Here is a 72,089-nt window from a genome sequence, read left to right on the forward strand (position 1 = left end):
AGAGAATGGACGTTTTCATGAACCACAATAATAGAATCCAAAATCTATCGGCCAAGGACAAAGCCATTTTGATGTCTTGAAATCAACATAGGTAGGATAGCTTTGAGTCTGAAAACCAAAATCTTAGAGAAAATATTATAGATTGAATTACATAAACTAATGGGTCTAAAATCCTAAAAGCTGCTAGCATCAAGTTTTTTAGGGATCAAAACAAAAAAGGTGGCGTTCAACTCTTTCAAAAGAGAATGAGAGCCAAAGAACTTTGTAGCAGCCTCAAAAATATAATTACCAACAATCTACTAGTAAATTTAAAAAAAATATATCAAAGAAGCATCTGGGCCTGGCACTTTGTTCCCTTGAAAGGAAAAAGTGGCTTTCTTAACCTCTTCAAAACACGAGATTCTGGCAAGCTCCTTGTTGATCTCTAGGGTGACCCTAGGCAAAATCTCCTGAAGAATATCCTCCTAGGCCTCAAGATGTAGAGGACCATCCTTAGAGAGGAGGGAGGAGAAAAATCTGATGGCCTCCTTACAAAAATCCTCCTACGTATCTACCCACCTATTGTTAACCTATAAATTCGTAATTCTATTGGTAGCTTTGTGTTTCAGAGCGGTCATATAAAAAAAAATAGTATTCTTGTCCCCACTTTTAAGCCATATAGCTCTATATCTTTGTTTCCAATATTCCTCTTCCTTGGAAATAACGTAATGAAGCTTAATCAATAGTTCAATATCTTTATCCATGATGTGAGGGTTGTAGTCTGACCCCTCAATAAGAAACTGAATATCATCCAACTCCTTCTTTAGGTTCTCCTTCTACTGAAAAATATTCCCGAACAGAGATTTGTTCCACTTTTGACTATTGGATTTAACATTGGATAGTTTCTTAGCAATTCTATACATAGCAGTCCCCTGAATAATAATGTCCCACCATTTTGAAATATTATCTTGAAGCTCCGGATTGAGGGTCCACATTTTCTCAAATATAAAGGAAAAATATCTTCTGCCATAAAGGGGTGCCATATTCAGAATAATTGGGAAAGGGTCGATCCAATTCTAAAAAGAGAAGACAAGGTACAAGAAATTTTTTAAGCCAATCTAATAAAATAAGACCTCGATCAAGTTTAACCTAAATAAGATCTAAACCAATCCTTCTATTAGATGAAGTAAACTTAGCATGAATAAGATCCAAATCCAATAAACCAAGAGCATTGATCATATCATAAAGATCCTATTTACTCTCCTCAGAGATTGGAGCACCACCCATTTTCTCCAAGTTAGAAAGAGGAGTATTAAAATCCCCCATAAGAATCCATCTATCATTTGAGAAAGAAAGTCTAGCCTAAATCAAGGAACCCCACAAATTTCTCTTGGCACTTCTCTCATTGGGGGCATAAATATTGGATTAAATCCACGAAGAACCATCCTTGAGACTAGTGAATATAGAAGCAATATTATTAGCACAAGTAAGAACCACCATACCTTGAAAGATCATCAAGTTCAATAGAGTGGCTAAACCACTCGAGGCTCCATCTACATTAGAGCAATGAACACCATAATATTTAAAAATGGCTAACTTGATTTTGTTCACTTTGCTAGAAGGCATCTTTATCTCCTAAATGAAATAGATATCCAATTTATAATCTCTAATGATATTGGAAAGGAGATCATGTTTCTGGGGGTGATTAAGCCCCCTGATATTCCATGAGATGATCTTCATTTGACAGGGGAGGGGGATCTGATCCCCATATCCTAAAGAGTTTTCTAAACCCCATCTGCAATAGCGACTTTACTTTTCCTATCCCTTCTTACACTATTTGGTGGTCTTCCCATCCCTTTGGGTTCATACCCACAATCTATTTTCTGTCACTTTCTAGTTGTGACACCCAAAGCTGCTGGAGTTGAACCACTGGTAACAAGAGAGGGTGGACCCCTTCTTTGATTCCTGGACTTGACTTGAATAAAAGGGTTTCATACCTCTGAAATATCCAAACGAATATCAATCCTTGTTAGCCCATCAACTTTCTCAATCTTATCCTGCTCCATACTGCTACTCATATCAATAACTAACTGACTGGGGGGTTAACAAACATCCCGTTATCCTTTTGAATAGATTCCTCAATATTCACTTGAGGGTCATCCTGTGGCAGAATAGAAACCATTTCCTTCATATTCCCATTTGGTCTTCATTTATCTGGCACAGATGAAGGTAGAACCTTAGCAGTTTCAGATTCCTTCATCTATAACGCATCACTAAGCTCCCCCACAGGAGGAACCTGTTGGTTCTGGCTAGAATCCTGACCCTCAACTTCCTTTTTCTAGATCTTTTTTGGTTTTTTCTTAGCTGGACATTCCTTCGCCCAATAGCCCACTTTTTTACAATGAAAACAAGCAATGGAAATAGATTCATATTCCACCTTCTGCACCCATAAACCAAGTTTTGAGCTTAGTGTGACTTTAGATGGTAAATCAGTATCATGTTTTATGTTGACATACAACCAAGCATAGACCAACCTCTTTTTCACCGCAGTCATCAGATCCATAGAAAGAAGCTCACCAAAGCAAGTCGCTAGACCTACAAAGATCACCTCATCCCAGTACTCCAAAGGGAGTCCAGGAAGATAGACCCAAATGAGCACCTCATTTCACTAACAAGAATTAGGATTAAAACCAGGTTCCCATTTCTTTAAAGCAAGGGAATTTGTACCCAATATCTAAGGACCCCTTGCAAGGACAGATCTAAGATCTTGATCATATACAAAGGAGAAAGAGAAAAATCCATTAGCCATTGCCACTACATCAGTCTGACCTTTCCCTTTCCATTTCTAGGCAACCCATTCCCTAATTGATTCAATATTAAGGTGAGGGCCAACAAAATTCCCAACCAAAACTGACTCCAGATTAGACATATTTTTCTCCACAATGCAATCTAGAATGGAAATCAAGAAGGAACCCGAACTAGGGTCCACTTTGTGAGGAACACGAGAAATAGCTTTACCTTTAATCCTGGAGAAAAATAGAGATGACCATGATCGGTTGCACCCCAACAATGGGGAAACATCTAAAGAAGAGGATTTGGGCCCCTCCATAGCATGCTTCTCAGAAGCAGAGGAATATTTTTCATCTATCAAGATACACTAAGTCCCACCATCTCAGACCCCTTGATCGCTGCCATCTGTAGAATTATCCTTTCCCAATTCTCCCAACAAACCTTCCACGTGAACGACAACACTACCTCCATCTTTGATACATCTTGCCCTCTGTACATTCAAACATCCCGCCACTCCCGCCTCCATCATATTCTTGTTGGATAAGATTTGTTTGTTGATATACTAGATAAAATCTATTGAATAACAAAAAAACTTATGAAAGTAAGAAAAATATCAATATAATACTTTCAAGTATAATTAAGATAAAAGATCAATCAATCAAATTATAATCTTGGAATATGTTAGAGATTTTAACCCATTCCTTTCCTTCTCAAAATACAATTATTTATTCAAAATTACATAGATTTAATTTATCCTCCTTTTCTTTAGTCACACAATGGAGGGTAAAGAACATGACAAATGTGAGAGGGTAAGGCTCTGGAAAAAATACTTTAAGAAACATGGACGAAGGTGATAGGCTAATATTTAGTAAAAATATTCAAGCATTAGGGATTTAGTTAGTAAACATGCTACATCACCTTCATTCAAAGGTAATAATTAATACCTTGAGTTTTATTTACTATTCTTAATTTTTGTTCAAGTGATCCTCTCCTTTGACAAGTTTCTAATTAAATTATCTCCTAATTTATTAGGTACATCATACATCATACATACATACATGGATATAAATATTTTTCTAAGAACATCAATAAATTTATAAATGTGTCTCGTACTATACATATGTATATACCTAGATACATGTGCATGTTGATAGAAATAGGGTTGTCATTGCACCAAAATATTGACTTGTTAATCCCCAATACAAACATGATATTTAATGAATCCACGGGACATGGTTAAGCCATGTATCAAACCCAACCATTGTGTTACAAAGACCAAGGACACCAAGGTTGCCCACCTTACAACAATCCCCCTCCAATGAAAGAAAGGGGTTTGACCTCGTGACCTAGGCTTTGATACCACTTGTTGAAAACATCATTGTCGTTGCACCAAAATATCAACCTATAAATGCTCAATACAACCTCAAGATTTAATGAATCCATGAGAGGTGGTTAAGCAATGTCTCAAATCTGAGCACTATGTTGCACAACACAAGGAGACCAAGGGTGCACACCTTACAACACATATATGTATGTATGTATGTATGTGTGTATGTATAAGGTCTTATATTTAATTATTGGATAATTAGAAGGTGCAAGACCAGTTCAAGATATGGTCATCCCTATTAAATATTAGTCCAAGGTTATAAAATATTTTTTTTAGGAGAATCTCCTTACAACCAATTATAAATAATTAAATAAATATTTGTATTATATCATAGAAGTACTTGAAATGTGCACTACAAAAATCTAGTAGTCCCTTAAAATGATTATAACTATGATCATAATCATGTAAATATTTTACTAGATATTAGCGTCACGATAAAAGAGCCTTAGATTTTCAAATTCTTATTTAGAAGTGGGGTTTTTTAAGGTTCCAAACCCTTTTATTAATGAAAATATTAAATAAATGTTTGCAAACTACAAAATAAATTTTTAGAATTTAGAAATAGAAATGGTAATATAGCTAAAAATAAATAATAGAAAGACAAAACCACAACCAACAAAAAAAATAATAAAAAATAAGCATCAAAGCATATAGTTGGAAAAATGAGCTCATCCAAAAAGCCAACAACATTTCAATTTTTCTTGAGGAATTTTAGGCTGTCTTCAACAACCTCACTATATTGCTCATTCACTGGGTCCTTATTATTCTTCTCATTTCTCCTATTCCTTTTACTAAAACCTTAAGAATATAACTTATTTCTAGCAGGTCTCTGTGGAGCATGAATATACAAGTAAATTAATAATGGTGATACTATTAATCTTATGGGTAATCTTACTCAAATAATCCTTCAATTTCAAATTATTTTTTAAACCTTATTCTTCTTTGATAAATATCCTACCATATACTAACTTATCTTATACTAGTTATTTATACTAACGTTAGATTGATTCCAATCCTCGTTCATCTATAATTTAGTTGTTAAATTTTGATCTTTTATTTCCTTGTATAAACCACTTAAGGAGGCTATTATCTATTCAAAAGGCTCTCAAACGTTTAGATACATTAATAAAAGATATATATCTTTTAGTATAAGTACCCAAATCTTGTGCCTTATTCACTTCAACAAGAGACAAATTCCTTATTAGGAAGAAAATTCTCTCTTTTACTAAAAAAATTCTTGTTTAAAAAAAAATACTATTGAAACCCATAGGCACTGTACCATTTGATCTAAGAAAATTTCTCGGATTTCTTCACGGAATAACCTAAATAGAATTATCTACAACCATATCATTAGCCTTATTCTTATCCAAATATCATCCTCCCTTATTGTTGAGGGCATGTAATCCATAGGGGCTTCACTTAGTGAAATTGGGTTATACCACATGCATTCATGGCATAGTAAAGAATCCCCCTATTTTCAAAAAATATTTCCCTAAACTCCTTTTTTTCACCTCCTCCCAATACACAGTGTGAATTAAAAGCATCCCTATTTTCACCAAATAATGCATTTTTTCATAGTCTAAATTAAAAACCCCCCCATTTTAATCCCCTCATTTTTGGGATATTAAGCCCCCCAATATGAATGCACATGATATAATATTTCCTAGCCAGTGAAGCCCCCATGATATAATACATACTTTAAATACTTTAGAGGGGCTAGTATTAGGTGAGGATGAGCTAATAATAAAATATAGATTGTAGAAGTTGTTGATACAATCACACGAGCCAAGAATCTTGTAGTATTTAGAGGGGATAGTATTAGGTGAGGAGGAGCTAATAATAAAATATAGATTATAGAAGTTGTTGATACAATCACACGAGCCAAGAATCATCTACAAGAAAAATACTTGTCACATAAAAGACATGAACCAAAGATAACATGTTCCACAACAACTTGAGAATTCAATATTGATTGAACATAAGAATTATTAGAGATACAATTACAATGAATGAAGGAATCCTAAAACCAAAAGTTTTACAAAAGTCAGCCATTAGCCAAACAGACATAAACCAACAACAAAACAAGGGAGCACTCGAAAAATGTCACAAAAGAAAAAGAGACACATACAACAAAACAAAACAATATAAAAGAACTCAATTAAGAGAGTGCACTAGCTCCTTGTTCTTCTAGATGGTAATCTTATTGATTTCCTCCAGCTCCTCCATAATGAATCTGGAGGTTCCCTTATTGCTGCTCCTGCTTCTAGTCCTGGAACTAGGGCCCGTGGTTTTGTTGTCTCCAGCAACCATGTCTTCACCTCCAAGATCTTTCTCAAGTTCACTGTGAATGGATTTGTATTCCATGACCATGACATTGATCTTTTTGAGCCCCTCTATACTATTATTCATGGCTTCCTTGCTTATGTCGACCAAGTTCTTTAGGTTTTTGTTTATCTCCACCATAGACAGTTCCACCTTTTCAATTCTTTGTTCATGGTTGCATTTGATAACCTCGACATCTTGGGAGAGCTTTTGGGTCATAATCAAGCGCTTCTTATATTTTCTAGGCTCAGGCAAGGCTATGAAGATATCAATAATATCCTTAACCCCCACTTTGAGGGTATCAATTTCTCTCTCCACCTACTTCCAACAGCTCTCCTAACTTCTAGTCGCTTCCATCACCAGTTTCATCAGAGTACTATTCCTCTATAACCAACTATCCTCTTCTTTAGACATGGTCCCCTTCTTTTCCTTCAGGACATTAATTGGAATGTCTAGTTTAATTTCCTGGTCCGAAGTCTTCGGACCATCATCCTTAGCCGCACGCTTCTTCTTTCTAGAAAGGGGCTCAACCTTAGAAATGAGTTTGCTGGTAGATTTATATTTGTTGGCCGCCCATCTAGGGTGATTCTTATTGCTAAACATCCCAGGGGTGACCATCATCTCACCTTCTTCCACTAGCTTATAATCAGGGTCATCAAAATGAATGGCACCCCCACTATCCTCCAAATCCATTTATGAGTCAGAGACATCCTGAATATTAATATGTTCGCCTTTCTTAGATAGAGAGGGCACAACTTCAAGGGTCTTAGAGTACTCCATGATGAGCACAATAAGCCCTTCATGAAGAATAGGAATATTTGGATTCTCCATATGTTTTTCAAGACTATTGTCTAAAGAGGAGGCAAGATAGAAAGGAATAGAAATGATTTCACCATGCCTAAAATGATTTAAAATGGTAAAATGGTAGGGAAAGATACTGGCATATCTTCCATCGCGTGTAATATACCTCATGATGAACTCAACCATGTCCGCCCAGGGAGCTATGGATGTTTCTTGTTGTAGCCACTATCAACCATTTTGTTAACTCTTGAGCGCTCCTTGTCTTTGTCCAAAAAATTCGCCGTCCTCCTCCCCAGTTTTCCTATCACTATAGAACCTTCTTCCATTCATCACAAGACCAAAAACCATCATCACCAGGGTTTCATCTAGCTGGTAATTAGCACCATAAGCCCTCAGGACCCCTTTCTTCCACCCATTTACAAAGGCTTTTGTGAGAAGAGGAGAAGGGCCATGAAGTCTTTCCAAGAAGGGAACAATTCCCGCATCAATGATTTCCTGCCACACCTCCTTGTTTTTCTTCCATTTCTCACAAGTTGATGGTTCTTGCCTATTCTTTCCCCCACCCATAATGATCTGGGTCGCCACACAATGGGAAATGGGCCACGCCAGAGAAGTCTCCAAACAGTCGCAGGAAATGGGCCTCTACAACCCTATTGTTAGCCTTATTCTTATCCAAATATTAAATATTTATCTTTTCTATCTAGAGAAATATTTACCATATCATCCTCCCTTAGTATTATACCATATAACTAGTTATATTATCTTGATATTTAAAAATATTTGTGGTTTTTCTCATTTGGTTTTCCACGTATAAAATTTCATGTTCCATTTGTTGTTGTTTTCATGTTCATTCTACATTTTTTGTTTCATGTTTGATATGCTTAATTGGTAAAATTTGTATATCTAAGAAAGGTCTAGATTTTTTGAGAAAGTTTTGAATTGGTGGGAATGTCGATTTACCCCACCACCCTCTCAGTATTCCAGTCCTTTCAACCTATCCAATAGACCTATTTAGGAATATATGTAATAGATATAAAAAAGTTGTGCTTATGTATCTATAAGGAAATGATATGATTCTTTATCAATTGTTATATCTCACTGCAAGTGTTCTTGTTAATGATGCATTGCATGACTTGAGAAGGCTTTGACTTCAATAATTAATGTGTGATTGTATTTTGACCAGTGGCATCTTGACATTGTTATCATAAAAATATTTTATATGTCCTTGAGATGGAATTAGACTCGATGAAAAGGTAGCAAATAGAAAGAATTGTTTCTTTTAGCTTCATATGTATGTTATTTGAATCTTGTGTATTCTTGAGAATATTATAATAGTGCTACAATGAATATATATCACTACATATAATTTTATTACTTTTCTAAATTAGCATTATTAATCTTCCTTGTGCTAGGTCAAGTATCTTTCATGTCCTGAAAAATTCCAGGGAAGTGTAAATACTTTACGGTAGGGCATATACGTGCTTTAGCAATATTCTCACCCATTGTGTGCTCGAGGGAAACATATGTTGGGATCTTTCATCATGGTGGTCTTCATGAATAATTCTTTATTCTTTTACTATAGTTGACCTTGTGGTCTATTATAGAGGATAATGTTTCCTTATGTAATTCCTTCTTTTTGACTTATGTATTGTGACTTTTTGACAAAATATAATTTCATGTCTATGATCTTGTATACTTGGACATGTAGAAATGATTTATATCTATTTATGTATATTTTAAGAATTATGTTAACTTAAAATTATGGAGGACCTTACAATATTTCCATATGATAACATATCTCTTATGTGAAGAGCTCAATATATAAAAACAAGAGGAATTCTTGTGCCTTGAAGAGGATAAATGCAACATCACAACTAAAGATTTATTTGTTGATGTTAATTTGATTTTTATATTTGTAAGTCATAATTAAGAAGAGACAACTACTAATTTCCTCCTCTTTCTTATTCAAGTGAACATTGCAAAATATGAATTAGTCACCTAGAGTAAGGATCCAGTTGATATATATGTACGATTTAAGGATGATTTTTGCAATGCATTTGTCTTGGCATGTTTAAATTTATTAAAATAATTTTATCATTACCACTCTACACCAAATATTCTACTAATATGATGATTTATAAGGATGAATATGCATAAAAAAAGCTATATAATAAATCATTAGGTCCTAATAGGATGAAAAGTGGAGGTATACCATGGAATTGAAATATGACATCAAAATAAGTTATTGATATATATTTGGATTTAGTAAATTCTAGCAAGGTAGATTTCAAATCAACACCTAATTTTTATACTTCAACAATAATTGATATGATAGGGATATATTATTTTAGTTATACAAAACGATTCACCCCTTTAAGTAGAATTTTAATCAATAGACAACATCTAAGTTTCAAGTCTAGAGATACATTATAATGTATGAAAAAAATTAGAGCATGGGATGGCAATAGTACATAATACATTAAGAGAATAGAAATAAATCTATTGAATCTACCAACTGATTATATTATCAAATAGTATTTATTTGTTATATATATTTTGTGTCTTATACATATTGTGTTTGGCTTCTTATTATGGAAAAAATTCTTTATATATATTTTGATTTGGAAGTTCTATTTTTCATCTTTTCCTATATATTCATATTGAATATATTGGAAGTTGCAAAAATCTTCAAAAAGGTTCTAAATATAGAGTTTGTTAGATCATTTCGAAGGATTATGTTGAATGTTGGAATTGTTAGAGTTTCATTTTTTGCCGTCCTTTTAAATTTTTTCTTCTTCGTATATTTCTCCTCTCAACTGTAATTTTTTCACTTGTTCTTGTTAGGATATCAATATTTTCCCATATTGGCATAGATTTCTTTCATTCCTCTCCATGTCAAACCATCTTTTTTTCCTTCCCAACATCTCTTTAATGCATTATGCACATTTACCTTGCCTTTGTTGGTGATTTTCACTTCCTCATAACATTATTCCTTTCATCTAAATATTGTCCATGTGATTCTTCCATTAACTTTTAGATATCCCCTTACTAGAGTGACATTGTCTTGGTTATCCTTAAATTGTGACATCTAACATCTTTTAGTACACATTATTAAGATCACAAGTTTGGTCGTTATCCATATTTGGGTACCTCATAAGGAGTACTCCTAACACCTAACCTTTGATGCTTCACATTTCCACGATTGTTGTTTTTGGAACACATTATATGTGATTAGTGATTATTTTAGTGGCTAATATTCACTAGGTGGTTGTTTTTTGAAATTTGGAAATCAAAATTTGGCTACCTGTTAAGTTTAAAGGTAATCTAAATTGCCACATTTTTACACAATTTTATTTTAGTCTAATTTAAATTGCTAGAGAATTTACTTTATTAAATTTTTCAACTCAAAGATTTACTACAATATTCAATACATGATTGGATTAGATTGGCTAAAATTTATAGTTTATTGTAGAATATAATTTAATTTGTAATTATTAGTTACTTTAGGATTATATCACCAGTTTTTAGTTGTAACCATTGATTTAAACTATAATCTAATTACGATCATTAATCCATAGTTGTAAGCCTCATGGGAGTTGAAAATAGTTTTTCAGTTGTTGACCTGAATACAAGCAATTTTGGTCCCATCAGCATTACAAATTGTTGGTACATTTTATCTCACAAAATACAAAGCGGATTATTAGATTATTTTAAATCATTGGTAGTAAGTAAATAAAGTAGAGTCTACCCTTGAACTTATTAATGATTTCCACCTTCAAACCTCCACTTTTCTATAAGAATTTAATATTTAAAATGAAAGGATTTCCAATAGTAATTAATGCTTACTCTTTTTATCTTCCAAGATTCATCAAGATTTTCTACCAAAAACATTTGTTGTAAAAAAATTTGCCAATAAAAATTGTAAATTTTTTCCAAAACAATTTAAATATGTGCCAAAATTTTACATCTTTTTTATGGAGCTTTTTAAAATTATCACTATATGTGATAATTTATGATGCTTCCCTGACTCTTGATCATTAATACTTTATATTTTATTAACTTATTAGTAAAATGATTTTTGAAGTATTTTTATTATTTGTATGGCTAATGGATACATTCCTCATTTACCGTAATCTCCAAACCCTACAAAATGGTTTGAGTTGTGAAGTGTTGGTAACCACCAAGCCCTAAAACTCTCATATTTGCATTATTAATTTCTATCTATTAGAGTATTACATTAGCTAATAGGTTTAGTTTTAGTTTAAATCAATAAATTACCGCTAGCTGGTTTCTACAGTGCGGTTATGCAACAGTTTTTGTATGTATCACTTATTTAAAGGCATATATTTTCAATTAATTGTCAGGATAGTTTTTACCATTCTCCATCATTTGGTATGATCATGGAGATCTTCTTGGTGTTGAGTTGTTCCTCTGCCTCGGTTCGATAGTTTTGGGGTAGTTTGTTATTCTAGCATAAATGGTGTCTCCACAAGCGGAGGAAGGAAAATGACACTATCATATCTTTTTATTGTTGCGTTGATGTTTTCTCTATAGAGACGATTATGGGATCTTTGTCTTTGTTCACCACTATTGCTAAGGGCTTTCCTAGGTATAAAACTACAAACTATTTGATTGGAATATGAAGTGCGAAGCATAAATCTAGATAGGAACCAGTTAGAACTACAAATAGTTGTGTGTGCCATTCAACAACTATTTTCCCTTCGTATGCAAAAGTGTGTTGTGGTTTGTGATAGTTGGCAACATTTTCTAGTCTATATAAAGTCAAGTTAAAATCATAGCGCTTGTATCTAAATGAGGTGGAATGATTATGTCAATAGTAATTTATATCATGTTTATCAAAGCAATTTCAATTACAATATCTAACAAAACTCTCATTTCTAGCATGTTTTGTTGGATGTTCATAGCTTGCATTATCTGTGTGAAGCAAATATAGATACATGTAGAAATATCACAGCGAAGCTGATAACAAAGATCCATGAGCGTTGCAATTATACTCCTAACATGCTATATTGTTGAGATCCAAAAGCTTGTCAACAAAGAATTTGGAGGGTACTTCCCAATCTTGCTTGATTCAAACCCAAATCTCCAAATAAAGGCAACATATTCATTGTTGTGCTCAATAAGTGGAGTTCTCAGGGAAGCAGTGTTGTTCTCCTATTTACTTAAAATTGTTGAACTATTAGTAGTTAGTATTTGTTCTCTTTTCAAATTAATTTTTTTAATATTTAATTAGAACTTTAAAAAAATTAAAAGTCAAAATTACTTTTGTAAAACTCCGTAAATTTATATTCACAATAAATAGTTCATACTAACAAATTTCAGTCATATTGACAAAATATTGATTAATCATCATAATCTATTTATTTTAATTATTCAAAAATAAATGTTTAATTATATTGTTTTAAAAATCTAAGTTTAAATTTATGTTAATTCCAATCCAAATTGAATCTTAATGCTAAATCTAACCCTAATTTAACTAGAACCCCAACCCTAAACTTTATCCTAGAATGGTAATCTTGTACTTGATTCCTAACACTAACTCTGTGCTAATTGAGCCCTAATATTAACCCTAAACCTAATCTAAGCTTTATCTTAAAACTGAAAGCTTAATTTTAACCAACCGTTAGCCCTAACCTTAAGTTAACCTTAGTCCTAACCCTAACTACAATTAAAAGATGGTACATATTATTTAACTTTAGTATATATCATTTAATATTTACATTAGATTGAGAATTGTAATTCAATTCATAAAAATGATATTCTATATTTTGTATTAAAGTATTTTAAAAATAGTTGTAATCTTTTTTAATTGCCAATTAGTTTTAAATCAGATAGATTTTTTGATATTTTTCATTTTTTATATTATTATTAAATATGACATATAAATACAAAGTTTTCTAAAATGACAATAAATGATATATCATAATTTTATTGCAATATAATAACAACTATTATTATTTTTGTTTGAACAAAATTTTATCAAATTTACAATTTTAAGGTAATATTTTAAATTATTATTTATAAAAAATAAAATAATAAGATAATTCAAATATTTTAAAGATGAACATAATGTTGGCAAGCCTCTGCACTTAGTGTCTGTTGTCCAATAGACACTTTTCGAACCAACAGCTTGGGCAAGAACCAGGGTTAGTGTATTGTCGATTCTGTCAACCGACCTGCACGATAGACTTTGTTTACGTTAGTGCCTCGAAATAGTAGGCCTAGGTTCCAATGCTTAGGGCCCACCGTTAGCGTCAATCATTCTTGGTTTCCAGTAGCATTCCCAAATTCAATTCCTATTAGGTCCTCGCATGGCATATCTCAACTTAATTGCCTTCCTCTGGGAGGTAGTTCGATCCTCTGTATGCCAAATTGTTTGCTTCTTGGCAAAGTCCCCTTCAATCCAAATTTTGATGCTTCAGCGACCAACAACCCTCGCCGTCCTAAGGGTTCCAAGAAAAAGAGGAAGTCCTAGCGTAGGGAAGCAAACAAGTAAAATCACCAAAGGAGGACAATCAAGAAATGGGTTCAGAAAAAAAACCTAGAAGCTAGATCTGTTGAACAGGCGCCATGTCTTCAGAATGTAGCGAGATTGGATGGAAGTGTAGTGCTTAAGGTAACCTTTTTGGACGAAACGTGAGCCTAACAAATCTTAGAACTCAGAAGTTGTGCCCTAATTGGCAAGTTTTGGAAATTTTCCCCGGATACCTCTAAGCTTTCTACTTGGATTCAATTAGTTTGTTCAGGGGTTTTACAAGTTCTTTACATAGATGGGGAAATGGCTTTTTCATTGTTATTGTTTCAGATTCTCAGGTCAAGGATCTATCCCATAAATCAAAATCCCACTCTTTCTTTTTTTTTTTTTTTTGAGGGCTTTGGCCTCTTCACTCAAAAATGCTCTTCGAATTTTGAACCCTCTTCCTTTGTGCTCATATTTGCACTATTCTATTTCTATTTTCCATCTCACCCTGTAGAATATAGAGACTTATAAGTGTTCAGATTCCAGCGAATCAGATTGGTATCTCTATTAAACATGACCTTCGCCCTTTTGAGTTTACTCACCTCCCTATTCACGTTTGCGTTCTCATGGGTTTATCAAAGCCTTTTCCATAGAAGATCCTTCTTCAATCTAAGTTTGTCTCCTACTCTCAGCTTGTTCTTCAGGAATAGTCACACCAACTGGACTATTATTCTAACAGGACAAATCATTTGACATCGAAATGTTTATTTTGTCCTGAAAATATTATCGGGTGTGTGAAGAGGCATCCTCAGATGCTAAGATGTGTTCATTGGCTAGAGATTCGGCTAGACTTCCGCCTTGCATTTTTTTTATGTTTAATGATGTTGTCAACTCCCTAGGTTCTCCCTTCACCTTTCCATCTGCCTTGCTCAATATTTCTATTTCGTCATTACAGATGCCATTCAATTCTCTTTGGGGGCTTTGTGTGCTGTTGTATCTATATTTTGAGTAATCATTTGTCTATATTGTGTATCCCACACAGGCCACAGACCTTAATTTCTCATTACTAGCTAAAAGGGGTTCTCTATGGGTGGGATTTAATGTCCCCCATTGTGTGACCAAAGGCCACTTTCATGTCCTGGATGCTTTGCTTCCTTTGCCTTTGTGTAATCAAAGCCTTTCACTGCCCTTGGTTCCTTCCAAGAGGTCTAATTTTGCTGGGGATCTTGTAGAGCTTAGAGAAGCTTTCCTAGCCATGGACTTGAATTTCTTGTTGGAAGATATGTTAGTTAAATTTTGTTCAAAAAAAATGAATGTGATTGAAGAGTAAGTTGAAGTAGAAGATGATGACATACTTCAAGATGCCTCCTTAGATAAGGACTTCATTCCCCAGCAACCACCTATTGGAGATGATGTTTCCCAATCTCATTGATATCATATTGTCTCTGAGAAAATTGTTTCTTCTCCCCCATCTTTGGATCCACTTCAAATTCTAGTTGAAGAGGAAATTCTTTTAGAAGTTTTTCTCAATGAGTCTTTCGACTACTTTCAGTCTAAAGAATCTATTTTCCAAACCCCTCTAACAACTTCTTTCACAAGCCTATCAAAACCAAGAAATATCAGAAGTCAAAAGGTAGTAGAAAATTGAAGCACGATAAGACAGGAGATGAGATTAGGATAGGAATTCAATCAACTCTGGATGATACTACCAGGTCATGTAGAACTTTCTATTCTCCACGAATGCCATGAGAACTATTTCGTGGAATGTTAGAGGATTAAATGCCCCTAACAAAAGTTGCCTCATTAGGACTCGGTTGGAATCTTGTGGGACTAATATATGCTTACTTCAGGACATGAAATTTTTCGAAGAATAATTACGACAACCATTTTCTACATCCATCAAAAATTTGGGGATACATGGATTTAGGTATGGAACAAACAACTTGTTCAAGCTATCATGTTGGAAGAAAAAGCCAGCTTAATCCATAGCAAGATTATATTTTTTTGGTTTATCTTTCCACCTTTTCAATTTATATGGTCCTTCATCCATAGTGGGTAAGAAAAAAATTTGGGAGGTTCTCACCATCACCATAGCCTCCTTCCTTGAGGAACCCTTTATTCTTGGAGGGGACTTTAATGCACTATTTTCACTTAGAGATAAATCTAGAGGGATAATCTTGCCCTTGGTTTCTATGGAGTATTTTAATTATTTCTTTCTTAATAATGAGATAAAAGATTGGACTCTCTCCAATGGTATTGTTACTTGGACGAATAGAAGAACTAAATCCTTCTACATTCCAGAAAGGTTAGATAGGTTCTTCTCTAACCCAGTCTAGCTATTAAAATTCAACCCTTTCTCAATAGTTATCCTCTCTTTCTCAGGTTCGGACCATTTTGCAATTCAATTAGAGTCATCTTTTGCATCCATTCCCCCTAAGTCTAACTCCTCTTTTAAATTTCAGAACATGTGATTCAGGGATCCATCTTTCATTTCACTTCTTTAGGAGTGGTGGTTAAATGCTCCTTTTGCTTAAGGATCAAGAATATTTCAACATTCCAAAAACCTTCAGCACATAAAGGGTGGGATTAGAAAGTGGAATACCGAGGTTTTAAAAAATATGTTTGCTTCTAAATCAGAAATTTAGGATCAACTTAAAGATATTAATGATATGAATATCTCTAATGGTATATGTGAGGAATCCTAAAAGAAACAAAAATCCCTTTAGCTTCAGTTTGAAGAAATTTTGAAGAGGCAGGAGATTTATTGGAAGTAGAAATCGAGGGAATTTTGGCTTAAGGAAGGGCACGAGAACACTAAGATTTTTCATTCTTCAGCTGCCATGAGGAATACTAACAATTCTATTTTTTCAGATTAAGAATTCTCCAGGTTAAGTTTTGCATGATGTGGATAAGATCAAATAAGAGGAAGTTAGCTTCTTTTCTAGTCTCTTTTTGGATCCATCTACTAATTCTCCTCTAGGTTCTCAAGAAATCCTTGATTGTATTCCCAGTATCATTTCCCCGTAAGAAAACCTTGAGCTGCTCAAACCCTTTTTCTTAGAAGAAGTGAAGAAGGTAGTCTTCTCCATGCAACCAGATAATGCTCCAGGCCCTAATTGATTCACAACACTGGTTTTTTCAGAAATTTTTGCACTTTATGGGTAGAGACCTTTGGTTGGCCATGGAAGAATCAAGACATAATGGTAGTATCCTCAAACAATTTAATACCACACTTATTTCCCTCATTCGAAAATATTCTTCTCCAACTTCTTTTGTATATTTCAAGCCTATATCTCTCTGCAACATAGTTTATAAGATCTTTACAAAGGTAATCTCTTTAAGGCTAGCTAAATCAATTCCTAATTTTATCTCTGAAGGACAAAGAGGTTTTGTTCTAGGTAAAGAGGTTTCAGAGGGAGCACTTATTGCATATGAAATCCTCCACTCAATTAATCAAGTCAAATCGCAAGTGATGATCCTCAAGCTAGATGGGATGAAGGCATATGATATGGTAAGTTTGGAATTCTTAGCAAAAGTCTTATCGAAATTTGGTCTCTCAAAGCTATGGGTCAAATGGATTATATTGTGTATCTCAAGTGTGAAGTTTTTAGTGATCGTGAATGGTACTCCATGTCATTTCTTCTCCTCCTCTTGGGGAATGAGATAGGGAGACCCTCTATCCCCTTTCCTATTTATAATTATGGCTGAAGCATTTAGTAGATCCATTTCATCCCTCCATTGCAAGGGTCTTTGGCAAAGTATCAAGCTGCACCATATGTAGATTTCTACATCCCATATTATCTTTGTTGATGATACTTTTCTTTATGGAGAGGCATCCATGAGAGAGGAAAAGACCATTAAGCTTGCTATTGACAAATATTGCACCATTTTGGGCTAGAGTGTCAATGCTTCCAAATCTAAGATCTTTTGCTTAAACTATTCCCCTTTCCTCTCAAAGAATTTATCCAACTTCCTTGGCTTCAAGTTGGAGTCCATTCCCTGCAAGTACCTAGGAATCCCTCTTTTCATAGGAAGGAAAAAGAATAATTATTTGGACTTGGCAACTTCCTCCATACTTAATAGAATTTATTCTTTGAAAAACACTTGGCTCTCTCCTTTAGGTCATATCCTTATGATCAGATCAGTGTTAGCATCAATTTTAAATTATATCATGTCTATGCTTTTGATTCCAAAAGGTTTTCTTACATCAATTGAATCTAATCTTAAACATTTTCTTTGCAAAGGAAGAAGAGAAAAAAAAGAGAGAAAAAACCCATCTTCTAGCCAAAGAAATATGTTGTCTACTAAAATTAAAAGGTGGGAATCTCCTATGTAGAAGGATGGAATTGGGGGTGGAATTGGTTTGGAAAATCTTCTCAAACAATAACTAAAAATGAGCGTATATTATCTTTGCAAAATATCTAGACTACTTTGCACTTGAAAAGTTTTTTATTGCTTCAAAAATTTCCTAGATATGTCAGATGTGGAAATTCCTTGTGAGCTACAAAAATTTTCTTCTCCCCTATATCTTGGGTCATTAGAGATAGCATTAAGGCTTTATTCTAGGAAGACTCATTGAATGGTCTTCCTCCTCTTGACTTGATCACTGTTGTCCTAGACATCAAGCAACTTCTCAAAGATAATTGGGGTTCAAATGTTTTAGACTATTTCATTAGCATCTGTCAGTATGGATCTCCTTTGATTAAATGGAAACATTTCTCTGACTTTGATGCACCTTAGTGCCAGAAATCATTACTAGTTGAGGCCCTTTGCCAATGTTAAATCCATTTGTCAAACCATAAAGACAAACTTATTTGGAAAAAGGCTAAATCAAGTTCATATTCAGTGAAAGAGGGATATGAAATTCTTAGCAGACACTGAGAAATGCTCCTTCATAAGAGGTGTTTTTCCTTTTGTTGGATGGATGTAGGTTTACCAAAAGAAGGGGTATTTTCTTGGCTTGATTTGAATGATAGGATCCTCACAATTGCATGCCTTTCTTACTTTTACATCTCTCCCCCATTTGATTGTGTTCTATGCAACATGGAGGTGGAAACTATTAACATCTCCTTTCAAATTACCCATTTGCATACAAATGATATGCATGACTTTTCTTCAAGATGCACTAGCTAAGTCTATTATACTCTAACCAAATTATGGTATTTGAATCTTGGCCAATATTATTCAAGGACTTCTTTTGTGCTTCTTTGTGGGAGGTTGCACCTACGATTCTCATTTGGAATACATGGTAGGATAGGAATAGAAGGGTTATTAGAGGAGAAAAAATGATGTCTCCCATGGCATTACCAAAATAGAAAACTCTATTTGATAAATTATTAAAGAACATATGTCCAAATCCAAAAACTTGGAATCTCCTTTTATTGCATGGGATGATGCAGTCCTTAAGGATTGAAAGGGAATTTATCTCCCCTGTCAAATGTAGTCTGCTAAAGAGCCCTTGATGAAAGGAGAAGAGAAGAGATGTTAAATGCAAGTCTCTAGATTATCCCTCTTGGAAACTAAACTTTGATGGTGTTGCCAAAGGTAACCCTCGCATTTTGGGGGTGGGCTTCATCATTTGTAATTCCAAAGCTAAAATTTTAATGGCAAAGATGGCAAGGATCTCGAATACCACCAGCAATGCGATAAAATCAACCACTCTAGTATATGGCCTACATGTTGCATGTGAATATGGGATAAAAAAATTGTTGATTCAAGGTGATGCTTTAAATACTATATCGGAATAATTTTGAAACCCTGAGGTAGAATGTTAATTATGTCCCTCAGGAGGCATGACTCCTTCAAAAACCTCAAGATTTTTCTATGTTTAATTGTTTGAGAGAGGCAAACAGATTCGCAGATGTTCTTGCAAATAAAGGATATGGTCTCATGCAGTTAAAAATCCATTTGGGAAGATCAAATATTCAAAATGATGTCACCTTGGCACTAATAGCTATGGAGGAAGTATATTGAATTTTGAATTCTTCAAACCTCTTTGATTATTGGCTAGCTCCAATTATAGTTTATTGAGTCATCAACATATGTAAAAAAATTCATTTTACTTTAGCCATGCGTCCAAAGACAACTCATCCTCTAACTATGTCCATTAATGATTTTAATTTCCCTTGGCAGTGTCCATTTTCAAAATGTGTCCTTTTTAAGTATTCACTATATTTGGCAAGTATTGAGATCACATGGTACAATTCTAAGATTGAAGAAGCATTTGGAAGGATTTTTTTTCATGTGGAATGTTCCTAGTAGTGTACATAGAAAGGATTTTTGAAGCATGCTACTTATCCACATTACTATGTAATAATCTTTCCCTTGTGTGAATTAATTTCCCCTTGTCATCATTACATGTTGAGACTTGTGTATGTGAAAAGTGGATGACCCTATTTTAAATGGCATTTCATATCATTTTTGGCTTGTTCTCTAGAGCTCTGTAATTTATATATCCTCTCTATAAATCTAGTGTTTCTTAAGCCTTCTTTGGTATTTTGCTGTTTTGGTCTTTTTCTTTGGTTGTGGCTTCAAGTAGATATGGAATATAAGTTGCTCACTCATAAATTTATGGTCTCCTACATAGGATGGGAATTCCCATCTTCTAGCACTTTAAGTCTTGACTTGATGAAGCATATTTTTTCTTGGGACAACAACAAAATTCTCAGTGCCATCATCATGATGATTGGGGAAGAGGTAATATATCCTAAAGCCCCTCGAAACATTTGTCGCTCCCAAGGGGTTTCAATTTTCTTATAATATGCATTTGAAATTCTAAAAAATTATGAGTCTTTGTTGCTCTTAGCTTCTGTGTTTATCAAGGAAGAGTTCATCCCCCTCAATAGTCTAGAAAGGGCGGTGAAGAAATATGATCTTTTTAACAACAAAGGCTGGGCTGGGGGCATTTTCCCTAGAAAATGCATACAAAATAAACCCCAATATGCAAAAATCTATAGTTCCATGAAAATTGGCTTGGAATCCAATACTTATAATTTTTTTGAGGCATAATTGAGTGTTTTCTCTAAAATGTTCTCCTCTTTAGAAGTTTCCTTTTTCTCTAATCTTTTTTATGCCCCTCACCATCTCTTGCACCATCAACCTTTAGCCCCCAAACTGGTCATAATTCACTCCAAATATTGTCCTCATAGAAGCCCCAAGGATTTTGTTTATGGGTTATATATTGGGTGAAACTCAAACATTGCAGGATATCGAGGTTAGTCTCGGCAATTGTCATGCATAGAGGGAAATTCATGCTATAGATTGCCCACACAAGTGCCCAAAAGGCGTCTTTGTTGGCCCCCATGGTGTTGAAGCTTACGAATAGAGGGTTGATTGTCTCTGCCTAGGTAACTCACAGGCTCAGAAGGACCTAAAGACTAAAGAATGTGTGGTGTAAAATATCCCTTGATACTCTTGGGCTTGCGGTGTGTCTTAGTAAGTTTGATCTTGTACAATATGCCTTAATGTGGTATCGATCTCTATGTTTTTTGTTCGATGGTGATGTACTCTCTACTAAAGGCTAATTTTGTTGTCCTTTTAATTATGATGGAGTTCTAGTCTATTGATTGAGACTTTCTCTCTACCTCCAAAATTTTGTTTGTTTTATTATCTAAAACTAGTTAGTAGTTGTTGATGGAGCTCGACTCTCTTCTTTTTGACTCTTCGTAATGTCCTTCTATGTTCTTTAGTTTAGCATTTAGTCTAGTGAGAAGAAATAGAGCTTGGCTCTCTATGCCCTTTTACTTCTTCATTATATCTACGAACTCTCTATATATTTTTCCTTATAATTAATTTAATGTATATGCACTTGCACTTTGCTCTAAAAAAAATAAATAGTTGTTTTTTTTGGGTTTTTTTTAAGCAAGTTCTGCCTAGGGGGCAATACCCATTATATTACCAAGAGAAAACTTTACAAAGGGTGAAGGAGATGACACTCCTTATACAACATCCAAAGGGGATCAGTTATACAGATAATTAATCCCATTATCTATGACCACCAGCCTATCTCCTAATCCTTATGGATAGAGATCAACATTTTCCTGAAGGAAGGCTGCAAACCTGTCCATATTGTTTTCCTTCACGATGCCTGCCTTGAAGATGGAGCAAGCCTTTTGAATCTTCTTGTTTTTCCCTACTTCCTATAGATTGAAGTATCCCAACATACACCCGTCTACAGGAATGGAGACAATCCCATCCATAGCTCTCATCACCACCAAATAAATCCCCTCCTCCACCATCCTACACAGTATGCCATTCACCGAAAAAGCATGGCCCATCACCTGAATGATAGGCTAGAACAAATCTTCCATTAGCCTTTCATCATGCACATGTCCCCCAGACCAACAGTTGAGTCCAAGAATATTAGCTACGGTCTCTTTCTCCTATTCATTCGCTATTTTTTGAACAGGCGCTCAACCTGCTCCTCAAGCATTTCCTCCAAAATAGCCACATTACTGCACTTACAGACGATGCCTAAATGCTCTACCATCATCCCTTATGCTAAAAAAAAGGTCGAATTTGTGTCCATAAATAGAACTCCCCTCTTTCCGACCGACAACAACACCCAAAACTAGAAAGCTTGGGGCAATCTGACTGTCAGTTGACTTGTTCCCAAGCATACTTCCTTGTTTGAAAAGCATACAAAATAGGCCACATGGCATCCTCACACACGAGTGGTCTCCAATCTAGGATCCCATCACCCTCTGCCTATCATAGTCAAGAGATGCTAAACTTATCCAATTCCACACTTCGGGATTGAAAACAAGTCAAGGGATATGATCTCCTTTAGTCGAATCGACATCATATCATCCTTGCCAAATTCTCTGGCAAAATCCTCCTCAATCCCCATGTTCGCCAAATAGTCTGCTGCTTTGTTGCCTTCCCAAAACATGTGTTGAATGTGATAATCACCTAGAGAATTCAAAAGCAAATTAATCCTTGGGATCCATGTTTGCAACCGCTAGCTCTAGAATACGGATTTGATCACACCATTAAGGATGACCTGAGAATCTCCTTCAATTACGAGTTTGACAACCCCATTATTAACACACCACCGAAGCCCTGCCTCCAGCATGGAAATCTCTACCACATTGTGAGTAGCTATTCCAACCAGACGCGATATGGCATGTACAACCTCACCAACTTCATTTCTGAGTATAGCTCCCAGACCAATCCGGCCCGAATTACCTCTACTTGCACCATTGAAATTTAATTTCATCCACCCTAACGGTGGGGCCTATCACATAGCATTTTTTCTTTATGTTTTTCTATCATTTAATCTGTGATCACCTTTCTCCTTTAAGGCCCAATATTTATCCATTACGAAGTCCCACTTCGATAGAAATTTATAATTCGTCCCTTGAATTCTGTCATTGACAAATTCCTCTATCGCACCTTTAATCTTTTCCTTAAAGAACTGAACTTCCATTGCTTCTTCCTTGAAAATCCTTCTGTTGTGTTCCTTCCAAACATGTCAGACTAACAAGGAGGGACAAACCATCCAGAGTATTCCCCGTTTAGAATGTCTACCTTTAATCAGCCAGGATATGAAAAAATCATTTAATGTTTGATTTTTGGCAATGAAGCATTGCAACATATCTAGGAGCCAATCCCAAAATTCATTGGCATATGGGCACCAATAGAGAAGATGATTGGCCGATTCCTCCTCCTGCTTGCACATGATACACCAACTTGGCCCCAAAATCCCGATCGATTTCAATCTACTTCCAGTGAGGATCTTGCCATGAATAGAAATCCAAAGGAAATCAACTGATTTTGGTAGAGTCCACTTACCCCAACACAAGATTGAGGACCAATTACTATTCCTATCTCTCTTCCTCTGAAGCTCGTAGCCAAGATTGACTCTGTAATCACCCGATTTGGATACACTCCAAAGGAGGTTGTCTTCCTCGTCTATGGGGAACACCTTTTTTCTCTATAGAACATCTGAGAGCTGTCTATGATTAATTTGAGGCCACTCCCCCACACTCTACCATGACAAATAAGAGGAAGAGTTGGGTAGTGTTTTAAAGTAATTTTCCACCCACGAGCCTACAGATGCTTCTATCTGCTTGACCCAGTCTTTGTCTTCAAAAATATCTTCTAGTGGCTCGTCCCCATTCTATGAATTATACCGAAACCTCACTCTTTTTCCATTGCCAATCTTCCAGGTTAGGTGCTTAGTGAGGAGCTTGTGACTTTCCCAAATGAAACTCAAAATCATGAACCTCGAACTGAATTGGCCACCATCAAGATTCTGTCAAGGGAATTTGAATCTAAATATCTTGCAACCAATATTCTGTACCAAAGTTTCTTGGGGAATTTATACAATTTCCACACTAGCTTAGTTCCTAAAGCCAAGTTTTGCAAATTCATCTTTCTTAAACCTGCCTCTCCTTCCTTGATCATATAAGTAGTGTCCCAATTTATCAAAGGAATCCTTCTTTCTTCCTTCGATCCTTCCCACAAGAATTTCTTAAGAAATCCGTGAAGTGACAAGGAAGCTCTACCTAATAACCTGTAGCATGACATGTAGTAAGTGGGTACAACCGATAATACTGCCTTAATCATTTGAATTCTCTTGGCTTGTGAAAGCCATATTTTTTTCTAGGAAGCCTCTTTGAGGTGACATCTATTGATAACTTCTTCCCACAGCGTGTTTTCGACTCATCCAACAAAGAGTGGGATGCCAAGATAAGTTATGGGGAACTCACCTAGCTCAAATTCCAGAATTTCTAAAATTTTTGAATGAAGCATTCTACTGGTGTTTAAAAAAACACCATTGACTTGTTCTTGTTCATACATTGGCTGAAATCTGACTCAAAGCAATCAAGCTCCTTCTTGGTATTTTTTTCCTCCCTTACCATATCCTCCCCGAAGAGAATGGTGTCGTCTATAAATTGTGAGTGTGAGATAGGATCCATATTTTCATGGATGGAGATCCTAGTCCAGAGGCCTAGACTAACCTGCTTTTTGATGTTTCTCTCCAATACTTCTTCCATTAAAACAACTGAACAGGGAGATAGGGGATCACCTTGTCTTAACCCATTAGTAGCCTGGAAGAAACCACAAACCGAACCATTTACAAGAATAGAGAAATTGACTGAAGACACAAAATGGTCAATTCATTTCACCCAGCCTCTATCGAATCCAAAATGAAGGAGAACATCAAGCAAAAAGGACCACCAAACTCTGTCATACGCCTTGCTGACATCTAATTTAACAATCATACGTTGTTTCTTATCTGAATGCATAGAGTGGATGGTCTCCCCTTCCATGATGATGTTGTTCACAATTTCTCTCTCAAGAACGAAACCATGTTGTTCAGTTGATATAATATTATTAAGTAGAGGCTTCGATCTATTTACCATCGCCTTAGACACGGTTTTATACAAGGAGTTGCACAAAGAGATCAGTTGATAGTCCATCATGGTTGAACATTCTTTCTTTTTGGGGATCAAGACAATAACCGCATTGTTCATTTCTTTGATAAACTTCCCTTTCCTTTTGAATTCTTCTGCCACCTTGAAGATATCATCACCCATGAATCCCCAACATTTTTGGAAAACTTTCATAGTGACACCATCGGGCCCGGCTGCTTTGAAAGGATGGTTATCAAATGCGGCCTTTTTAATCTCTTCGATTGAGAAGGGCAGCATCAATTGATCATTGGCTTCCACCATTACCACTCTGTTGATGACGTCCAACATGAAGGAAGAAATCTGAGAGGAATTGTTGAGGCAATCCCCTAGCAGAGCTTTGAAATGATTCACTACTATGTCTTCTATGTTAGGAACTGAAGGCAACTGAGAGGCGGGGGTGAATCACTTGTCTATTAATTTCAACCCAAACATAACTTAATCAAACTTGATAATTAATACCGGTAAACCAAATTTAATGTCGGTAAATAGATTAACAGTTAATATCAATACCAGTGAAACTTAATGCATGAAATAGAAAGAGAAACAACATCCACAACACATAACACAGATTTATACGTGGAAACCCTGTAAGGGGAAAACCACGGTGGGAAACCTTACCCACAATCAGGTGCTACTACTGCAGATAGTATATGTATACAAATGGAGTCTGCACATGCAGAAAGGCCAGCTGCCTAGAGCTCACTGCTCAATCACAAAAATGGGAGTCTCACTGACTACAATTGGATGATTAAATCCAATGATAATGTACTGCTCAAAGTAGCATCTCCAATGCTGGATTCAGTACTGGTTAAGCTCTGATTGTCTCCTTCAAACCTTCCTTGAATCTTTAAATGATGTCTATGTGAGTATCTCTTCTTATATTCGCATATACCGAATATCACAACCTTACCATACCATATTACATACCATTACGTAATCTCACAAATGAGATCTTACATATATACCAAAACCTAAGACCAAATGTGTAGGCCGGCTCACTAAGATTATTACAATAAAATCAATTACAACAAGTCAAGATGTGATGCATCATGTTGGCTCAGCAACAATATCAATTGATTAAATCATCTCCATAATGTGTCGTACTGATTTGGAATAGATAGCACACGTCGGCCCATAACCTAGACCAATTTGCTGGTAACAACAAATATGTCAACCCAGTTAGACCAACAACCAAATCATCAAAACCAAGTGTCCAAGCCATATCTTAGACATAACCAAGTGATCTCCAGATGATAACAAGTCATCCTCAGTGTCGGTGAACAATATAACCTGTTGGTGAACCAAATATCGGTGACTGTGCATAAGTCACTAAACTTGCTAGTGAACATAACAAAAGATATCTAGAAGGATAAGTTTTGATAAGTGTTGACATCAATGACAAAACCAATGCAACATATCCATAATACCAACATTCTATAACCTCTACCTCATCTTGCCACGCTTTGAAGTCGTCCTGAATTCGGCTAATTCGACTATTAGCTCTTTTAACCTTGACAGAAGCATGGAAGAATTTTATGTTCAAATCCCCTTCTTTGATCCAACACTCTCTCTACTTGTTCCACCAAAATACTTCCTCTTTGAGAAAGAGTTCTGAAAATTCTCTTTTTAGTTGCTTCTCTCTGGCAAATTCATCGTTGGACATTCCTACTAAGATAACATTTTTATTTAGGTTATCCAGCTCTGCTTCCACTCTAATCTTTTCTGAAAAAATATTCTTGAACAAGACCTTGTTCCATTCTTTAATTTTCTTCTTAACCATCTTTAGTCTTTTTACAAAGCAAAAACTTGGAGTGCCTGAGAAAATATGGCTATCCTTCCACCAAGATTCCAAGTTTGGAAAAAAATCCTTATCTCTCAACCACATACCCTGAATCCTAAAACTCCCTCTGAAAATCTTATTGGCTTCCTGAAAGCTTAATTCAACTGGGAAATGATCTGATGATGATAATGGAAGAATACAAGAGTCTAGGTTGATAGAAGAATCCAGCCAAAAGGGCCATACTAGGAATTTGTCCAACCTCTCCGATATTCTTGCAAAGTTCTCTCTCCTATTGGTCCAAGTATATCTTCCATTATTTGGTATGACGTCAAACAAATGATTCGTCATCACAAATTCCTTGAAATCCTCTATGACTTTGTTGTTCATTTTCAAACCACCTCTCTTTTCCTCCAGATCAAGTAGGGCATTAAAATCCCCTACTACAATGACTCTATCATTGTTGAGGGAGCCAATATTGTCAGTAATGTCCTTCCTTACCTTCACTTTCTCTTCAGTCTTTATCGGGCCATATACATTGACCAGTGGAAAAACCACATTTTCCTTCAAGCTATGAACCACTCCAAGCATCAAATTTTTTGTTCTTTCCAACTTCGTCACCTTTATGTTATGTGGGTTCCACAAGACTCCTAGCCACCTGGCAGAGCCTCTGGCTTCTTGAAAAAAACATTTCCATTTATTGCAGGAATGAAGAAAACTGAGAGCTTTGTCCATACATAATTTAGTTTCTTGAAATAATACAATATTGCTATCTACTCTACGTAATGCTCTTTTTACCAAGCATTTCTTATCAAGGCCCGAAATGTCCCTGACATTCCAAGTGGTGATCTTCATCTCTCACCAAGGGAGACCCCGACTCCCTTGGCTTTTTTCATGAACTCGATAACATTGATGATGCCTTTCTCGTTGGCTCTAGCTTTTCTTTTCTTCTTATTTGATCTTCTCCCTCAAATCCCCTTGGCATTACCTAGCAGTATATTAGCAGATTGGCTAATACATCTATGATTGAGGTTGTCCAATACATCAGCCTAAGGAAAATCTTCATCAGATTCCCTATCATATTCAATTTCTATGTCTGAACATCCTTTCTTTTGTGAAAGGGACTCCCTCAACTGTGGGGTATTCTCCACACCCTTTTCCACACTTTTGTCTACTCCAGAACATTCTCCTGAAATCCCAACACACTTAGACATCCTTGGTGAAGTAGGCTTCTGTTGGAACTCCTGCTTTGGAGAAACGGTTTTTGTAACCGATTTACGATCTCCCTCTTTCTGAATCCACTTTTTGGCCGGTTTAACAAAAACAGAGCAATCCTCTGCAACTTTATCCTTTAAACCACCTCACTCACAACACGGAGAGGGTTGTTCCACTTCTACCTTTTGCTTCCAATGTCTCTCACCAGTCTTGAGGTATATGATGGAAGGAACTTTTTTGACCGCTACTATCTTGATCCTAGCGTACAAGTAGGAGTCATTTTCAATGATTTCTTCATCCACTGCCAACAATGTACCCAACTATATTCCAATACATTTCAAACTAGAATCACCCCAATACTCCATCCATAGATTATACAACCGAACCCCTATAGGCTCCTTGTACACTGCTAACAAAACAGGATTGCAATTAGATTGCCATGGTTGAAGATACAAATGAGCCGAACCATAGAACCAGTTTTTTTGGTTCGGAATCTTATTCGTAACCATTTCCTCTTTGAAAACCATGATGAAGAAGCCTTTGGTGATGAACTTCAAAACATCCTGGCTCCAACTCTCTTTAACCTAGGCCCTAGTTTTCATTCTAGTGATCCTGGCACCAGTAAATCTCCCGATGATCGCCATCTCCCTCCACAAGCCGATGTCCTCTTCAATTTCAACAGGCAAATCAATTTCCAAGTCTGATTCGCTACTTTTGGTTTCGGCCCGATGGAGAATATTTGATTCCAGTTTACCCCTAAATCCTCCTCCATATCCTCCCTTGGGTCTGTTATGATTATAGTCTTGCCGAAACCCTTGATTTCTGAATCTTCCGCCATAACCATACTGGTGAAAACCTTGAAATCTTCGTTGCATCTCAATTTTTTTAGATCAATATCTTTCTCATTAAATAATTGTTTTGAAAATAGGAGTATAATTTTATACTTTTTTGCAATTTAAAATAATTTTTCATTGGTTATTATTTATTTTTCAGAACAAAATTTTTAATACAAAGATAATAATTTAAATTATTATTTATAGAAAATAAAATAATAAGAGAAATCAAATATTGTAAAGATGAACATAAAATAATTGTATTGACAAGAGGAGTAAAATATTATACTTTTTCCAAATTTAAAATAATTGTACATTATTTATTATTTTTTTAAAACAAGATAAATATTTTTATAATAGTTTTAAACCAAAAAGTGTTTTTTTTACTATAATAATTAATATTTACATTAAATTAATGATTGTAAGTCAAATAAAAAGTCTACATAGCGTAGTTAAATAATTTTATGAATATAATATAATGAAAAATATCTTACAAAAAATATAGTTAAATAAAAATTAAAAATCAAAACGAAATATAATTATGATATGAAAAATTAGTTTGTTGCAAATTTTTTAAAATTAACTATTATTTTTTTAATAATCTCCACAACTCAATATGCATCAAGTATAATAATAAATATAATATTTTTCTAAATAAATTTATATTATATGAATATATATATAATAATAATTCCATAAACATACAATAAATTATTTTTAAACTGCTTAAAAAATATAACGAAATTATATCAAAGGGCACATATCAAATATTTTTAAAAAAAAAAAATTAATTGACATAAAGTTATTTTAACAAGATTTTACTTTCTTAAAAAATATATTTTAAAATATAACAATATAATATATATCTTTTAAAATGTAAGAAAGTTTCTTTCATGAATTTTTTTTTAGGAAAAGCATTGAATAATTCTAAATAAAAATTTCCTTAAACTAGCATAATGTTTTAAATTTTATCTTAGATATAAAATACTTTCCGCTTATCCAAAGAGGGTAAATGTTAAAATATTAAAAATATTATTCAATTTAAAAGCAACAGCATGCGCATGGCATCATTGCCGAAGAGAAAGTTCTTATTAAAGTAGCCAAAAATAAATAAAAAATTATAAAAAAGCTTGAGGAAGAAACAATGCAAAAACTGCAGAAAAGCTTTGACCGAAAAAATATCGTCGAGAAGCGAAAAATGATAAAATGATGGGCGAGGGATGACAAAACTAATCAAAAGATTTGCCCACATGACACAAATCTGATTTCCCGATAACAATCAGAAAATAGCAATAGTTTATCGGTGTAAGACACTTTTCCGACGTGGAGTGCCCCCACAGAGGATAGCCTATTGGCTAACTAGAAACACAATAAAGAGTTAGTTTATTAATGAATGGAAATGTAGTCTGTTGAAGTGTTGAAAAATAACAACGGGATGAAAGGTAAGCGCTTGTGCATGAGAAGTACTGATGAAATAAGACAAGGAATTAAAATCTGAGAGAGTAGTGTAATTTTCACATGGGCCAAGAATTCATGATAAGTCTATTTATAACATACAGTGCATGTACACAATACAAGGAGATCTAGAGTAGAGTTTGAATGAGCATAGGTGCATAAAGGAAATATAGAAGGTACAAATTCATGGTTGTTTAAGAAAATAATTTTATTTTTCTAGTAAACCTAGTATTAAATCAGGAATTGGTTGTACATGTTTTTGAATGATTAAAAGATTACACATTAGTTTTGGTCTCAGGGTTTATTTTGCCACACTATATAGTAGCTAGTATTTCTATATTTGTGTTTCCCTCTATTGCTAGTAACTACCATCTATTGTTTCGACCATTTGGATACTTTGTGAGAAGAATTAATACATTTATAATAAGCATTAATCACTATAAGCAACATGTATTGTGGGTCTAGTTATAATGTTTAGTATTGTTCTACAATAGTCTTTGAAGTGGAATGAATTGTAACAATTGTATACAAAGGTAAATATACTATTATAAGAAAGCCTAGACATTTTACTATGTAGAAAGACAATAGAAATTATTTCACTTAAATATTGGGGGATCTATCATATGTGGTGTGTAGAGATTTCAAATTTACTTGCCTACACTCTTAGAGCCACCCATGTTTTGTTTGATGAAGCCTTCAAAGACTCACATGCTTGTGCTATCAAAGTGATTACTCTGATATCAAATGGATAAAGTGTAATAGAGTCACATTAGAGGTTGGAGGAAATGGAGGTTGGTGGTTTTTTACAATCCTAAGATAGCTTCTTGCTTAGGGATAATTCACTTCACCAGAAGAATCCTTTCACACCTGTCTCTAAAGAAAAGAGGGGGCTTATGTGTCCCTTCAAGAAGAAAGGAGTGGGAGGTGGGTGGAAGATTTTTTGTGAGTGCACATGATGGATTAATGTTTGGTTGGTGATATGTACAACACTTGAGGAGGCATTAGACACACTCAAAGGACATGTGGACTTTTTAGAGAAAAGGTGTCTAGTGTGTATATGTTTGGTTGGTGATTTGTTCAATAGATGAAGGATTCTTTCCACTGCACTTGAGGAGGCATCAAAGACACTCAAAGTACACATGTACTTTCAAAGGAAACATGTCTCATGTGCAACACTACAGGATGAATTAGAAAAACTCAAAGGAGATGTGTAATTTTGAAGGAAATGGGTTTGATTGTGCATGGAGGGTGGGAACACTTTTATGTTCTCTCACGTTGTTTGATGGTTTCATATTTTATATTTAGGAGATCCGCTAATTTAGCGACTTTCATGTTTCTTGGGTGATCATAGAGGATTGGTGAAGACACTTTAGCAATTTATCGAAAAAGAGTTATGTTCAACCATTAGAATATTTCACTCTTGTTAGGATTAATATAAAAAGGGGAGAATGTTAGAGTGTTAAATTAGTTAATAGGTTTAATTATAGTTTAAATGTTGGTTGGTTTTTGAAGTGTAGTTATGTTATAGTTTTTGTTTGTATCACCTATTTAATGACATATGTTTTAAAATAATTCATCAAGTTTTAACCATTCTCTATCATTCCAAGTATGTTCCATAGTGCCATTTATGGCTTGATAAGGTACTAAAACTATTCAATATTGTTAGAATTATGTTATATGTTATCATTGATGTCAAATCCTATGGTCCGGTTAGGTCTAGATGTGGTATATTGACTAGTAGTGGAAGATTGGTATATATGTGATGTCGTTGGTCGTTTGGTGATTTCCCTCAAGACTTGGCTTCTTGGAAGATCTGTTGCTGATGTTACTCAGTTCTATTTTTGGGTCTCGCTTTATCTAGAAGTCGAGGGTGTGTAATGATATTTTATTTTGGGTCCAATATTGGTAATATACATAATGTGTTGATATGTTCAATGAGGAAGGTTGTGAAGTGGTCTACTTGTCATTCCTTTCCACCACCGAAGTACAGTATTGACCAATTTTAGATCTCTATCTAGGCTGCCATGGACAATTATGTTTTTCTAGAGACAATATATGTATCTGTATCATCTAGATGAGTTAGTGTGGCATTTTTGTGAATGGCTAATTGTGTTGAAGATATACAAGATTGAAAGAATCCAGTTGTTCTTATGAAGTGTGTTGTGGATAGTTACCAGAAGTTGTTCCGACAGTGAAAAATATGTTTCAGTGGTGGATTTTCTTTTCTATCTTTCTTTATTTGGCACTAAACCTTTTTGGGAAGTGAGCCCTTTAGTAGTGAACCTTTCTAGGTAGTGATCACTCATGTAGTGAGCATTCTTGGCAGTGATCCATCCTTTGTAAAATTCACCTTAAGCAATGTTTTTCTATTTAAAAATATTAATTTCTATTTATAATTATTATTCTCCATGGTTTTTCCCTTGTTGGATTTTCCACATAAATTCTAGTGTTCTTTGTGTCTTATTTATGCTTTTATATTAATTTTGCTAGTTGTTTTGGATCTATTAATAAAGTTTGAAATAAGATTTTAATTGTCAACTGATTCATGCCCTGTCTCAGTTGCTTGGATATTCAATAATTGGTATCAGAGCTTTGGTTCCTTGATATAGAGCTTAAATTCTTAAGGTGGATCCTGATCTAATGGCACAAAAATTATTTGTCCCTATCTTTGAAGGATCCGATTATAGTTTCTGGAAAGTAAAGATGAGAGGATATCTAGTTTCTCTAGGTTACAACACTTGGAAGGTGGTGGAGAGTAAGTATGTACACCCAACAAATGGTCTTACTACTCTAGATGAGATGCAAGCCTATGAAGAAAATGAAAAGGCAAGGCATGCTATCTTCAGTGTATTATCAAAAATTGAATTGACAAAAGTTATTTCCTTGAATACTGCTTATGTAGAAGCTAAGAGAAATCTATGAAGGAAATGAGAGAGTTAAGTGGACATGGAGGATAACAACTAAGCAAAGGTATGAAAACTTGAAGATGGAAGAAGGAGAAGATATCATAAGCTATTTTGAGAAGGTTGAGAGTGCAGTGAATAATATCAAAGAACTCATGGGCACTTTGAATTATGAAGACATAATTTCAAAAATATTGATGACTCTACCAGTGAGTTATAGTGATAAGATCTTAGCTATTGAAGAAACCTATGATCCGAAGAATTTCACTAGAGACAAGCTATTTGGTATCCTGATTGCATTTCAAGTGAGAAAGTTTGGAAAGTACAAAGACAAATCATAGACAACATTCAAAGCAACTGAAGATGGTTTAGATGATGATGACAACCCAAATGAGATGGAAGCAAATTTTGTGAGGAAATTGAAGGAAGGCATTGACAAGTACAAAGGTATGTTACCCTTTAAATATTTTATATGTGGAAAGATTGGTCATATAGTTACTAGATGTGGGGAAAAGGGAACAAGACAAAAGTTTAGGGAAAATATTGTAAAAATCAATAAGAAAGCCTATTATGTTAAGGATGATGTTCAGATTTCAGATGATGAATCAGATTATGAAGAAGGTTATTGTTTGTTTTTGGTAGAAAAGGACGGACATAGGTTTGATATTTATAAGTTTATTTCTACTACATTTCATGCTAGAAGAGATAAGAATGAATGGTTGATTGATAGTGGATGCTCAAATTGTATGATTGGTGATAAGAGTAAGTTCATAAAACTTGAAAAATATGATGGAGGTTTTGTTAGGTTCGGAGATTATTAAAAAGAAAAAATTGTTGGGATTGGTTCAATTAATTTTGATGGAAACCATAACACTGACAATGTCTACTATGTGAAGGGTTTACATCATAATATTTTGAGTGTTGGATAGACGTGCAAAAAAGTGTATAATGTTATATTTTAGGATAATGGATGTTAAATTTTGAAGGAGTCTAGAATGGTTACTGAGGCTGGAAGAAGAACAAATGAAAATATGTATCAATTGGAAGGAGCTGCAAGGGACTATTTGTTATCTGAAATTGATGACAACTGGCTATGGCATCAAAGGATGTGTCATATCAACTTTGATAACCATGTACATATTAGTTCAAGGAGTGCAGTGAGATATTTACTAAGATTGACCAAACTAGATAATAAAATTTGCAAGGAGTGTCAAGTAGGAAAGCGGACAAAGAGCACATTCAAAGGGAAAGAGTATTCATCCACCAGATTACTAGTTTTGGTATACACAAATCTATGTGGCATGACTAGAACAAGGAGCTTGCAAGGTGAAATGTATATCATGTTATTGATTGACGATTATTCTAGAATGACTTGGGTTGCATTTTTAACAGAGAAGTCTGAGGCATTAGATAAATTCAAGATATTCAAGACAAAAGTTGAGAATGAAGTTGATAGGAAAATCAAGTGTTTAAGGTCTGATAGAGGAGGACAATTTATTTATGATGAGTTTAATGATTTCTATGAGAAACATGGCATTAGAAGATAATTATTTGTCCATTAGATACCACAACAAAATGGTGTAGTAGAAAGAACGAACCAAACTATACAAGAGGAAACTAGAACTACGATAAAAGGAGTAGAATTACCAGAAGTCTATTAGAGAGAGGAAATTCACACAACAACGTACATTATTAACAAAATTGTATCGTGTAAGAAATGTGGGAAGATATGCTATGAAATTTGACATGGTAGAACTCCGATAGTGAATACTTCAAAGTATTTGGAAGCAAGTGCTATATCTAGAGGGATGGTGAAAATCTTGGAAAATTCGCAATAGAGCAGATGAAGGCATGTTCTTAGGCTATTCAAAAAAGATCAAGGAATACTAGTGTTACAACAAGAGGCAAACTAAGATTGTTTAAAGTGCAAATGTGAAAGTTGATGAAAGTACCTCAAAAGACTCAGAGATATTGATAGGATATGAATCTGGTGAGTCCATTGAAAAGAAAAAGGAAGAGGAAATCAAAAGTGAAGAAAATAATAATCAAGATTCTTTAGCATCTACATTGAAGAGCCCAAGATATGTTTGGAAAAATCATTCAGAAGATCAGATTAGTAGAGATAAGAGTAAACGTATCATCACAAGAAGCAAACTAGTTCTATAACAAGTCTTGTTCTGTTTACTATCTGAAAATAAACCAAATATAGTAGAATAAGCTTGTAATGATCAGAATTGGATGAAAGTAATTAAAGAAGAGATGGATCAGATTAAGAAAAATTATACATCGGAATCAATTAACAGACTAGAAGACAAGAATGTAATTGAAACTAAGTGGGTATTCTATAATAAACTGGATGAAGATGGAAAGGTTGTAAGAAGCAAAGAAAGGTTAGCTTGTAAAAGTTATACTCATATTGAAGGCATTGATTTTGACAAAACTTATGCCCTAGTTGCTCGGATGAATGAAATCAGGATGTTCTTGGCATTTGCAACATTTAAGGATTTCAAGGTTTATCAGATGGATGTGAAATCAACATTCTTGATTGGAGAATTGAAAGAAGAAGTCTATACTGAACAATTGGAAGGTTTGAAGTTGAAAGATGATCCAAACATTGTTTGTAGATTGAAGAAGGCCTTGTATGGACTAAAACAAGCCCCTAGAGCTTGTTATGGAACACTAGACAAGTACATGGTTGATCAAGGATTTCAGAAAGGTTTGAGTGACAAAATTTGTATTTCAAGATCGTTTCAGGTAAAATCCTAATTATTGTAATATATGTTCATGATATAAGCTTTGGATGAAATGAATTTATGTGCAAAAGTTTTGCTAACGAGATGCAGAAGGATTTTGAGATTTGCATAATTAGTGAGCTAAATGTTTTCCTTGGTTTGCAAGTTAATCAGAATGATAAAGGAATTTTCATTTCTCAGTCTAAGTAAATAAAAGAGTTTTTAAACAAGTTTGGGTGGAGAACTTAAAACTGGTGTGTACACTTATGACCATTGGATGCAAGTTAGAGAAAGATGATAAATATCTTAAGCAAGATGCAAGTCAATACAGGTTGATGATTGGAGGAATGTTATATCTAACCACCACCAAAGAAAATATAATGTATGTAGTTTGCTTGGAAGACGGATTTGAACAAGAACCAAAAGAATCACATGTTGTGGCACTAAAGACGATCTTTAGATATCTGAAAGGCACAAAAGAGTTTGGTTTGTGGTATCCCAGGAACTCAGATTTTACCCTCACAGCTTATACAAATGCAGACTGGGTTGAAATTGTTGATGATAGGAAAAGTACAAGTGGAGGAACATTCTTTTTTGGCTCCCAGTTGGTTTCTTGGTCGAGTAAGAATTAGGACTTTGTGTCTCTATCTACAATTGAATCATAATAAATTGCAACATCTTCATGTTACACATAGATGTGTAAGGGAAAAAGTGAGACTAAGCAAACAAACCCTAATCCCACTCTCATGTATACACTCATGGAATACGAAAGAGCCTAGGGAGGTAACACACTTTGGCTACTTCTTGTGATGAAGAGAGAGCCAAGGATTACCTCTTAGGGTTTCTATTCCTTTGTTGTAAATGAGAGATAACAGAGATGCAAAGTGCAGATTTGAATAAATAACTTAGAATACAAGCATACAAAAGCAACCCTAATCTGGAAATGCAGAACTGAGAATAACTGATATACTACTAAATAGTACATATTAAGAGATAAATTCAGAGGTGCACTTGATCCAGCAATATGAGCCAAAATGTCTAGGAGAGGAGTGTTATGCCCCCGTCTTGATTCTGCACACTGGAAGATGTAATTGACACACTGAGATCTGAAGACTACAAAATACTACAAAAACTTGCCAAAATCTAGGAGGAACAGGGTGCCATGCCCTTGTCCTGGGTGGTATCAGAGTGCCAAGCCCCTGTCCTAGGGGTTTATGCTGAGATCTAGTCCCTAGAACTAAGTTTGTGTGCTTGGATCTTGAATCTGTACCTGTAGATGAAGATAGGGTTTTGGGTGATTATGTAGGATTTTTCCTTATTCAAACCCCTGTTTTGATGATTTCAACCTCAACAAATAATTGATTTGTATAGTAAAATAGTGTGTGCAAGAATATTGTGTGTGTACAAGACCCTGAAATGATGAATGCAAACAATTTAGAGTAACCCTATTCTCTCAAGAGTAAACCCTAAATGCTTGTAATTGACAAAGTAAATTCTCTAAACCAGTGATTCTAAGTGATCTAAAGAATGAATTTTAATCAAATTGATGTAATGAAGCTTATACAAAGACATGGATACAACATAAAATCATACCTAACTCTAAGGGAGAGGTACAAGTCAATCTTCAGTTGATGATCTCCTATTGCTTTCCTACATCTTCAAAAAGCCCCCAATTGATGAAAGAATGCTTGATGAATTATTGATAGGTGTTGTTTAATGTTGTTAAGGACTTCAAAAGATCTACTCTTTCACTACATAGAAGGCTTCTTGAGATCACTTCGCTCCAAAATTCTCTAGATCTTAGACTCCCCCCTTCAAATGAAGAAAGAGAGCTCATATGTATGAAACCCTAGATCTTAATTTCATCTTTAAGCCAACCTAGGATTTTAATTTCTTGCCAATTTCTTCGGGTTAAGCATTATAATATCATAGAATTATGCTCCTAAAATTTTAGGAAAAATGTCGGGGACTAGGTGCAAAGTGCACCCGGCCCAACCAACTTTTCATCAAATTTTTAGGGCCGTTAGATATGATGATATGAGAGTGAATCCTAAAGTTACATCTAATTCCAAGACGTTTTGATATGATAAATTGGGACTTAAAGGTCCAAATAGGACATAATTAGGGTTTATGATTAAATGATTTATTGAAGGAATAAAATGAAAAGGGGCATGCTTAGGGTAAAGGGCCCAACTTTATAATGTGTGTAGTTATGAAATATGAATTTATATTTAATTAAATTCTTAAAGGAGATTAGAAATGCAGGATTTAAAACACTCTAATGCGGGTGCTAAACCAAGCGCAGAATTGTACCACCCTAGCAAGGGTGTATAATTTACGACACTACATTTAGCCCCCACTTTAGCGGTCATATAACACTATGTGCATATGCAAGCTCAAGTAAAGAAAAGTAAACTTTATTTGAAAAAGGATATATCCATAAGTTGTCGGACGAAGCCCCCAACGGTATCTGCAGTACACAGTTAGGAACTGCACCCTACAAAACCACATGTTAGATCACAAAATCAGCTAATGATTACTAAGGAAGGTGATGAAATTCGCGGGTAGTTATATGCCCCCCTTGTTTTGGCTTGCTTATTAGTGAGGTGAAACAGGGTATCATGTTTATCACAACGAATTGTGATAGAGACCTTGATGATAAATGTTCACAAGAAGGCTCGATTCTACATCAAAGCACTTTATGGAACAAATGTGGAGTAAGAGAGCAAATTCACGATCCTGACAACATTGACGGTGTGAAAATTAGAGTTCACTAGATCATGTTATGATAGATTATGTGAAAAGAGCGAAATTAGGGTTTTTTAACTTAAAATTATAAAAATAAAAAAGTGCATATCTCATAAATATAAAAGTGACACTTTCATTTGTCACTTTTTGACTTTTGGCACTATTTGCTATAGAGGATATTCATTCTAGATTGAGGAGATGATCTGGATTCATTGCTAGAAGCTCGAACAAAATTTCTAAGATCACGATGCTAAGTCACCTTAGTCTTTTTCTTTTTGCTTCATCAAAATATGAACCTATTTTTCATCCTCAATTATGTTGGAATCTCTGATTACAGCTTCTAAGTCAACTCCTTGAAAATAGAAAGACAAAAAATGATTTGTGGATAGGGTTTTTCCTTGGGTCAAACCCCAGTTTAGTAACTAACCTTGATATTGAAATGATAATTTTAATAGAAATAGAATTGAATTGCAACAAGATGCTTTCCTTTTGAGGAAATGGAAATATATGAAAATGAATGCTTCTGATTGAAATGTATACCTTCATGAAGTTTCCTTGAATATAGTAAATACAAAGGCTTTAGGATGTCATGTGCAATGTCTTTATAGAAGGTTGATCAAGGATGCCATTTTGAATGCTTGAACTTGATTTTACTTCTTATCCAATACTTGATATATGCTTGAATACTTGGTCACTTGAATTGAATTTTCCATAGTGCAATTAGTATCTTGATTTTTATTCACAAAATGAGAGGAGTAGACCTCCTTTTTACTTAACTACTTGAAAAATATTTCAATTTTTCGAGTAGGATGACACAGGATTTAAATTCCCACTTACTTGATGTGATTGTTGTGAGGACCAAATTTGGGCCTTGATTGAGAGGACTAGGTCACTATGGCACCATGGTCCTGAGCTAGGACCAAGGCGCCCTAGCACCCTAGTTCTAATAATCAAGACTCAACTTTTGGGAAGAGATATTAGAGAGAAAGAGAGAGAAATACAGGTTTATAAAGAGTGTGAGCAAAATATAAGCAAGCATCAGGTATCAAAAGATGAAATGCCAAGGTGAGGTTTGGGTGAGGACAAAATTGTATACAGATACAATTTATGACCCCACATGTATTCCCAAATTTAGTGGGAGCATAGGACTATACCCATACCTATGGTAAACTACAAATTCACATTGAAAGACTTTTACCAAGATACTAAAGAGACAAGATGTACCATGAAGTATTTTGTTCAAAAACTTTTTATGGCTAAAAGCATATGAAAAGGTTGAGTTTGGAAAACCGTGGAATTTTTTGGAATGGTTACAACTATTATGATGTCATTTCCACTAACCAATATTATTTCTAGTGGTCTCCTCTTCTAGAAGACCATGGGCACCCCTTGGTTCATTTTTCTTGGGTGCTCCAATTTTAGAAGAAAGATATTCAACATCCATAAGATTTATTCTCTAGAACTTATATGAGTCTCATGTCATAGAATCAAATTAAGGTTATGTTTGATCTCTCTAACTAGGACCATGATACATTTGACACTTCTATATGGGTTAGATTCTTATAAACCTTGGTGTAAAATATTGGAAGTAGTGTGAAAAGACTATGTTTTGTAATTATAAGCCATGTATTGGGTATCATTATTTTTCTCATTTTCCCATGGTGTTAATTTTAAATTAGAAATGGTATTTTTAGTCACGAGTCTTAGTTTGGCAACATAGATTTATCCCTTTTTGTTAGAGCGTTTTTTCTAGCATACGGTTCTTTTGAGACATTTACCTCATATCCCCAAAAAAATTAACTAAATAAGACATTATTTTAGGGTGAATTTTCTGTTCACTATATGTAGAGATTAAAAATTCATTCATTTTTTTTCTCATAGCTCTATTAATTGGTATGTTTCACTTTTCTATAGATAACTTACACTTTTTAATGTGTTATTGCAAGTCTATGTAGAAGCCTTTAAAATAACTCACATTTAGGGTCTACTTGACTACTAAGTAAATTTTCATGTGTTATGCAAGAATTCCCTTGTTTCCTATTGGAAGTATGTGTTGCCTTGGTTTTCAATGATATCAAACTTGTTGACTAGATAGATGTTGGTTTGGATGTCTATGGTGCAGAGATATCTTATTGTATTGATGTTGCAGTTAATCTATTTATTGTTTTGGAAGTGTTCGGGCCTGAAAATTATTATTGATGTTGTTTGGTATTGTTATCTTCATTGGCTCTGATTTGGCATTATGGATATGTTAGTTATTTGGTCTAGGAATATCTTTGTGTTCTTAGTATGTTGTGGTATGTTTCATACCCAGATGTGATATTATGTGTTAATCTTACCTTTTAGTTTGGATATGATTTATGGAAGGCAACTCAATGTGTTATGGGTCTCACCATAGCATGTGAAGATGCGGATATGATTAATTTGCATTGGAGTATGTTTTGGCCCATTGATTGTCTATATGCAAATGTTACACTATGGGTAGTGTTTCCGTGTTTGTAGGTTGATGCATTGGAATTAGGAAGATGTGTTTTAGTCCTCTCTTTCTCTTGGAGTGTTGGTCTAGAAGGTTTTTTTTTTTTTGACTGACTTGGTTCAAGCCTTGATGATCTATCTTGTATATAAATAATTAATGTAAAGATAGCGATGTTGAAAAAGAGAGTGTGTCATGTGGATATAGATAGCAAAATTCAATGAATAACAAAGAGGAAGAGTTGTGTTTGAATGATATGCAAGCTATTTGAGATTGTGGCTGAAATATGAGACTGTGTGTTGATAGATGAGGTCTGAATTGTGTGTGTGGATGTTAATTACTTGATGCAGAGTTCAAGGACAAATTCATCATCCGGAGATCTTTATTTCAAATTGATTTATTGTATCTTACCCTATTATATTCAGCATTAGGTTTGCAAGTCATTTTTGTATCTTGTCCCAAGAGCAATTAGCCTTGGTCAGCAAGTCGAAAGCAATGAACTCTTTCATTGTAATCAAATATTCATAGTAGATATATTTTGTTTGTAGGTGCTCACCATTGCTTTTCCCCATTTTGGGTTTTTCACATACAATTTTTTTGGTTTTGATATGTTGATTGTGTTAACTGATTAAGTATTGTGAGTTACTGCATTAATTTTGATTCTGATTGATTCACCCCCCCTCAGTCCTACACTTTATCATTGGGAACATATTTAGTTTGGAAAATAGAAAATAGATAAAATAAGATAAATCTTTAATACCAGCATAGTATAAAGTGACATGATTATATTTAGAGGAAGTCAAAGTAGGAGAGGAGGGCTTCAAAGCCTTCGATTTAGTTGAATCTTTAGGGAATACAATAAGCTATTTAGTAAGAGAATTTACCCACTAATAATAAGAAAACTTGCAAGGGCCATGAGAATAGCTGTAGGCCAAATGTCCCATAGCAAAGAGACATCTACAACAAAAAGGAATTCCTTAAAAATCAACCAATTGTGTCCAAGGATAATCATTCACTTATAAAATAATTTCACCTTGAATAGTTTTAGATAGATCAATCTCGACCTAAATGTTGACAAAGGAAGTATTAAAAAAAATAGTAGTAGCAATATCCACTTGTAAAAAATGACCACAAATAATACTAATCACCTCATAGGTAGATTTACACCTAGACTATTTAAGGGAAGATGAGGAAATCTCACCTAAATAAGGAATTTCAATTTGAATCCTAAAGAGGGTTAAAAGAGGGCATTCAAGGTGAAGAAAAATGGTGTGTAAAACCCATGTCCAATAATCAAACTCAAGAATACCATCCCTATGAACAAAATAAATAAATCCAACAACAAAGAAACTACTAGCACATCGGTAAACTTCTACCTTACCATCTATCGGAGGCAGCTAGTTGGTAGAGATAAAATTATTCAAATCAGGAAGACTTGACCATAAGTGGAAAAACTTGTAGACCAGGCCCAATTTAGAGAAAAGAAATCTCATTTTCTATCACTTCCTCACCTAACACTACCCTAGGAGAGATTGGTGCATAAAGAAAAGGCACTAGGCTATAGCTAGGGGCTTGAGCCTTAGAGAAAGCTTGATAAGATTTTCCTCAACAAGTTTGCATAGGTACGAGGGCAACAACGAAGGCAAACAGGGGTAGGCACATTAGTAGCACTGATAGTAGGATGAGAGAACGCATCGCAAAGAAATCTATTTATAATAAAATCTCACGTAGAAGAAAGACCACACTAAGTAGCACCACAAGATATTTGTGCTTCTCCTCCTGCATTTGCTAAATCATGAGCATCAATCCATGCAACACATCCAAGAGTAACCAACCAAATAACCTCATCACTAGCAAATTCATTTTTAGACACACTGCAATTATTTCTACAGTAGGAGAAACATTTTCCATTGTAGGCTCCAAGTCAACCACCAGGTCTAGGACAAGAGAGCAGTCGTTGGGTAGGAGGGATGAATTTGAATTGGAGTGAGTGAGAGAACTCTTGGAGTGAGTGTGAGCCATTGGTATCCCTCACATAGTTTTGAATGGTCAATAATATCTATTTTGTCACATCTTTAATATTATTGTTAATGGTTGTTTTAAATTTAGAGAAATGTACCAATACCATTTTGGAGCCACTTTGTTCTCATAATAAAAGATGGAGACAATAATGTTAGTAATAATATTGTTTATTTTTAAAAAGTGATGTTGTTATGACATGTCTTTTGGTTCCAAGTGAAATGTTTTTGACTCAAAGTTATGAATAGGTGAGGTTACAAATGAGGGACCTCATCACCACATAGATATATTAAGGCTCAAATCTATGGGCACATTTGATCATTGAAAGCATAAGTCTACAAACACAATGGTCTAGTGGAAGTTTGAACTTTGGTGGTCACAACAACAACACCATTTAACTAACACACTATGGGAAGAATCCCAAATCTTAGTAATAATATTAATGACAATCCTTTATCTTTTACAATTCAAATTAACTGATTTTAAGATATATTAAAAAAATGACCCAAAAAAATTTAACAAATCAATCAAGTTTTAAAGGCTTTATTGAAACAAAAGGCCCAAAATATCTATTTTCTAATCTTTACTATATTTCAGTGGTTGATTTAATTCGAAGCAATATACAAAGACCACGTTCACATCAACTTGTTTGCACAATGAAACATGAAAACAATTATCTTATGAATAACATTTAAATCAATCCATATATCTTTTATTTCTGTTTAGATTAATTAATTTTTTAGAAATATTAAAACAATTTGATAATACAGAACTTAAGAACTTAATTAAATTCAATATAACAGCAAAGACAAACTATTGCTACCACCTTTACTTATCAAATATTTAGTATTCATATTCGTGCAAAAGTTTTAAAGATGGATAGCTTAAACAATTTATGTTTATGCCTCAGACTAAATTATAGCAGTCTTAAGAACAATTAAAAATATATTAAAAGTGATTGTAAAATGGACGGTCAACGCTACACTAAATAAATCTTCTTATCGATCAATAACACAATAACTAAGCAGGTAGAATATCCTTTGTTGGGGATTCTGGATTCTACACATTTCAATTGATTTCAACCAGACAAAATAAATAATGAGTAGAAGAATTGCAGGGTAATCAACGATGAAACCAGATGGACAAGACTCCAAGTGTACGTTTTCAAAGCTACAGGGTTAGACAATGAAATTGCACTGGATTGATTTCATTATGTACTGAACACTAAAAGGAAAAGCTACGGTGACTAGGAAATGACGGTTCGTTTTCTAAGACTCTAATGGATTCCACGTTTAGCAGGCCGCCCCATACTATTGCGAGGTAGAATCAATTTGCTTGATGCTTGGAATATTACATACGCGGAGAAAATATACTGCACTCAATTCTTACTGTCCCCCATTAACATTTAAACCAATAAGTTATTTCTTTGACAGCAACTACTGAATTTCCCTAAACGCCACAATACAATAAAGCAAATAAAAAAGTTCTGAACAACGTGGTGCCCCTAATCTATTTGATGGGTACTGATGAAATAGAGGTAAAATCCATTGTATTTGTTTGTATGCTACACTTTCATTGTATATTATATAAGGCCCACGTTGTCACTTGAACGAGACAGGAAGGTTTATGAAAGAAGGAACAACAAGAATGAGAAATATTAGCTCTTCACCTACAATAGGAATGACCCATTCCCTACGGAGGTCACCTGTTCCATATCTGATTGGTGGGTTGGGTGTCATGATTGCTCTCGTACTCTTTGCTTTGCTTTTGTTGTTATGCTCCCACTACAAGCGCAGTAGCAGAGAGCATGAAAGCGAGTCAACAAGTGAGAACAATGAGATGGGGAAGAAGAATATGGAGGTACATGGCTGTGATGCGATCGAGAGAGTAGTTGTGATAATGGCCGGGAATGATAGCCCCACTTTTATTGCTAAACCGTCTTCTATTGCAGAGCCTACAATCTAGAGGGTGCTTGAAGATGTTCTAGATTGGAAACATGTGGCTGTTAGTTTTTATAGTGTCTATCTAAACATCAGAAATTCTGATTATGTATTTAGTATAAAGGAACACTTTTTCTTTTATCCATATGAATCAAAAAGATATTTTGATTTAAGCAATTATAAATGAGGAACAGAATAAATGTTGATAAGAAATCTGTGATATTGTTAACGTTTGTACTAAGTTTACGAGGTCCAATAGTGGTGGAAGCTGAAGTGTAGATCTGCAGAAGCAAGGTGGATTGTACTCAGAATGATCCCAATGAAGTTCTCAGCATCTTGGGTGATGCGTGTTATTTTAATTATTGTAATGATTGCAGTCAACTTCTTTTGTATTAATGTAAGCTTTAATTTTTAGGCGACTCATGTGAAATCAGACTTCTTTTTTAATAAAACATACTCATTCACATTATTTAAAATAAACCTCTTAAGCAAATCAAAACTTAAAAAATACTCATTCACATTATTTAAAATAAACCTCCTAAGCAAATCAAAACTAGAAGTCTATTATTTAATTCTAACAAAATAAATATTATGTTCTAATACTTTGATATATATATCAAGATTATTGTTCTAACACATAAGAATTTTAATCAATATTAAAGATATATGCTTTTGAAAACTTAATTATTGTTCTACAGTTTTATAATCTTCCTGATGATAAGCTCTGTTTCCTGGGCAACAGTGTATTGTCATTGGGTTTAGCTGATCAATGAATTCCTGTATAACTTATGCTGAAAGTGAATGCGCATTATCTTGTACGTGACCCTGTTTGTGCTTCTTCCTATCACCTGTGGGAGAGGATTTTGCACGTTTCACAATGTTAGCGTGTGAGAAAAGTTAATTTCTTACGAATGTAAATGATGGAATCCTAAAAGAAGAATTTTTCATTTGAAATAAAGCGAAAAATTTATATGGCAAACATTAATAATCACTCAAGATATTGTCAAGTCTTTTAATGGACCAATTTAATTAGTTTTTGTCAAAAAATTTATTTTATTTTTTGACAAAAGTTGATGAAACCACTAAAATTATATTAATAATTTTGATTTTTACATGTGTCTGGTTCAAAGAGCACTGAAGGGAAAGAACCAGCAAGAGAACCCTTCAGTATTGCTCAAGAAAACATAGACCTATCTACCCATTACAAAAGCCCATAGGCTCCCCAAAAACCCTCCCAGATACATAGCCATCCGCATTAGATAGAAAGGAAGCTGCCTTAACCAGCATATAAAAGAGAACATATCAAAATAGAACAAGTGCCTTTAACCCAGAACCATCCTATCTAAGCAGCACACGTTTCTAGTCCTCTGATTAGAATAAAACTCACAACCAGAAAAGAACCTATGATAAGTGAACCATGAGGAAGCAAAATAAGACCGAGCCATAAGGTAAGCCAAAGCAATAGCCAAAGAAATAGCAGCAAGATGAGAAACCATCTAAAACACCAAGCTATCTGCATTTTCCAATTCCTCAAAAACATCCACCAACCACCAATTTTAACAACTACTCTCCAAAGAAAACAGAGCATTTCATGTTAGTAAAAACTAATGCTAAAGAAAAAATGAATACCATGACTACGAGCCTCTATAAATATAAATAGAAGAAGCTCAGATAATACAGAGACATCGAAAACATGATTAGCCCCCCAAATCATGAAAAGGCAGCTCACAAGAAAAGTAAGCCAAGAAAATGAGCAAAAAATGCAGGAGCTCAGCGGATGATGAACAAGCAGTGATGAAGCATAATCATGAAGAAGATACACGACCTCCTCGCACATCACCCCTAATCATGAAACGAGCAGCTCACAAAAGAATATGAATAAACCCGGCATCGGGTGACTATGAAATGATGAAGCCAGTGCAATCAACCCCCATTCATGACCTAAACCCCCACCAAACAACCACCATGCCCACACCACAACATTTAATGATTGCCAAATAATGCAAAAATTCACACACCAAAAAAGCCATTATTACCAGACACAGTGCCTTAGAGAATCTAACACACACCATCATATGAGCCCGAATCACCCGCCAACCCTAAGCATAAAACAACAACAAATTGAACCCAAACCCAAACCATAAACACCTAATCAGATCAAACTTTGGACATAGTAGAATTACACCCAATTCACCCAACAGTAAATAAGCTTGAGACACAAAACAAATGAAAAAACAATAGAGCACTAGCCAAGCAAAAGTAGTCACTTCATCCTCCATGCTCAATGAGGAGATACTACTGAATATACCCACAACAAAGCTGTTTCCATAAGGTAGTGAACAACATCCTCCCTGTAGCCATATGCGAAAGAATAACCACACCCAGCAGGGAGTAGGAAGAAGACTACAACACAATTCTATAAAAAGATGAAAGATAGAACACTACCAAAAGAAGCCACCACATCCTCTAGGCTCCATGAGGAAATTCTTACCGAAAATACCAACAACAAATATATTGTCATAAGGCAAGCAACACCCTCACTGCTAACACTTGCGAAAGAAAACCACATCCAGCATAGAAAATGAGGAAGGCTTCCAAGTAAGACCCAATTCCTGCTAAGAGAGAAGCCTAATGCAAGAGGCTGGAATGTCCATAGGAATAACCTCTAAGAAGTCGGCACCCTCAGCAACAACCTTATTGGCCAAGAAATCCACAATGACATTGATCTCGCTATAACAATGAGATATAGAGAAGGTGGAAAAACACTCCAATTGCACAAGAATGCACTCTAACAAGTACTATAAATGCCAAGAGATACATTTTTTGGCAACAACCGCCTAAAAAACCAACATTGAGTCTCCTTCAATAACAATGTCTTTAATATTCAAAGAGATAGCGAGATCAAGACCAAAGGATAATGCTTGAAATTCAGCTACATTATTAGAGCTCTAGCCAATATATTTTCCCACAACTTTGATAATCTTAGAAGAATGATAAAAAATGACCACTCCAATACCAGACCTTCTCGGATTTCCTTTAGAAGCCCCATCAAAATTGAGCTTGAAGGCAAACTAGGGGGGAGGACTCCATTTGGCCATTGTACGCTTAACAAGTGAAGATAAACCAGCTGATAAAGCCCCATGAGAGGGCATTAGATGAAGAGAGCCCCATTTCCAAGTTACCCAATTATCCCAGTGAGAAAAAGACCTCAGGAGATCTATTTTTTATGGATGTAAGAAAGCACCACCTCACAAATGGAGGATTGAACCTTGCCAAGAACTTCTTCAACTATAGAAAATTTATGTTTAAAAATCCTGGAATTTATTTCTAGCCAGAGACTCTAGACCACAAGAGATGGTGCCACAATCCAAAGATAATGAGTACAACAAGGGCCAGGCAATGAAGTGTGACAATAGATTAGGGCTAAGAGGAGAAGACCAACTAAGCATCCCAAAAAGCCAGTACCAACATTCATGAGCAAAAGGACAGAGCAAAAAAAATATGATCCATGGTTTCCATACAATAGCCATAGAAAACACAAGGGAATACCACAGTAATCCCAAGCATGTCCAATCTTATCCCAATGAGAACATTATCCTGGGCTGCCAACCAAGCAAAAAACCCTTCTTTAGGAAGACAAGTCGGATGCCAAAATAGTTTAGTGGGCCAAGAGAGGGAGGTTGAGGAAGCCTGTGACAAAGACTTATACCCTTCTTTTATTGAATAAGCACCTGAGGCACTCTTAGTACAAACCAAGGTATCCTCCTTATCTTGAAATACAAGAGTTATTTTCTGAAGTTCTGCAATAAAAGCAAGTCTAAGATTGTTATCAATGGGCAAGGGAGGAATATCCTTCCATTTAGGTAATAGATATGGACCTGTAGAATCAATATCAAAATAGTCTGCAACAAAATCCCCCCAGAGATCTGATAAAATATCAGACAAAGGGGACCAATCCCAAATAGCTGAAAAAGCGAGATGCCCATTCTAGACTTCATCCCAAAACCAGGCCTTTTTCCAATTATGAACAACCCAAGAAAGGTGTGGTAAAATAACCATTCTGCAAGAAACCAGAAAGTTCCAAAATGCAGAACCCTTTGGGAGAGATGTAGCTATAAAAATCCTTTCTCTAGAAGCTCCCCCTAAATACTTAACAAGCATAATGGAAGCCCATTTACTCAAAGGGTCTGCATATAACTTCCAGACTAGTTTAGCCCCTAGGGCCTTATTCTAAGCTACTAAATCACGAATAACCGCACCTCCTAGTTCTTTAGGATGATAGATTTTGTCCCATGCAAGAAGAGGAATCTTCTCTCTACCCCCCACATTATCATTCCAAAGAAAGGACCTAAGGGAAATCTTAATGTCCTTGACAACTTTAGGGGGAGCCTTCAAAATAGACAATAAATCTGCAGGGATGGCATTCAAAACTGATTTAATTAAAAGAATCTTACCACCCATCATAAGCCACTTATGATTCCAGGAAGATATTCTGGAAGTGATTGCATGAACAACTTTATCCCAAAAGGAGGTCTTTTTTGAGCCCAGAAAAAAAGGAATGCCTAGATACTTGCAAGGAAAGGTCCCTACTTGAAAGCCCCAAAAGTGAATGAGTCTATTTCTAACTAGAGGAGAGACATTCAAAAAGAAAACCTTAGACTTCTGGTTATTAACCTTCTGACCAGACAATGCAGCATAATCAGAAATAATTTTCTTTACAACTCTATCTTCCCTCAAAGAGGTAGCCCCAAATAGAAGCGTATCATCAACAAACAAGAAATGGGATTGTGAAGAAAGAAGGCCATCAATTTTGATTCCCGACCATAATCTATATGTTGTAGCGTTAGAAATGGCCCTACTTAACGCCTCAGCCAAAAGAATAAACAAAAAAGGGGAGAGAGGATCCCCTTGCCTAATTCCCCTGGGAGGAAGCTAAGAACCCCGAAGGAGAGCCATTGATCAACACTAAGAAACAGGCAGAAGATATGCATGAAAACACCCATTTAACCCAACAATGCAAAAATCCAAGGCAATTCAAGATAGCAACAAGGGACTTCTAGTTGACATGATCATAATCTTTAAGTATGTCTAGTTTAAGGATCATGGTCAGAACCTTTTTTTGCGATATGGAGTGTAGAATTTCATGAGCTACAATCGCACCTTTGGAGGTTTCCCTGCCAGGCACAAAGCCACCCTGCTCCATGGAAACTATCCAAGGAAGGAGCCTAGAAATCCTAATAGAAATTGCCTTGGTAAAATCTTATATAAAGTAGTTCACAAGGCAATAGTATGAAACTCAGAAAAAGAGCTAGGATTATCCACTTTTGGAATAATAGCAATAAGGGTAGAATTAAGTTCTCTCAAAGTCATCCTATTTCTCCTAGGCTCTTCCAGGGCTAGCAAGGCATCCTTTCCTATAAAATCCCAACACTTCTGAAAAATTTAAGTTGTAAAAAACATCAGGACTTGGAGCTTTTTTTAGATGCATGGAAAAGACTACCTCTTTTAGCTCCTCCAAAGAGAAGGGACCCATAAGAATCTTATTAACCTCTTGAGTCACTAGAGCGGGGATCAAATTTACAAAAGGATTATCTAAAGCTATAGGTTCAGCAATAAGAAAAGACTTAAAGAACCTGATGGCTTCAAAGGCAATATCACCCTCATCAAACAGACTTTTCCAATTAGAATCAATAATACACAAAATTCTATTGCGTTGCCTCCTAAGCTTAGTAGAATAATGGAAAAACTTAGTATTTCTATCCCCCTCTGATAACCAAAGATCCCTAGATTTTTGCCTCCAATAAGATTCTTCCCTAGCCAGAATCTCACCCGATTGAAAATTTAAAGATTTAAGTCTATCATAAGAAAAAGAGAACATACCCAAATTAATGATATTCTTATTGACCTACTCAATTTCTTCCCGAATCCTTTCCTTTTCTCCAAAGATATTCTTAAAGTGTGCAACATTCCAACTTCTAATCTTATGTTTTAAGAAAGCCAATTTCTTAATAATATAGTACACCCTAGACCCAGGAATATGTGGCACAGAAAGCCACCATTGTTTTAACGAAGGCAAAAATGATTGGTCCCTAAGCCATATTGGCTCAAACTTGAAAGGTAGTTTGCTAGGGGCCCTATCCTCACGAAGAGAAAACAAAATAGGGAAATGATCAAACCCATTGAAGGGGAGAACTGAGGAAACAAAATCCTGACCCGAGTCAAACCAATTTCTAGAAACCAAAAACCGGTCCAATCTTTCAGAGATTTGACAAAAATCTCTCTACATGTTATTCCATGTGAATGGACCATTAAGAGGTTTACAATCAACCAAATTCAAGGTATTGATAAAGTGAAAAAAATCTAAGATAATATGCTTATTAGGGATGATTCCCCCAGCCTTCTCATCTAAACCAACAATACCCTTAAAATCACCCCCAAAAATAAAAGAAGGCATCTTGCAAAGGAAATGCAATTGAAGCTAAAATCCCCCAAAGTTTCCTTTTTTCCAACACCCCAGTCGGGCCATAAACATTAAAAAGCCAAAATTTAGAATTTGATATCCTACTCTTAACAAGTCCAAGCATCCAGTTAGATGAGGAAGCAATCAAAGAGAAATCCACACAAGCATCTTTCCAAAGGAACACAAGACCACCTGAAGCACCTGAAGAGGAAAATGTACTAAATTTCCAAGATTTCCAAGAAGAAAATAACATATTTGCAGATGATAAACTTAACTTAGTTTCTTGCACCATCACAATATCACACTTCATTAAGTCCAACTGAGACTTAATCAAGCATTGTTTGTTAGGGGCATTTAAGCCCCTAACATTCCAAGATATAATCCTCATTTGCCCAGAGGGGAGGCATCAACTCCCCTCGAAACACACAAAGAAACTTGTGAATCCTTTCCCACTAGGAAGGCCTTGTGAAGACTTGTCTTAGAGGCCAAAGCTCTTGTAACTGACGGGCTAAAAGGTTTTCTTGTTCGTTTCTTTTGGAAGACTCCAAAGAAGAAAGAAGGGTTGATTGAATGCCCGCAACAATTTCCAGTTGAGTCTTGACATGCTTAGGCTTCTGGCCTATTTTACCAGGAGTAGACAAAGGTGAAGCAGGAGAAAGGGGGGACTAAATCAATGAAAACCCATTGAAACCTAAAGGTGCAGAATCCACAGGTGCCTTATCTTGACCTTGATTCAATTTGCTAGATTCAATGGAATCCGAAGGTGCCCCAAGAACCGACAACACCAGAGACCTCTCCAGATTAAGAATATCAAAAGAAATATTTGTAGGGAAAGCAACTAACTCATTCTCCAGATTGCCTAAATCGGCCAAAATCGAAGAGATTATTCTACTAGCTAGAACAGAATTAAGAACCAAATTACTATTGTTAATAATATCTTGCACATGAGAAATAAGATGCTCATCTAGAATGACAACAAAACTATCAACCTCCAAGGGATTCTCAACACTTTTCTTACCCAACTGAGGAGTTTCTAACTCAGCCCTCATGTCCTTCTCCAAACCACCAGAATGCGAAGAAGGTTTTCCTGCATTCAAGATATCGTTAATATTATCTAGATTAGAGACATTATCAAAGGCGACCATAGGAGAAGGAACATATCAATGAGGTAAATTTGGAGTAACCCTAGTTGAGACATTTCCATCCAAAAGGGAAGGAACAGAAGCCAAATGAGAATCTTGAACCCCTACATGATCCTTATTCCAAGCAAATAGTTTCACATTCTTATCAAATGAGGAATCAATGACTCCTAAACCAAATTTACTTTTTCAGGTGAAAAAACATGGAAGAATCCATAATCACCGAAGAATGACCAAATTCCACATAATCCCTAACAAGGTTTTGACACCAAATACCAAAGGATGACTGAATGTTGCAAGTTTTAGGAGCAAAAACATTACCAAAAAGTAAGACACATATTTTGACCATAAACAACCCATCTTTGAACACTGAATGAGACAACAAAAATTTGCCAAAACAATCCCCGATCCTTTTTAATATGTTAGATTCCACAAATTCGGAAGGTAACAAAGGGAGTTTAAACTATGAAGGGACCTTCTTAGAACCAACCCCAGAGGGTGCAAAAAAAGGTTTCCAAGTTTCCACAAAAATCAATTTTTTCTCAAACCAAAAAAATAAAACACTCAAAGCATTATCCCTAGCTTATGCAGAATCAAAGACAATAATAAAATAATTTGTAGATAGAACTTGGAAGTACAGAGTGCCGTACCAGTAAGCATGAATTTTACAATGAAGCTTTGAAAGAGGAATGGAATCACCCCACACCTGAATAATATCTGCCAAAGCCCGCAGATCATGAGCCTTTTTTCCAAGAACAGAATCTAAGGCGTCAATCAAGGGAACCAAAAGCCAAACAAACTGTGGTTGCAAGGACAGGTCGGGATTCAGAAAAGGGAAAGTAGAAACCCCTAAATTTGGCTGAGGCATAGTGGTATTTCCTTTGATTTTCAAATCCTGTCGAGCTTTATTTTCAAATATTCTTTGTTTGCTTGTTCGCCGACCACCTTGATCCTTGACACCCAAGTTGTGGCCCTGATTCCCTTGTCGATAAAAGAACCTCTGAAAATAAGCAGAGGAAGGAAAATCTTGCCTAGATTGTTTACCCCATGAAAAATCCCCAAAACCATTAGTTGCACCTGGGCGAGGAAGATCAACAGAAATCATAGTATCCACCCATTGAGGGACATTACCAACGTTCTTACCAAATGGATCCTTGGGGAGAAGCGGATCTTCCACTGCTTCATCACCCCATGACCTGTTTGATTGCATGATCCTCGAAACCCTAAACTTCACTAATTCTAAAAAATTCGCTCCCCCACCGAAAGTTTGCCAAATATTATCTACTTATAATCATGCCAAAATTATTATGATCATAATAATGCAAATTGGTGTCAGTTCATTTATATAATAACTTGATACTAATTTTTTAATGTATCTTTTTGTGTATGAAATAAAGTTTATTTTATTTCTTTATGGTAATTGAAAAATATTGAAATTTTAGTTATATATTAAATATATTTTTATGTTTTGTTTTGTTTTATAGTATGATTTTCTTTTAAACTAAAATAGTTCTTATTGTAGTTTTCTATCATCACGATCAATTTTAAACATCTTGTTTAAATCTACTACTATCAATAGCCATTATTTTGTTATTATTTCCATTTAAATTTTAAAACATTTCTCAATTTCTAACATACATTTATGTCAATGTGCTCTTGGACTATTGGTGAAGTTTAATGAATTTGGAAAAATGGATAGCTCTTATCCCTTGGCTCTTAGCTGAAAGGGTTTTAGCCTATAGGCTTGTGCCCCTGTATTGGGTGGGTGGCAAAAAATACTTTGTGAAGGCCCTGGTTGTGTTGCCCTACTCACAGGTTTGAAAATACCATACTCAAATTAGTTCCATTTAGTTCTATAAAACAAAATATTTGATCCCTCTAGCTTCTATATTCTTGACATGAAATCTTACCTCAAATCATACAAGGATGGCATGAATATTAAATTTCTCTAACATTAAATTAGATCATCACATTTCTTTTGTAGCCTACAAGTTCACATAGTGAGAAATAATGATAATAGAAGAAGATGGGTGAAACATTTAGTAAAGCCAACAATAGGATAGGTGATCTCTTACATAGAGAAAAAACACATTATGAATCTTCCAACATAAGGAAAATGGTACTAGGATCACTTGAAAATAAATTTTCTCTAACATTAAATTAGATCATCTCTATTTTTCTTTTCCTTTTTTTCCTTTTTTGTAGTCTGCAAGTCCTCATTAGTGAGATAATTATTACCCAAGGAAATGGATCAAACATATAGTAGACCCAATACTATGCTAGATGGTCTCTTACAAAACGAACAAGCATATTATGACGTCAAGTTTAGCACAAAACTTGAGTTATAACAATTAATTGGTGAGGTCATAATAAATATTTCATTAAACATTGAGGGAATTGAAGACTCTTGTGGAGCTGAGTTTCATGCAAATTGTTGGATAAAACTCAATGTAATAGATAATTAATATTTGGTGTAATGTTTTTCTTAGTGGGAGTGTAGAATTATTAGTTATTTGTAGATGAGCTATCAATAATGTAGGCTTAAATTTAAGTAGCTTGGATGCACTTGAAAAATATGATGTAATTATGTGTTTATAAAAAAGTGATGGTATTGTAGTCCGACAAATAATCTAAGTTTATTAAGTAATTATCATACATAAAACTATAAATAAAATGCTATAAGATTAAGGAGAATTGTGAAAAACACAATATAACCTAAACACCATAAATAGGCAATATTTCAGATTCGACTTCATAGAAACTATTATCTATACTAGTTAATATGTTTCTAACATAAATGTGATTAGTCTAACATATAATACCATCATCATTTACATACAATAAAATATCATATTCTCCATATAAAATTACATATATAGCTACTTTGATGTTACTCACAATAACTACTCTTGAACACACCAATACACTAAGAGGGTAGGTGAATCAGTCTATCATAAAAATTATTGTCGGTTCTAACTTTCCATTATTCACAAGTAACTAATCCTAAAAAAAATCTAGGAAAATAATGAAATCAGTCAAATAACATATAACATTGGAATTTACGTGAAAAACCAAACATGGGAAAAAATAGAGTGAGAAAATGCTACTTGGAGGTACTATCCAAATCCAACCTCACAAATAAGTCATTTTTTTTTTTACAATTTAGATTCAAGATGTAATGCCCACCAAAATACCTCAAAGAAATAATCCATAATCTACTCACAAATGAAGATATTATTTTTTCAAAACATCCATTACTTCTACGTTATCACTAACATTCATTAATGCAGCATTAACTATTTATACGAACACATAATCAACATGAAAATAACCATGGTATCCTATTACACAAGCGGAATAGATCATTTAATCTTTAACATATCACTACAAAAACTCTTACAGTATTTCCTTTCCCTAGGGTATCTTAGCATCACCACTTGACATAATCCTAATACATTGCATATCCATTTAGAACACCATATACCATTATCCAACTAATCATTTACTTCCCATGGAGATATGATAATTCATTAACACATTTGTATAAATCTATCACATTTCATACTTTTTAGGTTCATTTTAAGATACCAAACAAATGTTCCTAATACCCATCTTTATTCCTTAATCACTTAACACAAGATGAATCTAAATGCATTTATATTTCTCATACATCTGGAACTAGATTACTTCATTAAGCACAACCATTACACTACTCATTAAGAATACTAATTATAACTAGGAAAGAACTTATCTACTTCCAAATAGGATTCCCTGCTACTAAATAAATTCAAGACTAATATGTAATCACAAGAATAAACATAATCTAATATTTCAATTCCCTAATTCAACATAAGATCTCATTCCCAACATGATGAGCATTTCTAGAACATGAACCATATATTAATACATCATAATATTACAATAGCATAGTTCTACATGATCAATTCCAAACACATAAGAGTACATGGGACAAGCACAAAGTCTCTTTTTCTACATCACATCCTAATGCTTAATAATACAAGTTACATAAGTGCATATTCTTATTCCATGTTTACAAGTCATCATGATACATTATTATCTCTAATACATAGAAATCAACTCCATAGGTCAATTACATATTGAAGAGTCATAGAATCAATACAAATCCACAAGATAACCAACATTGAAGATTAACATCTTTCAAATCAGGGCATACATGATCGTTAACATATTCACTACCATTCACAAGATATACACAAGAAACTTCATTCATATCTCTCAATCATTTAATTCATTTCTAATCAAGAATTACATTTACAATTGAATATCCATTTACAATAATCTCATTCAATACAACTCATCCTAAAATCAACTTCCTACAACTCCTATTATATATATTCTCGAAATACTAATTACATAGTCTTCTTTATAATTGCATCAATTACAGTTACATAGATTATGCTCCAATATCCATCCACATGCAGATATAATATAAAACCATCTCCAAGCACATAAGCATCCAATGAAGACATCCCAATGGAAAAGGGCATCAAACCACCCAACCATGTGGAATCAAATACGAACCACCCCCCATGCTAGGAGATGACATGAGGTTCCCACTCACACTTGAGACCTAGGATGACACCTAAAAACAAAACGATACAACATGAAATCACTAGACTCAAATCATGTATACGATATCCAATCACATCACAAGGATAAATCAAGAAACCAAACCTCCAAAACTATAATCAACAAATCAAGGCATATGGATAATGGACACATGTAGGGGAAGAGTGTCATCACATGCTAACCTCATGTGGAACCCTTCTCAACCTTGGGGAAAATCAAAAGAGAATGGTACATCACTTCAGCGGTCTTCCTAATTCTAGATCCCAAAAATAGCTCCTTGGGCATCTAGATCTAAAAACCACCTCCCTGGGCATCACTGGGGAAAAAACTCATAATCCCCAATTTAATTATATTGATTATGTGAATCTTATTTACCCAAACCTAGTAATTAAATTATCAATGTCATCACTTACAATTATAACAAAAAACTCTTCATGTGCTTCCAACCGGTCTAGACCCTCTACTAGTAGTCTATTGCTCACAACCCTGGTCCTACACATGAAAGAGACCACTCTTCCAACCATGGACCATAAAAATAGGGTAAAACATACATCCAAGGAACATAATAAAATATCATGAAGGCTCATAAATGATATACAAAAATAGTTATAACATACTAAGAACAATCTGACCATAATAGAGTACTGAAAGCCATACACATGATAAGAGCCGTCACCAAATCATCACAAAGGAAAATCCAATCGTGAACACAATCTGAAAATGAAATCAAATCCATATAAAACCTTCTACAGTGAGGCATAAAATATCCCACTGGATTCATATGATCAACCCTCAACAATGAAGAATTATCCCTCTCATCGGAATAACACATCGCATATGAAACACCTCAATAGTAAGGAATGGATCCTCTTAGCAGAGCACAAGAAACATCACAAATGATAAAAATACATAAAATACAACTCTAATAATGTCATCACAATCTACACATACCTCTGGAGAAATCAAAAAACCCAAAAAGACACTAAATAGGCTCAAAACTAACTTTTTAGGAACTCGAGAGCAGTTCAGTGCTCTTGGTTTGTAGATTAGCACCCCTGGTATGTAGGATAGATTTTTTGGTATGCACTATATCATTTTGGAGTCATTACTTAGTTTTTTGGGTGCATTTGATAGTGTTTTGGGTATTTAGCTTAGTTTTTGAGTTTCGGGACTTCAACTCTCTAAGTGCATTTCCCAGTGCCTCGGGTACATTTCCCAATGCTTTTGAGGTGCAGATCAGAACCCCTGGTCCATTCCCTGGTGTACCTAGGTGTTCCTATAGCATTTTGGGGAAGTATGCAAGAAATCAAGCAAAGCAGACATATTAAGCATAGGTGCTTGCCCAGGTCTACACAGGGGTTAAATCTGGCATGAAAAAATTGACTCAGAAGGTCTAGAAGATGAGAAAATCCAAATTCAAATCTAAGAAGATGAGAATTCAGACTCACACAAACTCACAGATAGTAAATTGCAAGGAAAACTTCCTCCTAGAGTGCTCAGAAAGACATCTAGAAGTCATAGGATGGAAGGGAGATAAAATATCATTGCAATAACTTCATAAAGACACTACAAAGGCTACACAATATTCAATTTAAAATTCCAAGTTGTCAAAAAGGTTTGTACTCTAAAATGAGTAATCACAGTTAGTTGCAAAGAACTCCCGACAACAATAGGAAGTTCAAAATCACAAAATACAACTCTACAACAAAGGAGATACAAAGAATACAACACAAGGAGATATATAACTCCAAAACTAAATCAACATCCTTACAAACGTAGGAAAATGAAAACATAGACATTTTCAAAGAAGACAACAAGATATTCCCTGCAACAATTTTCAAAAATTGAGTACAATCATATGAAACCTCCCATTCCAAATTTACTTTTCCAAATCAAAATAAATTCCTTCAAATATCAAATCTAAATTTTCCAAAACAATCAAACAATATCCAGCAAGTAATTTGCACAGCAGCAAAGAAGACAAACTTCTTTGGAAATCAAAAATTTGCAAGAAAAGATCGACCAACCTGTAGACGCAATCCAAACAAGGTTGAAATCTAAAGAAGAGAAATTCTCAAGAAATCCAAATCTTTGAGCCAATCCTCAATCCTATTTGAAAACCAATTCCAGAAATTTGCAGGATGATTAACTCGACAACAATCCCAGAATGCAATATAAATAAAAATTAAACTGAAAACTATAGAGTAAAACCGACCAATCAGAAAATTCCAAGAAATAATATATTTTACCTATCATGTATAGTTTTGAGAAATATATTATTTATTAATATAATTTTCTTACCCTATCAAAAATAACCAATCAAATAAAAGGATAGGTAACTTTATAATATATTCAATTACCGATAAAATAGTAATTGTATAAACACATTAAATAATAAATCATCACCCAATAACAATCAAATAAATGAATTAAATGGATAAAGTCGTATAAATAGGGATTCTCGAATAAATATAAAATTAAATTAGTAATAAACAATAAATAAATAATACAACAAAACAAAATCAATAAATGAACTCAACAATAAATTAACAATTAAATAAATCAAAGCATCAATAATAAATAAATAACACTCAATTACTAAATAAATAAATAAAACTAATTAAACAATAAATAATAATTAAATAATTAATAAACAATAAATCAATTAATTATGAGATCTCAACAATAAATTAAACAATCCTTTAAACACTAAATCATAAACTAAAGTAAAATAAGATAAACTTCAGAACCCAATAAATAAATAAATAATCTTATAATACTAATATCTCAATCTAGCCACTTAATAAACTATGCAATAGAATCAATTATTAATTTAATTAAAAAATCATAGTCACAAGTCCACATAACAAGGGTCCCAACAACCATAGTGTGCCACAACACAATACTAACATGACTCAACTAACAAGCTGACAACTTAAGCCTAGAGTGTGTGAGGGAAACACATGCCATCTCCAACAACTTGCCATTGGGATAAAGACAAGCCCAGGCCTATGAGACCAGGTGGAGTCGATGTCTAGTACTTGCAATCCTGCATCCACCACTAAACACAACATAATATATATATATATATACACACACACACACATGCACACAACACATATACATCATAAATGGTTAGGCAAATGAGAGAGAATTGCAATGTCATATTGTGCTCACAATGAGTGATATGACATCGTCTCTAATCATGAAGACACTAGAAGACAATCCCAATAGCATTGCATCAACTCAGTCATCATAATCAAAGAGTAGGGTTAGTGTAATCATAATGTCATCAAAATCCCATAAGCAATACTATCCATCATGAATAATGAACACATACAAACCATCAAATATAAATCCACCATCATCCATTACAATCATGGAATAGGGTTAGTACATAACACGACACCATAGAATCACCATAAAGTAGACTAAGCTTGATGAATAAAATCCTTTTATGCACAAAAGATAAGTTGAGTCAAGGAGGAGCACTACATTGAAGACATCAATCTTGTCAAGGCACTAATCCCCTTTACAGTAATATCATATTTAGGACACCAATCCAAAGAGAATCATGATTCCCTTATTACATTAAAATAGGACACCAACCCAAATTAAAATTACAAGGCTAAAACCTTGAGGACTACTAAAATACCTTTGATTGAAAATTAAATAAGGTGTTAGTGAACAGATTTGCTCTTTGTTTTTAAATGATAAATTCTTAACTCTATTACCTTCTTCTAAGAACAAATGATTCACTGAACAGTTGGGTAAGTGTTTGTTCGAATCACTTCCCTCTGAATTTTTGCCTAGGTACAACTCCCTATCTAGGTTTTTCACAAAATGGCATTTTTGTTTTTACTTATATCTAAATTAAAAGCTTTTAAGTAGAAAGCGTATAAGGCCGCCTATTTCATTCTTGGATGAAAGGCTATAACTTTCCTCATATGTCATAAATAATGGAAACTATTTTCTTAATTTTGAAAGTATGTAACTACAACAACTGAAACAAAGTTCAATATACTTCTTCTAAATAAAGATGAACAGATTCAAGGAAAATAAATCAACCCACAAACATCAATCTTTTCTAGAGTAAACAATACATTCAAAGGAAAGAACATCAGAGGAATAATGAAAAACTACAATGAAAGATCAAATACTGTTACTTGATCGGATGAACATATGCAAAGACATGTTATCTATTCGGATTCAAAATACACAGATCTTTCTTCTCCCCCAAAACAATATGATTAGATTTCATATATATATATCTTTATGTAATTAAAGACGCAATGATACATCTGCCAATGTTTTTCCACCACAGATCTCAATCATCTGATTCGTCCTTTGATTAAGAACAGAAAATATCAAACCAAACACTCAATCGAAGTTTTTTTTAAAATTAGTTACTAAAATCTAACCCTTCTATCATCACTTTTACTTAATTTATAGTCTAAACAGGGGAGGTCTCCCTGAAAACTAGACCACTCCCCGGTAAAATAGTTATGAAACCAATAGAAAGTATTTTGGGATGGTTGTCCCAAAGTTTTTGTATAATTATGAAAAATGTTTTAAAAATAAAGAAAACTAGCCAATAGTGGATGCATTATGTCATATTTCATCATCATCCTTGTCTCCGTCTTCACGAGCGTCATGAGTAGCTGTGAGTTCCTGGATCATTGATTGGCTTGGTACTTTCATCGCATTGAGTTTCTCTTTTGCCACTTCTTTATTCCACTTGTGTTGCACCATCTTCTCTGAGTGCTTTGGCAGTTGATCATTCCCAATGAAAACCATAGATTTGATCCTAGCCACTTTGGTTATATCCTCCGGTGTGAAACTACTCCTAACTCTGATCTTCTCCATGTTCAACCGGAAAGACTTGACTACTTCCTATGTGCCTGACCCGCAGATTCCTAGCTCCCAGTCATGATTGGGATTAACCACTTTATTATCCTTGACTATACTGCTCTGCAAATCTTGGAGTTCATAGACGGAGGTTTTTGAATCCGTAATTACTGACTGAAAGGTGAGCACCCACCACATGATAGTTTTCTTTAGCATGAAAAGTTGGCATTCATCAACTACCAACTTAACTGAATGTTCTGTCAAAAATCTGGTAGTTCCATACTCTTCGATTTTGGTAAATAGAAGTAGGACAATTTTCCATTTGTGCTCCTCTTTCTCCCACGGTACAAGATGGTTTTGGATTTCAGAAATCAGGCTCTATACTTCATCACACAACTTTCTGGAGTCGGTAATATATTTTTCACCATCTTTGATTACTTGTTCAATCCACTTTTCAACCGCCTCAGCGATGCTCTTAGCCAGTTGAACTTGGTTCATCAACTTCTTGTTTTCTGGAGAAGTTGGGTCAAAATTCTCAGTGGCATGGGATATTGGAATTGCTCCAAGGCAACCGATGCTATCGATGAACTGAGCCAAAACACTTATGTGTCTTTTAAGTTCTCTTTTCTCCCGTCCATCCTTCTCTGACCGGGTAAGCATTTTCTTCGTTGACACTTGGAAAAAATGGTTATCTGTATCCCTGCTCATATTTCCCAACTCTACTTTTGTGATTTTAAAATCATTAGAACCAGCCTCTTTGCTCTCATCTTTCGGTTTGTAAGAGGCAATTTCCGCTGTCCATTTACCAATTTCCTCGTCATTGTTCAGGTGAGTGGTGGTCTTGAACCTCTTTGGCATTGGATTCTTCTAAGAGTACTTGGCAACCATCTCCTGAATTGGAATGGTCACAGGAAGAAAGCTCCTTTTCTTGTTCACTAAGGTTGTTAACCATTTAGGAGTCGCAGCAGAATGAGAAGTTCCTTCAATCATTTTTTGGGGTGGCGTCATAGCCACAGTCACTGTTTGAGAGTCTAGAGCACAAGCAACTTCACCATCCAAATCTTCAATTTCAAAGATCTAAGCTTCAAGCATGGCATCTTTTACTCCCATATCCTTGACCTGGTCCATCCTCCTCTGGGTGACACTACGTGATCGAGTATGCCAAGGGGTACTGAAATCCAGAGTTGGGCTAGATCTGCGTCTAGTTTGAGCCGACTTGATTTCCTTACCTACACGAATAGGAGCATTGTTAGAGGGACGTTTTGGTGAAGACATACTTCTCATAGAAAGGGACTTGGCGCTTGGCTTCATTGCTTTCTTTTTAACCAACCATGCCATGGTTCTGTCCAGAACTCATTCGGTTCTCAATTGTATGTCATCATTTTCCTCCTCATCCCAATTAGTTGGGGGCATTTCATTCTCTGCATGGGCTAAATACCCTAGTTCAAATAGCTCAAGATAATCTTCTTCAAGCCCTTTAATATCTAACCTTATTTGCAAAGAAATAACCTGTTCCAACACCAATCTCATGTTTTCTCTTTTGAAGACTTCAAGTTCATCTAAACAGTCTTCCCAGAAATCTTCTAACTCTGGCATGGGAAGATAAGGCATTAAGCCAAGGCTCTAAGAAAATCCTTTATTGTCAAACCCTTTTCTTTCAGCATACATAGACAAATTAAAATTTCTAAGGTTTGCTCCTATACTTAGTGCATCAGACAGTGAATTAGAGGATAACACTGCCATTTGTATTGGAAAATGACCTTCCCACTTGTCTTTAAGTTGTGCCTTCTTAACTACGGAAGTCAGTTGCCTGCATATTTCTGCTAGGACAAAACAATCAGAACAGAAATGCGGAAGCTTGAAGGGTTCCTCTTCAAAGCCTCCTACTCATATATAGCAAAAGCATGGGAACTGGATGTAAAAGCTTCCGAACTTCTTAATCAAGGACTGTGCATCATCTAAAATCCATTTGGCCTTTGTAACCTTCAGTTCATGACACATATCACCTAGGAATGCATTGTGTACCCTTCTAAAATCTTGTAGGGCATTGTCTTTTTGCAGCATCGGATAAAACTCATACACTGGAACATCTTCCTCAGTGGGCTGCTTGGGAATACCCGTTAACTCTTTAACATAGGCCAGATAATACAAAAGATACGAGGACATGAAATTTTTTTTTTTAAATTGCTTGGCTAGACTCAACTGCTCTCTCATCGAATCAGCAATTAACTCTGCCCAATCCAAATATTGTTTTCCTTCCAAAACTAATTGCACATAGGAGTATATCCAATCATCAAAGCTATAAGCTTCGGTAGAACCTCTCGCTCGATGCAACAGAAGCATCACATCATGGATATGTGGCAATATGTGGTTCTTGTTAGAATTTTTAGGTAGTCTAGAACTACCTCTCTGAGGGACCTTCAACCAGAACTTCGCCACATTATTCCTATGTCCTGCTCTATATGCATTGAACTCACTAATTGACTGGGCAGGGGAGAAATTAGAAAACTGGTAATCTGGTATCTTGAACACTGAAGCAATCACCTCATGGTTAATGGCAAGAAGGGTTTTGCCATTATCTCTTTTAATAGTTTTAGATACAGGGTCATATCTGGCAATACACTCCTGAACCAACTCTGGACAAGAAATTGCTGGAGGAAAGGCCGTGGCTTCTAAAAGTCCACTACTCAAAATCTCTATACAAAAAGACTTATCAACACCCTTGAACATCCTTTCTTTCAAATCTTCAAGGTTCTCACCCTTTAAGTCAGTATCACTAACTATGGCTTCTATGGACGCTAAGTTAAAAACGTTTCCAAACAAGTGTAAGGTGGACTTCATGATTTCAAAAACTAGAAACCTAAATTTGATTGTAGTGAAACCTTCTGTATGAGAGAAAATGCAAGGGAAAACACTGGAGAAAATAAGGAAAGACTCACCTTCACAGCTGTATAATCAGATGACGACTAGCAGCGAGAAAGACTCCTATCCAGGGATAATATAAACAAAAATCCAGCAACAAGTAGCAAATGCAGAACACAAATGATTTTCATACCTTATTGAGAAAGGTATTGATACAGACACATTAAATGCAATGATTTCATAATTTCATTCCGAACACGGAAAATTGATAGATTAGAGCCCTGCACGCATGCATTGAATGCATGGCGGCGTACTTTAAGAAACTGCCAGTTCCCAAAATGTTCACTTACTTCGAAAAAGCCAAAGAACGACATCACTTTACAATATGGTTCTGCCTCTTCGTATTTAGCAATAAATGCACTTCTCAAAACATTAGAAACTGCGGGACCCACCAACAGTGAACTCGTATGAACATCTTGAACCAACTTCTTGAGTGTTCAAGTAGTTCAAGATGTATGCCGCGTCAAACTGTTGACCATTTTGCCATGCTGAACACATTAAACATATTTGAACCCTTTGAACTCAGTTCAACAAGTTCAACGCAAATTTTATATCACCGAATAGGAAAAACTTTATTAAAGAGCTGCTGCAAAACTTAGAGAAAATGTTAGTATGAAATACCTTTTCTGAACACCTTGGAACCTATTGAACCTAAATGAACATCTTGAACCCAGTTCAGAACTATTCGACGTGTTCAAGGAGTACAATGAATTGTCTGAACATGACTTAAATGACTAGAAAAAGGATTTGAGGCCGCATTAAGGAGTTGAACCAAGGCAATATGGCATGAACTAGGACTCCAACATAAGAAAGAAAAGATGACCCACTCTCGCCATGAAAAATAAATGACACGGTAACATTGGCTGTGACTGGGGATTTTATTTTTCAAAGGAAAATGCAAAGAACTCACAGACTCTGGTTTCACAAAACATAAAACAAAGGGGAAGGTGTTAAGGGCACAACCAAAAATACCTAGACTACTATGTACAAGTGACTCAAACACAGGATTTACAATTTATAGAGCTTGAGATCTTGCCCATTGTAGGTATAAGGCATGATCATTCCGTCAGCATAGCTGAGTCTGAATGCATTTTGTCCTACTACTTCACAAATTCTGAAAGGGCCCTTCCACAATGAATCAAACTTGCATGAGCACCTTTGGACTCTCTCCTTTTGTCCCATAGCAACACCTCATCTCCTACTAGGAAACCTCTTGGTCGAGCTCGCATGTCAAAAATTATTTTTACTCGACTCTGATGTTCTGAAATCCTATCCACCAGCAATTCTCTTTCTTCTTCTAACTTTGTCAGATACATGATTCTTTTCTCCAAAGCATTTTGAAAGAAGGAATCTTCCACTACTGTTTGCAGCTTTATTGCTGATAACTCCAGTGGCAAAGAAAGTTTTGCTCCTGTGCCATACACAAGTTCAAAAGGTGCCATTCCAATAGCTCTCTTGGGTGTGGTTTTGTCCACCCATAGAGCCTCATATAACTTCTTATGCCAATTCCTATCACTCTCATCAACTAGCTTCTTCATGATGACAATCAAATTCTTGTTGCTAGATTCGGCCAAAGCATTGCCCTATGGAAAATAATCAGAAGAATGTGAGAGGAAAATTTGATGATCATAGCAAAACAAAGTCAACTCTTCGGAAGAGAAATATGACGCATTATCTGTCACAATTTTTTGGGGTACTCCAAAATGAACTAGGATGTAATCCATGAGAAAACTACACACAATCTTGGAGTTAACCTTTTTGGTGGGAATGGCCTCTACCCACTTAGTAAAGTAGTCAGTTACTGTCAAAATATACCTGTGACCCGCACTGGAATGAGGGTTTATTGGGCCTATGAAATGAATGCCCCACTGTGTATAAGGTTCATCTATCATGACAGGCCTTAGAGGCAGTGCTGCTAAATGTGGCTTCCCAGAAAACAATTGACATTTTTTGCATTCTTTTACATGAATATAGGCACCCTGAAACATGTCGGGCCAATAAAAGCAATTTCTCAGAATTTTGAAAGCAGTCATAGATGATGAGAAGTGTCCACCACAAACCTCTCCATGATAAGCTTCCAGGAGCTTTTGCTGTTGAGGTTTATCTACACACCTTAGGTATGTTCCATCTAAACCCTTTTTGTATAGAACATCCTGCCAAATTACATACATTGCAGCTTTTAATTTTAAATTCCTTTGTTCTTTAGTTGACAGATGATTTGGGAAACTACCATAAGTTAAATAGTGGGCCACATCAGAGAACCAAGTATCCTGCAATCCGACAAAAAGAGTTAATGGTAACTCCGCTTCAATTTCCACCTCATTTTCCGCTATCAACCTGCATAAGCCCTGTCCTTTAATTGTCTTCGTAGGGCGAATATCTAAGTCAAACTCCTAGATTTTCGTCACCCATGTTGCTCTCTTATTTAGTCCAACCTCCTGCTGAGTCAAAATGCTTTTCACAGCTGAATATGGAACAAAAACTACAGAGTGAGAATGCAGGATATAGTATCGAAACTGTTTCACAGCTTTTACAATAGCATATGCATGCTTCTCCATAGATGAATATTTGAGCTCATGCTTCTTGAGCAGAGTACTCATGAACGCTATAGGCATTTCAGCCCCATTTTCATCCAACTGCAACAGAATCCCAGACATAGTATGGTCTGATGCATAACAATACAGAATGAAGCCCTTCATGAAATCTGGATTAACAAGAGTGGGCGCATTTGCAACTAATCCTTTAATTTTCTCAAAAGCATTTTTGGCCTCTTCAGTCCACTTAAAAGGATGTTGCTCACTTAGCAAACCAACAATGTGTTTGTGGTCTCAACAAACTCTGGAACAAATCTTCTTAAGAAATTTACTTGACCAAAGAACGATCTTACTCTAGTCTGGCTAGAGGGTAAACTAAGACATTGAATTGCATTAACCCTCTCGGGATCAATCTTGACTCCCTCTTTTGAGGCAATATGTCCTAACAATTTGCCCTTCATGACGCAAAAAATTTATTTCTTAGGATTCAGAGAAATCCCGTGCTCACGAAAACGCTGTAATATTGCACTCAAATCCCAAAAATGATCTATCCTTTTTTTTTAAAACACCGTGAGGTCATCCAAATAAAATACAATTATTTTGTCTCGAAAATCCTTGAAAGAGGAATCCATAGCCCTTTGAAAAGTGGCTTTGGCATTTATTAAACCAAAAGGCATGTGGTTGTATGCGAATGTTCCCCATGGAGTGATGAATGTTGTCTTGTGTTGCTCATGTTCCGCTACAGATATCTGGTTATAACCCGAAAAACCATCCAACATCGACATCATCTCCAACCCGGACACTGTCTGTAAAATGTGATCCATATTTGGTAAGGCGTAGTTGTCCTTCAGGCTTGCTTGATTCAAATTTCAAAAATCAACATAGATACAAATTTACCCATTTTTCTTTCCTACAGGCACAATGTTAGCTACCCAAGTGGAATGGTGGATTGGATATATGATTCGGGCCTTAAGCATTTTCTCAACTTCCTTAGAAATTGCATCCGCCATGATGGGATTAAAGTTCCTCAATTTTTGCCTAAAAGGAGAGATGCCTGGCTTTAGCGGGATTTGATGTTGAAAATGTCCATTTCTAAACTCCTTCAGATCATCATAAGACCAAGCAAAAACACCAATGTACTCCCTAAGCAGTGTACTAAGTTCTCTCTTTTCCTCCGCAGAACAACACCTACCGATTGTCACTTCGTTTGGATTAGCTTCATCTCCCAAATTTACCTTCTCACAATTTCCTTTCCCATCATCCTTGGGAACTTTGTTACCTATGAATGCATCATCTCTGGTGAAAAATATCTCCAGTGTCACTAATCCCTTTGGAATCTTGTTACCTTTGAGCTAAATAAAGCTATTTGTAGGATCTACCTCTGGGTCTAGACTGAACTCTTTGCAAACATTCTCATAGCCTTCAAAATATGACTAAGAAAATGGTTGAGCACATTCTAGGAAATCCTTGATCTGTGCATCCACATCAAAAACTTGCCAATGATCAACATTATCAAGAACACTAGGCCTATAGATCGTTTCAATCCTATATGAGTTATCTTTAAAATCAAGATGTGGTAATAAAAGTGAGGCTGACACGGCCAATGAATCTGCTCTACTATTTTGCTCCCTCGGAATTGCTTCAATCGAGAAGGCATCAAAGAATTCTAACTCATCCCAAACTCTATTCCTATAATGCCTCAACCTGTCATTCTTAACCGTATAGACATTCCTCACCTACCTAACGATTAACTCTGCATCACCTTCGACTTTAAGCAACTTAATTCCTTTACATTTAGCCTCACTTAATCCCAATAATAGTGCCTCATATTCAGTAGTATTATTAGTGTTCTTAAAATCCAACTTGAAGGAAAAGGGGAAAATATTACCAGTTGGTGACAACAAAACCACCCCTGCTCCAGAACTTGAGTTAGCGCAGCTTCCATCAAACTCCATCTGCCATAATCCATCAAGTTCATCAGCTGCCTCATCCATTTTCTTTTCACCAGGTGCAAGAACAAGATAGTTTCCAAACTCACACTCCTGAAATAGAATCTAGGCTTTCGGGTTATCTGAGGGAAATACAGTATACTTATTCTTTGGTTCAGGTTCAAGCTTGATTTTCTGATTTCCAAGGGGAATAACGGCTTTAGACCAATCCATTTTGATTTTGCCTCCAAGATCTTTGCAAAACTTCCTACTCAAAAGCATTCCGTAACTCGCAGGAATATCAGCAACCAGTATAGTTAATCTTACTCTTTTGTTTGGGCACGCTGCCAGCACTGCCTGAACGTCCTTCACCTGACCAATAAGAGGAACCTATTTTCCATCCATTGAAAAGCATCTCCCAAACATTTTAGTGGGGGTCAAACCTAGAGACTTAGCCACAGGAGAAGGCATTATATTGTCTGAAGCACCTAAATCAGTTATGCAATTACTTAACTTTTGGCCATTCAGGAGAAGGGAAATATAGAAAGGTTTAGGTTTTGGAATCTCGACCTCATGCCCAGACTTTGTATCATGAAAAGCATAGGGATCTGTCAGATTAGCCAATGAGTAGGGGATAGATGAAGACCCCTCTACAACAGCTAAATCACCATTTTCCATACATCCATGTACTTGAGACTCTAAAAAGGAATCTCCTTTAATGTATTTGACCAATTTATCCAACTCTTTTGGGTTAAGCTTTAAATACTCAGTGGTAGGAAGTTGAACGGTAGAGGCCTTGCAGAATTCTATGATATCAAAGGAGGAAGAAGAGGAAGAGTTCTTATGATCTTCATGGTTCCTTTGCAAAATCTTAACCTCAAGAACCTTTGAAAAACTATTACCTGGGAGATCTTTGCCTTTGAAATTGTTTCCAGAAGGGTTCACAAAAGAAGAAGGCTGGGAGGTTCATTGATTCCTTGTTAGAATCGCACATGAAGAACCTTCAAGAGTTGCCAAAATGTTACTACCCTTTTCTGAATCTGACTCATATTCGAGGTAGAATGTTCCAGAGTCACCAGGTGCCTCTTGAATTCTTTCTGCTTTACTGAATTCTCCTAATTCATCCTTTGTGTTTTGCATCTGAACGTGTCTTATCATATCGGGACATGAAACCCCATCATGATCGGTGGTAAGATGAAATGAACACATGACACCTTTGTCAGGGGGTGCCTCTATCTGTAATCTTTGTGGAACTACAAGAAGTTGCAATGGTCATCCATAGTTATATTGATTTGAAGTTCTCCTGCTTATATCCTGATAAGGTTGTGGATAAGAGTTTCCAGGCTTAGGTATCTGCCTCTTTAAAGCAATCATATCATTGACAAGCCGCTGAACAACCGGATCAGTAGAGGATGTAGAAGCCTGAGATTGTCCCTGAGGAGTTTGTACATCTTTCCTCCATTTGCCAGCTGTTATCAGATCATCTTCAAGCTCTATAGCCTCATTTTGTGCAGTCTCTAGGTCCACCGACCTACTTCTTCTGAGGTGAAATCCTACATCAGGTGGCATGGAATTTATGAAGAAACATCACTGATTATCTACAGTTGGTCTCTTGGCTTGAGGAATTTTGTGAATAATCTTATTATATCTTGCCACATAATCCCTCATCGGCTCATGAATTTCCTTCTTCATCTATGTGAGTTGAGCCAGTAGCGGGTGTTCATCATTAGTGCTTTGGAATCTTTTTTCAAAAGTGGTTTTCATCATTTGCCAGTCAGTTATGGATCCTGCTTGTAGTTGACTAAACCATTCTGCTGCCCCTTCAGTGAGGGTTTGGGCAAAAAGCCTAATAGCCATGTCCTCATATTGAACTACTAGGATTCCAGTTGCTACATTAAAAGAGTTCAAATGCTCTTCAACGGAAACTTTCCCATCACCTTTATATTTGGGTAAAACATCCTTTGCTCCTTTTGGTAGTGGATTATGGGCTGCAAGAGCACGAGGTCCAATAGCCGCACCACAGGGTTGAGCCATAATGAACACTGGATGAATGGTTACAAGAGGTGGGGCTTGGATTTGAGTAAGTGTTAGTGCTTGCCAAGGGGAAGAAGAAGATATAGGGGTAACTCTGACAGGAGATGAAGGTTTGCTTTTGGCCTTCCTTCTAGGAGTAAAACTTGAGGCGAATGACAGATTTTGCAATTTTTCAAAATAGTTATCAATTACTCCTTCTCTTCTTTGTGCTCTAGTATATGGGTGGGAATCCAGGATGATTATTTGTAGGAAAACTAGGTTACCTCAAACAAGACATGATCTCAACAATCTCCCTGCACTCCAAACACTTTTGCTTATTATAGGCTCATGCTTATTAT

The sequence above is a fragment of the Cryptomeria japonica genome, chromosome 11, assembly GCF_030272615.1.
Source record: "Cryptomeria japonica chromosome 11, Sugi_1.0, whole genome shotgun sequence".
Lineage (NCBI taxonomy): Eukaryota > Viridiplantae > Streptophyta > Pinopsida > Cupressales > Cupressaceae > Cryptomeria > Cryptomeria japonica.